The 72,089-nt window shown below is 42.0% G+C and overlaps 1 protein-coding gene across 1 annotated transcript; it reads right to left on the reverse strand.

Moving 5' to 3' along the window:
• Window positions 1-28,988: 28,988 nt before the first annotated feature.
• Window positions 28,989-53,372, reverse strand: tent5ba (terminal nucleotidyltransferase 5ba). The gene is made up of 2 exons (XM_021596781.2): window positions 52,760-53,372; window positions 28,989-31,711 (listed from the first exon to the last, which is right to left on the reverse strand). The coding sequence occupies exons 1-2, from the start codon at window positions 52,910-52,912 to the stop codon at window positions 30,680-30,682; spliced, it is 1,185 nt and encodes a 394-aa protein (XP_021452456.1). The 5' UTR covers window positions 52,913-53,372; the 3' UTR covers window positions 28,989-30,679.
• Window positions 53,373-72,089: the final 18,717 nt, after the last annotated feature.

Here is a 72,089-nt window from a genome sequence, read left to right on the forward strand (position 1 = left end):
TACTGTTGAGGGCATTAATAAGAAGTTACTTTTTCAAGTGCCTTTGCTGCAACACAGTAACATTTTCAAACTGTTTCATAGGGTGACATCAGGTGCGAAGGTCATTAGAAATCATCTAACAATAATCCCATGTCATTTATTTTTACTGCACTGCAGTATGGGTTAACTTCGTAATGCCCCCAACTGGGGCAGCAGGTAGCCTAGTGGTTAGAGCATTGGACTAGTAACTGGAAGGTTGCAAGATTGAATCCCCAAGCTGACAAGGTAATAATCTGTCGTTCTGCCCCAGAACAAGGCAGTTAACCCACTGTTCCTAGGCCGTCATTGAAAATAAGAATTTATTCTTAACTGACTTGCCTATGTAACAGGGTTATATTGGTGATTCCCCTTGCCACTTTATTGTTAAGCCAATGGGTTTTTGGTTTGAGTTTTGTCTTGCCTTCACCTACTCAACATGGCATCTTATTGGCTGGTTTGCGTAGCTTGCTTACGAGGGGGGATGTTCCAGTTAGAATCGTCCCAGTGAACAAGCACCAAACCAGCGGTAAGTTGTTGGTTGCAAAGCACTGTACATCAAATGTGATTTTTATACTCTCAAGTGATGATTTAAATGTACAATTTATATCAAATTGTTTGTAAATGTTATTCGAACATCACACATAAGATGCAGCGGTTTTTGGAGAATATTTGTTGTGCATTTTGTTGTAAAGAATTCCCGCCAGTACTAGCTAGCAACTTACTGTGTCTGGTTGGGGGGGTTCATATATTTTGTACAGTGCGTGAGTGCAGAGTTGGATGGTGAGCTGTACATTGCATGACGTGCAATTTTGAGCTGTTCCTATCAGGTACATTGTTAAAGATATTATATTGTATATTGTAATTGTATTATTTTGGTAACTAGCCCAGTGAACAAGCACCAAACCAGCGTGCGTGAGTGCAGAGTTGGATGGTGAGCTGTGCATTGCATGACGTGCAATTTTGTGCTGTTCCTATCAGAATAAATCTAGATGACTGGTGCTACACGTTGGAGTTCCGTGTCGATGACTGATTGTAGACAACGCAAGAAGAGTACTGTTACACCTAGTTAAATAAATTAAAAAAATATAACTCACATGCTCAGCTTCACCGCTCTGCTTCAACTCAAACCTACCTCCCAACCCCAACATCTACTGAAATAGGGCTGTTGCACACGTGGATATTCTAAGTTACCAAATGAGGAGAGACAAACTCAATCACCAATTAGGTTATACTTAATCAAAAATATGTATTGTACTTATTAATAAGGGAGTCATCACAACATGCACACCGAGTGGATATAGTGAGAGCTCAATGTTTCTGAGTTGGGCTTGCCTTATATAGTACAACCTTGTTACATTTTCTAAATCCACCACAACTGTCTCAATGTGTCAAACCAACCATAGACTTCTGTGTTCTCATACTAAGAACTGTTTGTTCTTAGAATAGAGGATAACGAAAGACTTGTTCGGAATAGAGAGACCTCGTTCCGAACATGCAAGTTTCAGACTTACAGGGGGTGGGGGTAAGAACAAGAGATGTGCACAGCCGTGGTGGATTTAGAAAGATAGTTAGGTCACAACAGCATCTTACACAACCAGAGTAACAGGATTGTACATACCCATAATTTAAAGTAATGTTAATACTACCGCCGACAGCGAGCCAGGCCTAATCACCCAACATCAATGCCCAACCTCACTAATGCTCTTGTGGCTGAATGGAAGCAAGTCCCTTCAGCAATGTTCCAACATCTAGTGGAAAAAAATCCAAGAAAAGTGCAGTTCAATTATATTCTTCTCACTATAAAATCATATAAAATAATGGCACAGGACTTAAGCATATCTTGTCCGCTAAATGAACAAGCCTACAGCCTGACTTGACGATCAAACTTGACTATCTAGATGAAGTAAAAGTCGTAACAAGGTTTCCGTAGGTGAACCTGCGGAAGGATCATGGCGCATAGCCAGATAACATAGGCCTTCATTTAGTAGGCCCACTCATTCTGCACCTGAAATGCATTTTCTTCATATCATAATGTTTCTTTAGACCTAAACTAAAATAAATAATGGGTGTATTGTAATAGTGTACGTTTCAATTGGTTTATTAGACTTTTTTTTAAATGTAGATGTTCCAAAGACATGCATATTCAGATTGTATGCGTGGAGGCTAAACGTGTTTATGTGATTAACAGTCAATTACCATGAGACCGGCAGTCATTTGTACTACAATAATCTGCTAACAAAATGTCATGACCGCCACAGCCCTACCCTGAATATCCTCTGGCTCTCACATCTCTATGGTTGGTCACTACTACATCTACATACATGCATTCAGTGGTGTAAAGTACTTAAGTAAAAATTCTTTAAAGTACTAGTTTTTTGGGTCATCTGTAGTTTACTTTAATATATATTTTTGACAATGTTTACTTCACTACATTCCTAAAGAAAATAATGTACTTTTTACTCCAAACATTTCCCCTGACACCCAAAAGTACTCGTTACATGTTGAATGCTTAGCAGGACAGGAAAATGGTCCAATTCACACACTTATCAAGAGAACATCCCTGGTTATCTCAACTGCCTCTGATCTGGCGGACTCATTGAACACGAATGCTTCGTTTGTCAATTATGTCTGTTTTGGAAAGTTCCCCTGGCAATCCATTAAAAAAAAAAATTATGTGCTGTCTGGTTTGCTTAATATAAGAAATGGGAAATTATTTATACTTTTACTTTGATGACAGAGTGCCTTTTGGATTTTGAATTACTTTTACCTTGATACTTAAGTATATTTAAAACCAAATACTTTGACTTTTACTCAAGTAGTATTTTACTGGGTGACTTTCACTTTTACTTGAGTCATTTTCTATCAAGGTATCTTTACTTTTACTCAAGTATGACAATTGGGTACTTTTTCCACCACTTAAGATATTGGATCTTAACCACAATACATGGGCTGTGTTTGATTACCCATACTAACATACTGTATACTACATACTTAATGAGTATATACTACTATTAGTGCATCTTAGTATAATGTAAACAAACGGTATCATTTCAGTTGAGCATACTAGCACTTCGCCTGTCTACCAGAAGTTGATGCTGTTGCTATGAACCTCTTGCTAGCTTGTTAACATAACAAATGAGTATCTAAACATTTTACGATTTAGGGTGTGTTAATAAATTCAATCTGCAATCTGCAGTGCGCTCTGGGGGTTCGTAAATCCAGAGTGTTGTCAGATTGTAAATTCAGAGCGTTTCACTCTTGGAGCGTTCAGAGCGCGCACTGTTGTGGGGGCTGTGCTTTGGCAAAGTGGGTGGGGTTATATCCTTCCTGTTTGGCCCTGTCCGGGGGTGTCCTCGGATGGGGCCACAGTGTCTCCTGACCCCTCCTGTCTCAGCCTCCAGTATTTATGCTGCAGTAGTTTATGTGTCGGGGGGCTAGGGTCAGTTTGTTATATCTGGAGTACTTCTCCTGTCCTATTCGGTGTCCTGTGTGAATCTAAGTGTGCGTTCTCTAATTCTCTCCTTCTCTCTTTCTCTCTCTCGGAGGACCTGAGCCCTAGGACCATGCCCCAGGACTACCTGACATGATGACTCCTTGCTGTCCCCAGTCCACCTGGCTGTGCTGCTGCTCCAGTTTCAACTGTTCTGCCTTATTATTATTCGACCATGCTGGTCATTTATGAACATTTGAACATCTTGGCCATGTTCTGTTATAATCTCCACCCGGCACAGCCAGAAGAGGACTGGCCACCCCACATAGCCTGGTTCCTCTCTAGGTTTCTTCCTAGGTTTTGGCCTTTCTAGGGAGTTTTTCCTAGCCACCGTGCTTCTACACCTGCATTGCTTGCTGTTTGGGGTTTTAGGCTGGGTTTATGTACAGCACTTTGAGATATCAGCTGATGTACGAAGGGCTATATAAATAAATTTGATTTGACGCTCTGGCCGAGGAGTAGGGTTGATCTGAGCTTTCAACTGCAGTCAAACACCCAAGCTAAACTGGCTAACGTTGGCTAGCTACTTCGAGACACAAATGAGAGAACACCTCACTCTGACCATTTTACTCGCCATAGCAGAGCTGGTTTTCATGGTGTCATGTTATCCAGAGTGTTGGTGACTGTAACTGTGCTGCTGGCTTCAATTTTTTCCGCTTTTTTTTTGCCAATGTTTACTGACACCGGCATATTCAAAGGTGCATGAGAGTGCTCTGAAATCAGAGTCCATTGAAATGCATAGCAATTAGCTAAGAATGATGTAAATAATCAAGTCAATCAATACATTTTGGTCAGTTAGTTAGATAGCAGTGTGTTAATATACTGCTTGGCAAGTTTGATGTATTAGTATCCAACTGACGTTAGGTAACTAGCTAACATACTGCTGTAATGCTAGGATAGAGTAACAAATTGTCAGCAAACATAACATATAACGTAATTTATTTGAAAGTCATTACTTTATTACATTGCTCAACATTTTCTTAACATTTGTCATTAGTTAGTTCAATGGATTTGTATTCGCTCTCATCGGACTTCGGGGGCATATTTTCCAAAATGTTTTTCAAATCTGAAAACGTTGTGAAGCCACGCCCATTTTCTGAATAATTGCATTATGAGCCCTAAAAGTACAAAAATAGTGTCCTCTGGTGAATTTATTACAACATCCCGGAACTTTTGGCATACTAACTATATCCATACTATGACCAGTAAGGATACTATAAACTCAATTCACGTCACAAATAGTAAAGTTAGTATGAGTATTCGAACACAGCTTAGGAGAGAAGAGCAAAGACAAGAATCAGAGAAGCTCTTAGTAAATTCCACTGAGTGGAGCTCCATACATCATAGATACCAAAAAAGGCAGGAAAGCTGAAAAGGCATATGTAAAGTTGCATTACAACCTTTCCACAACCACACGCTGGCATGCTTGACAGACATGGAGTAATTTCTATAGCATATCTGAAAAAAGATCCCTTTTCACAAGGCAGCAATTTGATCTCGGAGCTCCCTTCATCTGTGCTCATGCCCCTGCGCTCTGCTGACAAACACAAAGCTCTGAGCCCTTCAGACTTGAGACAGTCAGGAAAACAAGGCCTTAAATTAAACCTGTCATATTAAGTGAAGAGACGCTTTCTAATAGCAAACATTTCACGCATGAATCCCCTGGGAAAACCTTTTGGAATTATTTTCAGAGCATATAACTTGTTTTTATGTCAGGTCAAATTTGAGAATTAACAATGCCACAACGGGGTCATTGTGGTTTACGGTGAGTGTCTGCAAGTTTTCACGCCAGGGTAAAACAAGATATGTGTATTTGCTTAAGATAGCAACAGGCACTATAGCATGCTTGACAACCATAATGGCATAATAATCTGTATTGCCCATCAACACTTGTAATTTAACCATTAAGGCCAGGCACCACAGGCAAAAATTGGGATTTCTGTCCATTTTCAGATTTTTAAAAAAATCATATAATTCAAAATCTTGTTTTCTAGAGCATATCGTTAGCTAGTCCATACATGGCTACATAGTGCTTTGTGCTGAAATATGAGAAAATCACAAAGAATATACCTCCAGTATGTGAATAAAAATAAGCAATCTCAGTTAGCCAATGCGAGGAAAGCAGTGAATGAATGAAAAAATGAGCCTGATCAGCCGATTGAGGCAGTGGAGGTACAGGTAGAGGAGGATAAGGAGGTAGCCGGCAGCAACGCGTCGAGATGCACATTAGTCGAGATGAAGATGACAGCTAGCAGCGATCAACCATACAGCAGCCAGCCAGCCAGCCAGCCAACAGTGGCTTTTATTCCATATGTCACATATAAACCAACTTGTACATGATATGACTTGTGTCTAAAAACTGGACAGAAAATCACCATAGACCCCACCAACCAGGGACTCCGTAATTCTGTGATGATAGAATGTGCACACTGTGAAGGTGATCGTGATACATTTAGGAGGAGTGTTTACTCTTCCTCCAGGCTGCAGGAGTGGTCCAGGAGTGGTGGCATTTGCTATAAATGTGAGGATGGTTCTTCTAGCCCACAAACTTGGACTTGGCTAATTATGCAGCTCCACAGAAAGTCCTAGGGATTCTTTCCTTGCGTCTCAGCTCATATCAGAGACATGACAGGAGAGTGACAGGTAAATAAAAAGGAGAGTAGCCCATTGTCAGGTGACTTGCTGTGTATAAATAATTATTTCCTTGTTCCAGCAAATGTATTCAAAGTGAATAAACAGTGATTGGAAAGCATAATTGTACAATGAGACTGTCACACTGTAACCTGTACGCTGGGAGTCGGAAAGCAAGTACAGGGAGTGAATCATTGAATAAAGAACTAGACCATGGTACAAACCAGGAAAACTTGTACAGACATGACAACACCTGAGGAAAGAACCAAGGGGAGTGACAGATATAGGAGAGGTAATAAAGAGAGTGATGGAGTCCAGGTGAGTGTCATGAGGCGCAGGTGCGCGTAACGATGGTGGCAGGTGTGCGCAATGATTAGACAACTGGCAACAACAAGCGCCAGAGAGAAGCGGGAGTAGACGTGACACACATAGGCCAAGAGTGTAGTGTCATAGGGCTGTAGCCTACTGTGATTACTGAGAAATTGCTAATATTTACATAAGGTAACATGCTGATATTTAGTCCTGCAGTTATGACTGACATGTCAAAAGACAACAGACATGAGCACTATGTTGCAGAGATTCAGAGAGGGCTACAGTCAATGGAGAGTGCTGCAAAGCTAATTAGAAGAGCATACGCATATATAGACCCAGACATAGCAGAGATGCTGAAGGAGGATGAGGATGCCATGATAGACATTCATATATCCTTTGATGGCAAATGGCACAAGAGAGGATTCACTTCCAACTACGGGATAGGTGTGTGCATTGGTTCTGGTACTAGCGAGCCCTAGAAAATGATGAAGATCCACCCAGTCAGTCACAAAAACCTCGAAGGCCATACATTTTTGAATAGAGAGGTTGCAAAGAAAATGGTACCTGTATATCATATGATGTCAAATGGTAACCTCAAAAGAATGTAGCACAGAGGAACCCAGAATGCAAATGAATGTCTCGCTGCAATGCCCCAAAACGGTCTTTGTGGGCAAAAGCCGCATTGACGCAGCAGCTAGTATGGGTTCAACGATCACTGCTATTTCAAATGTGATGGACAAATTGTGGATTGACAGCACTTTAGTGACACTGGAAGCAATCAGAGAGGTGGATGCGAGGCGTGTTGTGAGAGCTGATGCTGCTTCAATGAAGTGTGCCAAGCGTAGGCGCAGGTCCCATGACACAGTCAATAAAGTAAATCGGCACCAGAAACAACTCAAAGAGGGCCTTAATACATTTGTTTCAAGCAATAGAGCATATGCTTTGTTGAATAAATATGCAGTTTGGAGCAAATTCGCATATCACTTTGCCCAATTTGTCACATACATACAAGGCTTTTTGTATGGCTGTTGAAATGCGCAGAACATTAATCAGCTATGCCTGTCCCTTATTTAAATATCAGTGCTTGTGTGAAATGTCGTTGTCTGATGCAGCTGTATTGACCCTCTGGGAAAATAAACTTGGTTAAGCTTTCATTGTAAATATGACTGTTTTCTTAACTGACTTGCCTAGTTAAATAAAAAGTTGGGGTCTCTATAAGCTTCAATATGAGGTCCTAAACCTAGCATGAAAGTATGGGCTAATATAGTCTAAATGTTTGCCTTGGGGTAAGTTGAGGTGATGGCAAGTAAAAATGCAGTGGTAATATTTCATTCAGTACAGAAATTTCTATGTGCTTAACTTACCCTTACCCTGGCATTCAGGCCAAAGAGATCAATCTTGGTTTAACCAGACCAGATAATCTTGTTTCTCATGGTCTGAGAGTCTTTAGGTGCCTTTTGGCAAACTCCAAGCGAGCTGTCATGTGCCTTTTACTGAGCAGTGGCTTCCGTCTGGCCACTCTACCATAAAGGCCTGATTGGTGGAGTGCTGCACAGATGGTTGTCCCTCTGGAACGTTCTCCCATCTCCACAGAGGAACTCTAGAGCTCTGTCAGAGTGACCATTGGGAGCTTGGTCACCTCCCTGACCAAGGCCCTTTTGCCTTGATTTCTCAGTTTGGCCGGGCAGCCAGCTCTAGGATGAGTCTTGGTGGTTCCAAGTTATTCCATTTAAGAATGATGGAGGCCACTGTGTTCTTGGGGACCTTCAATGCTGCATACATTTTTGGTACCCTTCCCCAGATCTGTGCCTAGACACAATGCTCTCTCAGAGGTGTGTGCCTTTCCAAATCATGGCCAAACAATTAAATGTTCCACAGGTGGACTCCAATCACGTTGTAGAAACATCTCAAGGATGATCAATGGAAACAAGATGCACCTGAGCTCCATTTCCAATGTCATAGCAAAGGGTCTAAATACTTATGCAAATAATGTATTTCTGTTTTTAATTATTAAACATTTTTAAAAAACTTGTTTTTGCTTTGTCATTATGGGGTATTGTGTGTAGATTGCTGAGGATGTTTTTTTTTATTCAATCAATTTTAGAATAAGGCTGTAACGTAATAAAATGTGGAAAAGGTCAAGGGGTCTGAATACTTTCTGAAGGCACTGTATTTACTGATAAAATGACACAAAATCAAAACAACAGAAGATATCAAAAAAGCCTCTGACTGTAAGACCTAAGAACCTGTGTGTGGAATAATGTGAATATACGTCCTTTGAAAACTGAGAAAAATGTTTTGGCGCACGGGGAACATGCCATTTTGAGAAAATGGTCGTTAAACATAAAAATGTACTTTCCATAAATATGACCGTTTATGTCACATTACTTAATCTCTTATCATATATAACTTCTAAACTGACTCTAAACTGATAACATGTCAAATATACCTTTAACAAATACATAAACACGTTTAACACTTCCTCCTAGGCCAGTGGTTCTTAACCTTGTTGGAGATACTGAACCCCACCAGTTTCATATGCGCATTCACCGAACCCTTCTTAATTGGAAAAATAAAATTGGATTTTTTTCAAATTCAAAACATAGGTACAGTGCCTTGCGAAAGTATTCGGCCCCCTTGAACTTTGCGACCTTTTGCCACATTTCAGGCTTCAAATATAAAGATATAAAACTGTATTTTTTTGTGAAGAATCAACAACAAGTGGGACACAATCATGAAGTGGAACGACATTTATTGGATATTTCAAACTTTTTTAACAAATCAAAAACTGAAAAAGTGGGCGTGCAAAATTATTCAGCCCCTTTACTTTCAGTGCAGCAAACTCTCTCCAGAAGTTCAGTGAGGATCTCTGAATGATCCAATGTTGACCTAAATGACTAATGATGATACATACAATCCACCTGTGTGTAATCAAGTCTCCGTATAAATGCACCTGCACTGTGATAGTCTCAGAGGTCCGTTAAAAGCGCAGAGAGCATCATGAAGAACAAGGAACACACCAGGCAGGTCCGAGATACTGTTGTGAAGAAGTTTAAAGCCGGATTTGGATACAAAAAGATTTCCCAAACTTTAAACATCCCAAGGAGCACTGTGCAAGCGATAATATTGAAATGGAAGGAGTGTCAGACCACTGCAAAACTACCAAGACCTGGCCGTCCCTCTAAACTTTCAGCTCATACAAGGAGAAGACTGATCAGAGATGCAGCCAAGAGGCCCATGATCACTCTGGATGAACTGCAGAGATCTACAGCTGAGGTGGGAGACTCTGTCCATAGGACAACAATCAGTCGTATATTGCACAAATCTGGCCTTTATGGAAGAGTGGCAAGAAGAAAGCCATTTATTAAAGATATCCATAAAAAGTGTCGTTTAAAGTTTGCCACAAGCCACCTGGGAGACACACCAAACATGTGGAAGAAGGTGCTCTGGTCAGATGAAACCAAAACTTTTTGGCAACAATGCAAAACGTTATGTTTGGCGTAAAAGCAACACAGCTCATCACACTGAACACACCATCCCCACTGTCAAACATGGTGGTGGCAGCATCATGGTTTGGGCCTGCTTTTCTTCAGCAGGGACAGGGAAGATGGTTAAAATTGATGGGAAGATGGATGGAGCCAAATACAGGACCATTCTGGAAGAATGAAACCTGATGGAGTCTGCAAAAGACCTGAGACTGGGACGGAGATTTGTCTTCCAACAAGACAATGATCCAAAACATAAAGCAAAATCTACAATGGAATGGTTCAAAAATAAATATATCCAGGTGTTAGAATGGCCAAGTCAAAGTCCAGACCTGAATCCAATCGAGAATCTGTGGAAAGAACTGAAAACTGCTGTTCACAAATGCTCTCCATCCAACCTCACTGAGCTCGAGCTGTTTTGCAAGGAGGAATGGGAAAAAATTCCAGTCTCTCGATGTGCAAAACTGATAGAGACATACAGCTGTAAGTCGCTTGGGGTAATCGCAGCAAAAGGTGGCGCTACAAAGTATTAACTTAAGGGGGCTGAATAATTTTGCACACCCAATTTTTCAGTTTTTGAGTTGTTAAAAAAGTTTGAAATATCCAATAAATGTCGTTCCACTTCATGATTGTGTCCCACTTGTTGTTGATTCTTCACAAAAAAATACAGTTTTATATCTTTATGTTTGAAGCCTGAAATGTGGCAAAAGGTCGCAAAGTTCAAGGGGGCCGAATACTTTCGCAAGGCACTGTATATATTTTACTGGTGCACAAAATGAACCGTGCATCAACATCACTGTGTTCAAAGAACAAAATCATCAAAACATGATTTTCACACAAAAACATAATAATGAATATTTACTGCAAATCAGTGTGACTTCTGCTGTTGCCTTTCAGAGACCAGTTCAGAAATGCGCGGCTTCACCTTGGCAAGTGCCACTCTCATGTCATTTTCGAAACAAAGTCTGTTCCTTTTCTTCGTTTTTATGTCCAGCATCCTCGAAAAGGATTGCTCGCAAAGATATGTTGTAACAAACGGTATGAAAATCTCCAGAGCTTTCTTAGCAATTATTTGTTGACACCAAAACGTTGAAAGCGCTGCCTCACCCATGCTGCATATGACTCTCTTGTAGGGAAGTATCCGTCGAGAGACTTTGCAAGCTCATCTAAGTGCGTGGCAATTGCTTGCTTCAGTTCCGCGGGTACAGAAATGTCTCCGATTCCAGATACATCTTCGATCTTACTTACACAGTCGTCCAGCAGGGGAAAGTTTGCGAAGTTATCATTCTCTGTTTGTCGTTTCCATAACGGTAGCTCTTTTTGAAAAGCCTTCAGGTTTTCCTCCGCTTCGATGATGTTGACTCCACCGTCCTGCATCTTTTGATTGAGATAATTGAGAGCTGCAAAGATATCGGCTATGTATGCTAAAATGAGAATGAACTCAGAATTTTTGAAGCAATCTGCATGTTGGTGCTCTTGCAAAAACAGGGCTAATTCCATACGCACGGCAAAAATACGATTCAGCACCTGTCCCCGGGATAACCACTGAACGTTAGAATGGTACAGAAGTACCTCGAATTCAGAGCCCATTTCTTTACACAGCTCACTGAAGATGCGGTGCCTCAGAGCACTAGTTTGCAGATAGTTCATGCATTCCACTACAATTTTTAATACTTCTGCCAGTTTTGGAGGCAAGGTTTTTGTTGCCAACGCATGCCTGTGCAGAATACAATGCGTAACAATGATGTGTGGTGCATCGGCTTTCACTAGCACACCAAAACTAGACTTTCTTCCCAGCATGACTGGAGCTCAGTCCGAACAAACTGCAGAAACCATATCCCACGAAAGATTGTTGTCTTTGAAGAAGTCATCCACAAGTTTCTTTACATCGGCTGCCTTAGTTGTAGTTGTAAGAGGCTTACAAAATAAAAAATCTTCCTTTATCACGTCGTCTTTCACATAGGGCACGAATACAGCAAGCTGGCTTAGATTGGAAACGTCTGTGGTCTCGTCGAGTTGAAGGCTGAATTTTGCCGGGCTTGAAATCAGATCTGCAACTACTTGAGCCAAGATGTCTTTGCTCATGTCCTCTATTCTGTCGCTGATGGTGTCATTTGAAAGAGGAATTTGGGATAACTTAACTTCAGCCTCTTTTCCCAGCATGATATTCGCCATCTTCAACACAGCTGGTTTTATGAGTGTTTCACCAATGGTGTGTGGTTTGCCCCTGCTTTGCGATCAGGTAAGCAACTTCGTACGATGCTGTGAGGATCGGTTTGTTGATGGGTACAAAGCCGAGTACAGGCAGAGTAGCCTTTTCATCGAATCTGGCTCTCTTCACCTTGAATTCAGCGAGCGTTGTGTTCTTGTATTTTCCATCTCCATGCAGCTTAAGGAAGTGTTCTCTTAGTTTTGCCGGTGCTAGACTAGAATTGCGCAACTTGGCATTGCAAATCATGCAGGTAGATCGCTGACTCCCATCACGTTCCGTTATACACGTGAATCCATATTGTACATATTCGTCCGACCACTTTCTTTTTTTGCTTGACATAGTAAGTATGAAGGGATTAAAATATTAAGAAAGAAATCACAAGACATCACGACAGTCACAAGTCGACTACTGAGGGCACCAAATTCCCTGCAGCACAGATAGGCCAAGCTATGTAGCGTGATCACCTGCTGCCAATGATGGCCAAGCGGGGTGTGTCATCACGAATCATATGAGTCGGATGTGTGTCTTGACCTCCGCCAAACCCCTGAGACTGACACACCCCAACTCATGGCTGTCATGGTGTCTGGTACGAGATTGTGCCTCTTCTCCTCCCAGGGCATCCCTCCCATAGGATCCCTGATGGCTAACAATAACATATCCTGACATGAATAAGTATATTTCATATTCTCAGAACCCAACAGTCCCCCCTGCTGTTCAACTTACTTAAACTTGGAAATGACATAAATAAATGTGTTACATATTTCGGAAAAATATTTTTGAATTTCGCGCGCTGCCTTTTCAGGGGGGCGCTGCCTTTTCCGCTAGCGGAACCTCTGCGCTAGAAAGGTTAAAGGGAATTAATTTAAGGGGAATTATCCTTGTAAGGGGTGCGTACTGGCGGCAGAGAAGTCAGGTGAGGGAGAGCAAAAACTGTGTACAACGGAGCAGTTTAATAATAAAAAACACCGGAAACAGAACAAACAATCAATGGGTACAAAACCCGTTGCACACCAGATTTAACAAAGGGTTAAATACACATCATGTAATGATGGAATTGAAATCAGGTGTGTGGGAAGACAAGACAAAACAAATGGAAAATTAAAAGTGGATTGATGATGGCTAGAAGACCGGCGACACCGAACGCTGCCTGAACAAGGAGAGGAACCAACTTTGGCGGAAGTCGTAACAGTACCCCCGACTTGACGCGCGGCTCCAGCAGCGCACTGACACCGGCCTCGGGGACTACCCGGAGGGCAAGGTGCAGGGCGATCTGGACGGAGACGGTGGAACAGCATTGAAGGGTCCAACACGTCCTCGAACGGAACCCAGCACTTCTCCTCCGTACCACTCCCACTCCACGAGATACTGAAGGCCCCTCGCCCGTTGCCTCTAATCCAGTATGGAGCGAACGGAGTACGCTGGGGCCCTCTCGATGTCCAGAGGGGGCGGAGGAACCTCCCGCACCTCAGACTCCTGGAGCGGTCCAGCCACCTGAGGAGAGGCACATGGAACGAGGGGTTAATACGGTAATCGGGGGAAAGCTGTAACCTATAACAAACCTTGTTCACTCTCCTCAGGACTTTGAATGGCCCCACAAACCGAGGACCCAGCTTCCGGCAGGGCAGGCGGAGGGGAAGGTTTCAGGTTGAGAGCCAGACCCGGTCCCCCGGTGCGAACACCGGGGCTTCACTGTGATGACGGTCTGCATAATTTTTTTGGAGGAAGGTGACGTGTGGGCCCAATAGATCAACCGGTCATGGACAGCAGTCGGTATGCACAGACACTGGACGGGAGCTGGCTCTGCACTTAACGCCTGCTCAATATCCGCGTCCAGCTCCCACACTACCGGCACCACCAGGCAGGAGGCTGGGAATATGGGTGTTGGATCCATGGGCCGCTCCTCTGTGTCATACAGCCAGGGCAATGTATCTGCCTTCACGTTCTGGGAGCCTGGTCTGTAGGAAAGGGTGAACACAAATCGGGTGAAAAACATGGCCCACCTTGCCTGGCGAGGGTTCAGTGTCCTCGCTGCCCGGATGTACAGATTGCGGTGGTCAGTCCAGATGTGAAAAGGGTGTTTAGCCCCTCAAGCCAATGTCTCCACGCCTTCAGAGCCTTTACGACAGCCGACAGCTCCCGGTCCCCCAGGTCATATTTTCGCTCCACCAGGCTGAGCTTCTTCGAGAAGAAGGCACAAGGGTGGAGCTTCGGTGGTGTACCCGAGCGCTAAGAGAGCACAGCTCCTATCCCAGCCTCGGACGCATCCACCTCCACTATGAATGCCAAAGAGGGATCCGGATGGGCCAGCACGGGAGCAGAGGTAAACAGAGCCCTTAGGTGACCAAAAGCCCTGTCCACCTCAGCTGACCACTGCAAACTCACCAGGCCCCCTTCAGCCTCTACCTGACCAAAACCCTGGAGGTAATTGGCAGACCCAAGAAACCGCTGAACCTCCTTTACCGTGGTGGGAGTCGGCCAATTACGCACGGGTACAATGTGGTCATTCTCCATCTCCACCACTGAGGTGGAAATGCGGTACCCTAGGAAGGAGACAGTCTGTTGGAAGAACAGGCACTTCTCAGCCTTGACATACAGGTCAAGTTCCAACAATTGTCCAAGCACCCTGCGCACTAGGGACACATGCTCCACATGTGTAGCGGAGTATATCAGAATGTCATCCATATACACCACTACACCCTGCCCGTGCAGGTCCCTGAAAATCTTGTCTACAAAGGCTGGGACGACTGATGGAGCATTCATTAACCCGTACGGCATGACGAGGTACTCATAATGCCCTGAGGTGGTACTGAATGTCGTCTTCCACTCGTCTCCCTCCCGGATACGCACCAGGTTGTAAGCACTCCTGAGATCTAGTTTGGTGAAGAAGCGTGTGGCGATGAGAGGAGCGGGTAACTGTACCTCACAGTGATCTGATTTAGACCTCGATAGTCAATAAACGAGCGCAGACCTCCATCCTTCTTCTTCAAAAAAAAGAAACTCGAGGAGGCGGGTGATGTGGAGGACCGAATGTACCCCTGATGCAGGGATTCGGAGACATATGTTTCCATAGCCACCGTCTCCGCTTGTGACAGAGGATGCACGTGACTCCAAGGAAGTGCGGCGTCTACCAGGAGATTTATCGCACAATCCCCCTGTCGATGGGGTGGTAATTGAGTCACCTTCTTCTTAGAGAAGGCGAGAGCCAAATCGGCATATTCAGGGGGAATGCGCACGGTAGAGACTTTCCACTGCGGTAGCTCTAACGGAAACCCCTAAACACCTCCCTGTGTACTCTCGTGTCCACCCCGTGAGAGCCCCCCGTTGCCAAGAAACAGTGGGGTCATGACAAGCTAACCAGGGTAAGCCTAGCTCCACGGGAAACGCAGGAGAGTCAATGATGAAGAGACTAATTCTCTCCTTGTGAACCCCCTGCAATCACCATACCTAGAGGAGCGGTGGCCTCCCTAATCAACCCTGACCCTAATGGTCGACCATCTAAGGCGTGAACGGGGAAGGGCACAGCCACGGGAACAATGGCGGTCCCTAAACTATGGGCAAACAATCTATCTATAAAATTCCCAGCCTCGCCTGAATCAACAAGCGCCTTATCCTAGGAAGGGGGAGTTGTGGAGACCCCGGTTGTGCTGGTGGAGGCACTGGTAGAACTCCCTGTCTCTCCCAGCAGTCCATTGTCTGGACAACGCGATCCATGGCGGTGCCAAGATGGTGGAGCATTGCTGCGTGCTCCCGGACGTACCTGCTCCTGCTGACTCCATATAGCTGCTCCGGAATTCTGTAAAGGTTGTGTACTGGCGGCAGAGAAGTCAGGCACAGGAGAGCAAAAACTGTGTTTACTACAACGGAGCAGTTTAATAATAAAAACCACCGGAAACAGAACAAACAATCAATGGGTACAAAACCCGTCGCACACCAGATAAATGTGCATATGCACTTACAATAAACAATTCCGGACAAGGACATGTGGGGGAACAGAGGGTTAAATACACAACATGTAATGATGGGATTGAAACCAGGTGTGTGGGAAGACAATACAAAACAAATGGAAAATGAAAAGTGGATCGATGATGGCTAGAAGACTGGCGACACCGAACGTCGCCCGAACAAGGAGCGGAACCAACTTCGGCAGAAGTCGTGACAATCCTAAATGTTTATTGCATGACTACCTAGTAAAGTTCGGAATACTGCAGCCAGTGATGTGTCCCAAAATTATTGATATATTAAGTTTCCAACAGGAACAACAAAAAAGTTGTTTAGTGAAAGTTTTCAAAAACATTACAACCAACCAGAATCAATTGGACACATTAATACATAATGCAGCTGTAATATTTAAATAAACGTATGATTTCTTAGAGTGGGTAAACTGAGCATTATGCAATATGGTTAAGTAATGTATGTCAAGGGACTATACAATGTTACAATATGTGCAATGTTACCATAAATACATCTTTAAGTAAATATGGACAACATTTCATTTACATGTGCTATGGCAATAAAAACAGACACTGTAGTTGCAGCAAGTTGATGAGGGTTAGGGAGAAGCGCCGGTGGGACTTTGAGTTAAGTGTCTAAGGGCAGTAAAGGATATCAGGGTGCCTAGGAACTTGAAACTGCTGATCATCTCCATGGCAATGTACAGTAAATGGGAGAATGGTCATTAAGTCTAACCATCTACTTTGTTCTGCTTACGCTGAGGCTGTTGTCCTATCACCATTATGCCAGGTCCCACAGCTCCTTCATGTACTCATGATCACTGGTGATCAGGTGTACCATGGTAGTGTCATCAGCATGTTAAGGTGTTGGGTCTATTCTGGGGATCCACATTTTTGTGATAATGTAAAAAATGTAATTTGTTATTACAGGGTTTTCACCCAGAGGCCTGAGTCTGCTAACTTTCCCCTGATGTTGATCCCTGTACAGGGATCACAGCCATGACCAAGTCCAATACAGCAAATGAAAGATAAACATCTTGTTAATCTACCCATCGTGTCCGATTTCAAAAATGCTTTACAGCTAAAGCACAACATATTACTATGTTAGATCACCACCAAGTTGAAAAAACACAGCCATTTTTCCAGTCAAGATCGGAGTCACAAAAAGCAGAAATATAAATTAAATGAATCACTAACCTTTGATGATCTTCATCAGATGACACTCATAGGACATCATGTTACACAATACATGTATGTTTTGTTCGATAATGTGCATATTTATATCCAAAAATCTCAGTTTACATTGGGGCGTTACTTGCAGTAATGTTTTGATTCCAAAACATCCGGGGATTTTGCAGAAATACTCATAATAAACATTCATAAAAGATACTAGTCTTATTCACAGAATTAAAGATAGACTTCTCCTTAATGCAACCGCTGTGTCAGATTTCAAAAAAACTTAAAGGAAAAAGCATAATCTGAGAACGGCACTCAGAGCCATTTTGGAATCAACAAAGTTAGAAACAACACCATAAATATTGACTTACCTTTGATGATCTTCATCAGAAGGCACTCCCAGGAATCACAGACTGATGTGTTCCATAAAATTCCATCATTTATGTCCAAATAGCCACTTGTTGTTAGCGTGTTCAGCCCAGTAATCCATTTTCATGAGGCGCGAGCATTTCATCCAGACAAAAACTCGAAAAGTTCCGTTACAGTCCTTTAGAAACATGTCAAACGATGTATGGAATCAATCGTTAGGATGTTTTAAATATAAAACATCAATAATGTTCTAACAGGAGAATTCGTTTGCCTGAAGAAAAGCACTTGAACGAGAGGTGACTCTGTCAGGAGCGCGCGTCATGAGACCAAGGCTCTCTGCCAGACCACTGACTCAAACATTTCTCATGAGCCCCTCCTTTATAGTAGAATCCTCTTTCAAGTTTCAAAAGACGGTTGACATCTAGTGGAAGCCCAAGGAAGTGCAACCTCATCCATATCTCAATGTTTATTCAGTAGGCCAAGCTTTAAAAAACTACAAACCTCAGATGTCCCACTTCCTTGTTGGATTTTTCTCAGGTTTTTGCCTGCCATATGAGTTCTGTTATACTCACAGGCATCATTCAAGCAGGTTGGAGTCATTAAAACTCGTTTTTCAACCACTCCACACATTTCTTGTTAACAAACTATAGTTTTGGCAAGTCGGTTAGGACATCTACTTTGTGCATGACAAGTCATTTTTCCAAAAATTGTTTACAGACAGTTTATTTAATGTATAATTCACTGTATCACAATTCCACTGGGTCAGACGTTTACATACACTAAGTTGACTGTGCCTTTAAAGAGCTTGTACATTTCCAGAAAATTATGTCATGGCTTTAGAAGCTTCTGATAGGCTAATTGACATCATTTGAGTCAATTGGAGGTGTACCTGTGGATGTATTTCAAGGCCTACCTTCAAACTCAATGCCTCTTTGCTTCACATCATGGGAAAATCAAAAGAAATCAGCCAAGACCTCAGAAAATAAATTGTAGACCTCCTCAAGTCTGGTTCATCCTTGGGAGCAATTTCCAAGCACCTTAAGGTACCATGTTCATCTGTACAAACAATAGTACGCAAGTATAAACACCATGGGACCACGCATCCGTCATACCGCTTAGGTATAATAGTATAGTAGTATAGTATAACATAGTATAATAGTATAGTATAAAAGTATAGTAGAGAGAATGATTTATTTCAGCTTTTATTTCTTTCATCACATTCCCAGTGGATCAGAAGTTCACATACACTCAATTAGTATTTGGTAGCATTGACTTTAAATTGTTTAACTTGGATCAAACATTTCGGGTAGCCTTCCACAAACTTCCCACAATAAGTTGGGTGAATTTTGGCCCATTCCTCCTGACAGAACTGGTGTAACTGAGTAAGGTTTGCAGGCCACCTTGCTCGCACACGCTTTTTCAGTTCTTCCCACAAATTTTCTATAGTATTGAGGTCAGGGCTTTGTGATGGCCACTCCAATACCTTAACATTGTTGCCCTTAAGCCATTTTGCCATAACTTTGGAAGTATGCTTGGGGTCATTGTCCATTTAGAAGACCCATTTGTGACCAAGCTTTAACTTCCTGACTGAGGTCTTGAGATGTTGCTTCAATATATCCAGATAATTGTCCTACCTCATGATGTCATCTATTTGTGAAGTGCACCAGTCCCTCCTGCAGCAAAGCAACCCCACAACATGATGCTGCCACCCCTGTGCTTCACGGTTGGGATGGTGTTCTTCGGCTTGCAAGCCTCCCCCTTTTTCCTCCAAACATAATGATGGTCACTATGGCTAAACAGTTCTATTTTCATTTCATCAGACAAGAGGACATTTCTCCAAAAAGTACAATCTTCGTCCCCATGTGCAGTTGCAAACCGTAGTCTGGCTTTTTTATGGCGGTTTTGGAGAAGTGGCTTCTTCCTTGCTGAGCGGCCTTTCAGGTTATGTTGATATAGGATTAGTTTTACTGTGGATATAGATACTTTTGTACCTGTTTCTTCCAGCATCTTCACACGGTCCTTTGCTGTTGTTCTGAGATTGATTTGCACTTTTCGCACCAAAGTACGTTAATCTCTAGGAGACAGAACGCGTCTCCTTCCTGATAGGTATGACGGCTGCGTGGTCCCATGGTGTTTATACTTGCGTACTATTGCTTGTACAGTTGAACGTGGAATCTTCAGGCATTTGGAAATTGTTCCCAAGGATGAACCAGACTTGTGGAGGGCTACAATATATTTTTCTGAGGTCTTGGCTGATTTCTTTTGATTTTCCCATGATGTCATGCACTGAGTTTGAAGGTTGACTCAAATGATGTCTATTAGCTTATCAGAAGCTTCCAAAGCTATGAAATCATTTTCTGGAATTTTCCAAGCTGTTTAAAGGCACAGTCATCTTAGTGAATGTAAACTTCTGACTCACTTGAATTGTGATACAGTGAATTATAAGTGAAATAATCTGTCTGTAAACGATTGTTGGAAAAATGACTTGTCATGCACAAAGTAGATGTCCTAACCGACTTGCCAAAACTACAGTTTGTTAACATGAAATTTGTGGAGTGGTTGAAAAACTAGTTTTAATGTCTCCAACCTAAGTATATGTAAACTTCCGACTTCAACTGTAAGTGTTTGATGTGATTTTTGATTGCATTGATATCAGTGTGGTTACAGGGACAATAGAGCCCTGAGTACCAGGCCTTTATTAACCTGATGGTCTTTAGCAAATTGAGTACCAACACATGTCCAGAGTACATAAGAGGAGATTACCATCACATAGAATTTTACTGCGTTCATGACTCATAACTGCCGGTGTGGCAGTAATATGGTCACAGCAACCACCCTAGACCAGACAGTTTACCAGGGCGCATACTCAGAGCATACGCTGACCAGGTGGCAAGTGTCTTCACTGACATTTTCAACCACTATCTGACCCAGTCTGTAATACCTACATGTTTCAAGCTGACCACCATAGTCTCTGTGCCCAAAAATGCCAAGTTAACCTATCTAAATGACTATCACCTTGTAGCGCTCACATCTGTAGTCATAAAATGCTTTGAAAGGCTGGTCATAGCTCACATCAACTCGATCATCCCAGACACCCTGGGCCCACTCCAATTTGTATACTGCCTCAACAAATCCACAGATGATGCACTCCATGCATTTTGCACTCCACACTCCCACCATCAAGAAAGGAACACCTACAGTGCCTTGCGAAAGTATTCGGCCCCCTTGAACTTTGCGACCTTTTGCCACATTTCAGGCTTCAAACATAAAGATATAAAACTGTATTTTTTTTGTGAAGAATCAACAACAAGTGGGACACAATCATGAAGTGGAACGACATTTATTGGATATTTCAAACTTTTTTAACAAATCAAAAACTGAAAAATTGGGTGTGCAAAATTATTCAGCCCCCTTAAGTTAATACTTTGTAGCGCCACCTTTTGCTGCGATTACCCCAAGCGACTTACAGCTGTATGTCTCTATCAGTTTTGCACATCGAGAGACTGGAATTTTTTCCCATTCCTCCTTGCAAAACAGCTCGAGCTCAGTGAGGTTGGATGGAGAGCATTTGTGAACAGCAGTTTTCAGTTCTTTCCACAGATTCTCGATTGGATTCAGGTCTGGACTTTGACTTGGCCATTCTAACACCTGGATATGTTTATTTTTGAACCATTCCATTGTAGATTTTGCTTTATGTTTTGGATTATTGTCTTGTTGGAAGACAAATCTCCGTCCCCGTCTCAGGTCTTTTGCAGACTCCATCAGGTTTTCTTCCAGAATGGTCCTGTATTTGGCTCCATCCATCTTCCCATCAATTTTAACCATCTTCCCTGTCCCTGCTGAAGAAAAGCAGGCCCAAACCATGATGCTGCCACCACCATGTTTGACAGTGGGGATGGTGTGTTCAGCTGTGTTGCTTTTACGCCAAACATAACGTTTTGCATTGTTGCCAAAAAGTTCAATTTTGGTTTCATCTGACCAGAGCACCTTCTTCCACATGTTTGGTGTGTCTCCCAGGTGGCTTGTGACAAACTTTAAACAACACTTTTTATGGATATCTTTAAGAAATGGCTTTCTTCTTGCCACTCTTCCATAAAGGCCAGATTTGTGCAAAATACGACTGATTGTTGTCCTATGGACAGAGTCTCCCACCTCAGCTGTAGATCTCTGCAGTTCATCCAGAGTGATCATGGGCCTCTTGGCTGCATCTCTGATCAGTCTTCTCCTTGTATGAGCTGAAAGTTTAGCGGGACGGCCAGGTCTTGGTAGATTTGCAGTGGTCTGATACTCCTTCCATTTCAATATTATCGCTTGCACAGTGCTCCTTGGGATGTTTAAAGCTTGGGAAATCTTTTTGTATCCAAATCCGGCTTTAAACTTCTTCACAACAGTATCTCGGACCTGCCTGGTGTGTTCCTTGTTCTTCATGATGCTCTCTGCCTTTTTAACGGACCTCTGAGACTATCACAGTGCAGGTGCATTTATACGGAGACTTGATTACACACAGGTGGATTGTATTTATCATCATTAGTCATTTAGGTCAACATTGGATCATTCAGAGATCCTCACTGAAATTCTGGAGAGAGTTTGCTGCACTGAAAGTAAAGGGGCTGAATAATTTTGCACGCCCAATTTTTCAGTTTTTGATTTGTTAAAAAAGTTTGAAATATCCAATAAATGTCGTTCCACTTCATGATTGTGTCCCACTTGTTGTTGATTCTTCACAAAAAAATACAGTTTTATATCTTTATGTTTGAAGCCTGAAATGTGGCAAAAGGTCGCAAAGTTCAAGGGGGCCGAATACTTTCGCAAGGCACTGTATGTGAGAATGCTGTTCATTGACTCCGTGTTCAACACCCTCGTGCCCTCCGAACTCATCACTAAACTAAGGACCCTGGGATTAAACACCTCCTCCTCCAACTGGATCCTGGACTTCATGAGGGGCCGCCCATAGGTGAGGAGGGTAGTCAACAACACATCCACCACGCTGACCCTCAACACGGGGGCCCCTCAGGGGTGTGTGCTTAGTCCCCTCCTGTACTCCCTGTTCAGCCATGACTGCGTGGCCACGCATGACTCCAACACCATCATTACGTTTTCTGACAATAGGCCTGATCACCAACGACGACGAGACATCCTACAGGGAGACGGTCAGAGACCTGACAGTGTGGTGCCAGGAAAACAATCTCTCCCTCAACATCAGCAAGACAAAGGAGCTAATAGTGGACTACAGGAAACGGAGGGCTGAGCAAGCCCCCATCCACATGGACAGGGCTGTAGTGGAGCAGGTCGAGAGGTTCCTCGGTGTCCACATCACTAAGGAATTATTCTTGGCCACATACATCAACACATTCTTTAAGAGGGCACAACAATGCCTCTTCCCCCTCAGGAGGCTAAAAAGATTCAGCATGGGCCCTCATATCCTCAAAAAGTTATACAGCTGCACCATTGAGAGTATCTTGATTGGCTGCATCACCACTTAGTATGGCAACTGCTTGGCATCCGACCACAAGGGGCTACAGATGGTAAAATGTACGGCTCAGTACATCACTTGGGCCAAGCTCCCTGCTATCTAGGACCTCTACACCTGATAGTCTACACCTGTTGTTTATGAAGCATGTAACAAATAACATTTGATTTAATCCCCTTTCCCTCCCTGTGAGCCAAGAGTGAGATAGCTGCTACAAATCACATCCCTGACTGGAACCCCTTACTTCAGTGAGAGGAAAGCAATGTGAACAGGATGAACCATTGTCCAAAGACAGGGGAGAAATATCAATACATTTGGACTACACATCTGGAGAAAGTGGTGGGTAGGGTGGGTCCACCAGGCCTCAGAGGGAAAATTGGACAAGTGGAGGCTTGTAAATGTGATGCCAGTTGACATGACTGGACGAAACAGATAGGTTGTTGATCCCACACAGGCCTGCACCTGCTCTGGGTAAAACCAGAGACTGCGGATGAAACTAGAACTCTGGCCAAAGCATATGCATTGTGAACCAGTGTCTGGATTATTGAACACTGCAGTCTGGATTATTGAGACTCCTGAGGAGCAGTTTGAAGAACATGTCATTTCGGGACAATAACTATCATAAATTCAAGAGTACTCTACCATGGCACAACATCCAGAATCAGGTCATATCTTTGCATATCAGAGATTAATGTCAACCAATGAAATGGAATCATTGCAAATAGATCTCATTAATCTAGACAATGTCCTGGAAGCCAATATCCCTGACAGAGAGAGGACGGCTTGCAGACTGACAGAGAGAGAGAGAATATGAGGGGGAGTGAGGGAAGGATTTCAGAATCAGATGTGGAAAACTTTAAAACAAACCGACATCTGATTGGATAATAATCTAAACATCTAACCCACCAACCCCAGGGGACGAACCATGTCTCCTGATACAGCCACTGAGAGGCCTGCGAAGCACCTCTCCACCAATGATGAAGAGCAAGGCGACCCCTTCTCCATCAAACATCCCGTCTGCTTCCAGGAATGCAGGCTGTGGAGACAAAGAGGGGCCTTAGACGAGCTCCACATGACGCCAGGCTGTGTAGGTGGGCCCATGGAAAAGTGAGGTCCTAACCCATCACCTGATCCGACTGTAGACTGTTTTTCAGTTTCATATGGAGGCAACTGGAGAACTTACATCAACATTCTGATGTCTTCAACAATATACGCTTACAGCTAAAATAAGTGAAAACTTCTGTGACCATTATTACCAGACAGTTAGATTTTTTGTTCTGACAAAGACTTCACATGATGAACTCAAGACATCAAGATGAACAATACCTTTTTGGACATTGAAAGAGGGCAAAGACAATGGAGCGAAACAGAAAAGACAAACAGACACACATGCACACACAGACACATGCAGATGGACACGCACAGACACTCACAGGCATTCATACACCCACGTGTGCACAACCGTCTGGTTACTGTGTGAAAGCGGTAGCATCTGTTGGTTTATTACAGAGATAGGAGAGTTTATATTGAAGAGACAGAGATAAACAAAATGAAGATGCATATTCCTCACTGTCTCAATCTTTCAATCTATTCTGAGGATAGAGTGAAAATCCCAAATGGTGGGGGACAGAAAGTGGTGCCATGGCAAAGCTAATCGTTAGACGTCTCTGAGCTGGAGTTGGCCCATCAGTTCTGGCCCATCATCCCGTTCAGCGGTGACATCGGTGTTTCCCTTCAACTCCTACAGCATGACGTAACTCCACTAAAGGCCATGTGATCACCATTATAAAGCTTCATGAAAAACACCTATATCCTGCCAGTCTCCCAATGCTCAATGGACTTGCAGTGTATTCAGTGATGTGAAACATTCTGAACCCTGCAGATTTTATATTTGATTTATTTCACCTTTATTTAACCAGGTAGGCAAGTTGAGAACAAGTTCTCATTTGCAACTGCGACCTGGCCAAGATAAAGCAAAGCAGTGTGACACAGACAACAACAACAGAGTTACACATGGAGTAAACAATAAACAAGCCAATAACATAATAAACAAATCAATGACACAGTAGAAAAAAGAAAGTCTATATACAGTGTGTGCAAAAGGCATGAAATAGGCCATAGGAGCAAATAGTTACAATTTAGCAGATTAACACTGGAGTGATAAATGAGCAGATGATGGATGATGTGCAAGTAGAGCTACTGGTGTGCAAAAGAGCAGAAAAGTAAATAAAATAAAAACAGTATGGGGATGAGGTAGGTAGATTGGGTGGGCTATTTACAGATGGACTATGTACAGCTGCAGCGATCGGTTAGCTGCTCCGATAGTTGATGTTTAAAGTTGGTGAGGGAAATAAAAGTCTCCAACTTCAGCGATTTTTGCATAGATAGACAACAGAGCTGACACAATTCCCTGTTCAATCTGACAGACAATGAAATCTGTTCTACAACGTACAATTTGAAGACGAAATCTGGGCAGAATCCTGGGAGCAAATCCCATAGATGACGGGGATCAAGAGGTTGTGAACCCTCCCTTTGGCGAACATTCCCTTTTTCATTACTGGAGATGAGTACTATAGATTGTATTTATTGGACCCTTATTTTACCAGGTAAGTTGACTGAGAACACATTCTCATTTACAGCACCGACATGAGAAATAGTTACAGGGGAGAGGAGGGGGGATGAATGAGCCAATTGGAAGCTGGGGATGATTAGGTAGCCATGAGGGTATGAGGGGCAGATTGTGAATTTAGCCAGGACACACTTACAATGAGTGCCATGGGATCTTTAGTGCCCACAGAGAGTCAGGGTACCCGTTTAACAACGTCCCATCTGAAAGACGGCACCCTACACAGGGCAATGTCCCCAATCAATGCCCTGGGGCATTGGGATATTTTTTTGCGGTCAGGGGAAAGAGTGCCTCCTACTGGTCCCCCAACACCACTTCCAGCAGCATCTGGTCTCCCATCCAGGGACCGACCAGGACCAACCCTTCTACGCTACAGACCATAATAAATTGTGGAAGTGTGAAAAGCAAGCTGTCATTAGCATGTCTCTGCCTTGTCATCTCTTCTCCACACACCACACACATACGGTGTATTCGTAAAACTATTCAGACCCCTGGACTTTTTCCACATTTTGTTATGTGGAATGTTGCAAATGTATATACTTTTAAAAAAAAACTGAATATCACAAGTATTCAGACCCTTTGCTTGGAATTGAGCTCAGGTGCATCCTGTTCCAATTGGTCATCCTCGTTTCTACAACTTGATTGGAGCGCACCTGTGGTAAATTCAGTTGATTGGACATGATTAGGTAAGGCACACACCTGTCTATAAGGTCCCACAGTTGACAAGTGTCATGGAATATTCTTTTTTTCTCAATTATTAATATATTTTTTAAATGTACCCCTTTTTTTGCCCAATTTCGTGGTGTCCAATTGGTAGTTAGTCTTGTCTCATCGCTGCAACTCCTGTATGGACTCGGGAGAGGTGAAGGTTGAGAGCCGTGCGTCCACCGAAACACAACCCAACCAAGCCACACTGCTTTTTGACACAATGCCCACTTAACCCGGAAGCCAACCGCACCAATGTGTCGGAGGAAACACAGTACACCTGGCGACCGTGTCAATGTGCACTGCGCCCGGCCTGCCACAGGAGTGGCAGATAAACAGATAATAAAACACCTAATGGAACAGCGGGGACTGTGAAGCAACACAAACATTGGCACAGACACATGCATACATACACACACACACACACACACACACGGATTTAGTAATGTAGATATATTAGCTGCTTTGGCAGCAGCTAATGGGGATCCATAATAAATTCAAATACAAATACCATGGAACAGCTAGAGGTCAAATTTCAATATTGAAACAATGTTGTAAATGTGGGAGAGAGACAGCAAGGTTATTACAAATCTCTAGTGTTGAAAACCAAATGCTAGTCTAAAAGACATGGGAGATGATGTCTACAGTGTAGATCTAGTATATAAATTGCCTGGCTGAGCTTATGAGACAGTGGATTGCGCAGTCAGACGTAACAGAGTAAATAAGCTTTTCAACATCATACATTTAGCCGGTGGTAACTTGTGGAATAGACACTGGCTGGAATGCAGTTTTAACTAATCCAATCCAGCATCCAGGAATAGACTCACCCTTTGTAGTATAAAAATCAGTGAATGTATTGTAATGTTATAAAATTGTATAAACTGCCTTAATTTTGCTGGACCCCAAGAAGAGTAGCTGCTGCTTTCGCAGCAGCTAATAGGGATCCATAATAAATACAAATCGAGACATATCCCAAGAGACTTGCAGCTGTAATTGCTGCAAAAGTTGTCTCTACAAAGTATTGACTTTGGGGGGTGAATAACTATCATAAATTCAAGAGTACTTTACCATGGCACAACATCCAGAATCAGGTCATATCTTTGCATATCAGAGATTAATGTCAACCAAAGAAGTGGAATCATTGCAAATAGATCTCATTAATCTAGACAATGTTCTGGAAGCCAACATCCCTGACAGAGAGAGGACGGCTTGCAGACAGACAGAGAGAGAGAATGTGAGGGGGAGTAAGGGAAGGATTTCAGAATCAGACGTGAATTGCTCAAGTTCTGTTTTTTTGTCTTATTTCTTGTTTGTTTCACAATAAAAAAATATTTAGAATATTCAAAGTGGTTGGCATGTATTGTAAATCAAATGATACAAACCCCCCAAAAATCTATTATAATTCCAGGTTGTAAGGCAACAAAATAGGAAAAATGCCAAGGGGGTGAATACTTTTGCAAGCTACTGTAGTGTTGTGTGTTCCTTCCAAACAACTCAACTCCACAGAATATTTGCCAGTAGCGCTGTGGAACATCCAGATCCTCCCATGAACACCATTCTTGTTTAGTGTTTTACGTATCGTAGACTCGTCAGAGATGCTAGCATGTTACAGAGATTTCTGTAAGTCTTCAGCTGACAATTTAGGATTCTTCTTGACCTCATTGCGCATTCTGCGCTGTGCTCTTGCAGTCATCTTTGCAGAACTCTCCTCATGAGAGTAGAAACAGTGCTGAACTTTCTCAATTTATAGACAATTTGTCTTACCGTGGACTGATGAGCATCATGGTTTTTAGAGATACTTTTGTAACCCTTTCCAGCTTTATGCAAGTCAACAATTCTTCATCTTGGGTCTTCTGAGATCTCTTTTGTTCAAGGCATGGTTCACATCAGGCAATGCTTCTTGTGAATAGCAAACTCAAATTTTGTGAGTGTTTTTTATAGGGCAGGGCAGCTCTATCCAACATCTCCAATCTCGTCTCAATGATTGTACTCCAGGTTAGCGGACTCCTGACTCCAATTAGCTTTTGGAGTCATTAGCCTAGGGGTTCACATACATTTCCCAACCTACACAGTGAATGTTTAAATTATGTATTAAATAAAGACAAGAAAAATGCAATCATTTTGGTGTTTTTAGTTTTAAGCAGACTGTCTGTTGTTGTGACTTAGATGAAGATCAGATCTAATTGTATGACCAATTTATGCAGAAATCCATATAATTCCAAAGGGTTCACATACTTTTTCTTGCCACTGTATAAGCAGACTGGTACACATTAAGACCAATATAAACTACTCATGTATACTGTAGCTCAATGTGTTGTTTTTGGATTTGTTGGAGAGAAAATAAAATGGCAGCGACATAGCAAGAGAGAAGCTACATCACGTTCCATGCACTGACATTTTGAGTACCATTATGTGTGTATGCATGCTAAACTGAATACATCTTCTCGGGAATGTCTGGATTTGGATCATTTAAGCTAAATGATTGCACATTATGATTGCACTTTGTAATGTTCGGTAAGTTTTTAATGTTACCATTAATGTATGCTCCCAAGTATCAATCAAGCAAGTGAAAGGAAATGACAATTCCAGATGGGCATCCACTCCCTCCGCCACATTTTACCATGTATTAATCCACGCTGGCCACTCAACCAGTGACGCAACCATATTCTGATATATACACAAGCAAAATAACATGGATATGGCGTTATTCAAGCAAATAGGATTCAGTTTCCACTGGCAACATGGGTGGGAGAACAAACCAGCCTTTGTCAAAGCTTTAGTATCACACCAGAGAGAGGCCATTGTGCTTCAGAAAGGCCTTCTTATGGTTCATGTCCTCAGATTGTAATGGATCTTACAAGCCCAGTTTAAGAAGTGGCACTCACTCAACAGACACTATGTTTTTCCACAGGCTAATTCCTGGAACTGGTCTGGGTTGTCTTAGTTGTCAGTATGTCATCAAGATAATCATAGCTACATTACCCTCTTAAAAGGGTGGACAGCTGCATTTTTGTTGTTATCTAGAGCAACTTACAGTCCCCACAGTTTTTATGGTGTAGAAATCCTATCCCTTTATGGGTAGTTAAAGATGCATGTACAACAGATGACAGGATCCATAAACTAGGAGCTATTTTGGTATTGTTAGGTTCTAATTCTCAGACTAAAAAACTCAGACACTATGAAAGCTTACCCAAGTTTATTCTTCCCAGAGGATCAATGCAGCTGCATTAGACAAAAACATTTTCACACAAGCACTGATATGTACACAAGCACTCCTACACATCGGTACAAACATCGTTCTTTACTGCTAGGGAGGACACTAGTGATACTAGTTTATGGATCCTGTAAACTTTTATTTCTCCCTTAATGTGACCTGACCTGAACCCCCCTCCATCACTAATCCATGGCTCTCTCCCCAATGCCTGCCACATTCCAAGCTTAATTGCACACTATATACGTTCCTCCTATAACCATTCCCTTCTGGTGTACACTCTAAACCTCAGCACTCCCTCAGTGACATGAATAAGTATATTTCATATTCTCAGAACCCAACAATATCAAGGCCTTTCTTTCCCATTTACACAGGCTATGCTTATAATACACATATTTCAGAATTTAAAAAACACGAGGATATTTTTTTTTTTTATTTATTTAAAATCGCATGAAGATGAATGTCTGTTCCTGAAAAGAGATTTGGAGTAATCTAGGCAACACAAACCCCTAAAAAAAAAAACACAGCTCTCACTTTACAGAGGCATTTTTGAAAATTGCTCAGATCATTTTAGGCACTTGGAATCACAATAATCCCTTCTGTTCTGAACAAAATACATATTTGGTCCTGTAACTGTTGTTTAAAAAATAACTGAAGCAGCAGTCTGAAAATAAAGCTTCATAGTTTGTTTCTTCCAAAATCAATGTTTTTATTTTCTTATTTAAAAAAAATCTAAGATTTCTTTCTCACTTAAGGAACTACTTCAACATTCTTGTTACATGTGAAAAGGACCGTCAACTTAACAAACGTTGTGTGAGGAGAAATACAATTGTTGAGAGAAGATTGGCTAAAATCATACAGCAGTAAAGGATCGTTTCAGTCAAGTCACATTTCCATTTGCTTAGTTTATTTATTTATTTTGAAAGACAAAGAGCAATGCTGCCATTCCGCAGCTCCAACCCAATGGAGAGAAACATTGGATGCCACATCCACATCCACCTCTGCCCTGCACATGCTTGTTAGCTCAGTTACAGTGCAGCCAAGTATGGTGAGAGTTACTGTAGTGAACTAGCGGTGGCTGTGGCTGCACATGTGCTATGTAGTAATTGCTGAAGTTGATGTCACGCACGTAGGGTGCGGGCTGGTAGAAGCAGGTGACGTTGGTCACCGTGGGGATGGCGTTCTGCTCAGCCAGCACCTGTAGCGCCAACATAGAGATGAGGCTGAGCGTCTGGCGCCGCTCATGGCCCATCAGACACACAGTGCTTTCATTCACCACCTGGTGCAGAGTCATCAGGCACTCATAGCGCTTGTGCTCCATGCCGGCAAAGTGGTTCTGCAGGTAGGCCTCCAGCTTACGCTGCTGCTCGCAGATGTCAGAGAAGTCGATGAAGAAGCGCGAGCACATGTAGCGCTGCAGAGCCTTCATCTCTGTTTCACAGATGGGCCTGAACCCCTGCGCCAGCAAGTGGCAGTACTTAAGTAGCCCCCCGCCTCGGATCTCCTCGGGGCTGCGCGTGGCAATGATCCGCTGACACAGATGACCGATGGCACCCTCAAAGTCCCCATACACACTCTCCCCAATCACGGTGGGGTGGAAGCTCTCGGACATGGCCGTCTCTGAGCAGTGGTCAAACAGCAGCAGCGAGTCCAAGCCAATCTGGAAGGAGTCCACACTGAATTCAAACTGCCGCCTGAGAGAGTCCACGAACTTGAGCTCCACATTCTTGCCCGTGTTGTTGGACAGTGAGATGAGGCTCCAGCGGTCTGTGTCGTTGCATACTTTCACCAGTTTCTGCACGTAGGCCTCTTTAAGGGTCAGCGGCGAGATGCGCTCCTTTCTGACCCCCGCTGGTAGGAAGTCCAATAGGCAGTCCATTACCACGTCCTTGACTAGCCGGAAAGCCTGGTCGTCCTTCAGAGACACACCGAAGATCAGGTCCAGGTCCTTGTAGCCCATGCCAGTGTCCTGGTAGAGCACGTGGCTGGCTGCAGAGCCGTTCAGCCGCACGTCTCGTACTGACACGCCCCTCTCCTCCAGCCGCGCCCGCACCACCTGGGTAAAGGAGACAGAGTATGTATTAGACATACGCTCAAACGCTTTTCATTTTTATGTTCAATTACAAAAAATACATTTCTGAAGTAATATAAATGTAATTGGTTATGTGCCAGACCACCTGCCTCCTCCTTGCCAACATTATTCAACCAAAGCACACACACACACACACACACACACACACACGGACGTGCAAAGACTCAAGTAAACATCTTGAGACATTTCTCAATAAGTTCCAACATGGGCCTCTGGAAAAGTCAATAGGCTGTGTAAGCACTAGGCAGAGATCAATACACTGCTCACGAAAATACATTTAATCATCACCGCCATCAGTTTGAATGGAAACTAACAGGCCCAGAAGGATAGCAGAAGAGTTAGGACTACTCACTGAGGATCTGACTCACTGTCTGGGTCATGCCTGTTTCACAAGGGCCATGTTCAGTAGGAACAAAATTAAATAAGAAAAACGAATTTTCGGTTTCCATTGCAAAACTTTTTCAAACGCTTTCTGTTGCATGCTTTAATGAACACAACCCAGACGGCAGCAGTTAGTGCTATAGGATTTATACCCCTGCACTGCGATTCACACCGGTAGTAAGCGCTTGCCTTAGCATAGGCCCTAGTGGAGCAGACAATGAGAAAATCTTGCTCCAATCTCCACAACCGTTGGGTCAAAGGTTTCACTTTCAGAGGCCCGGTGATCTGCAGGACCAGTTCAGCAAAGAGACCGCCACAATCATCTGTGAAGAGGGTGTCCCAAGTCTGACATCACTGGGTCTATGCTCCATAGTTAGATAGTGGTAGGAATGGCACGCTAACAGACACTGGCAGTCACACTGAGAAAGTGTGTCTAGAAGACCTCAGGAAATACAAAGATGTGGCACTAACAGCACACTCTAAAGCTAAACTCAATCCACTTGGTGGGTTGGCACCATTAAAATGCACAGTTCGTGCATGTAAAGGAAACATGTAATTTACTCTTAAAATCCAAAGAGCTCTTTCGGTTAAGAATCGGTGTAACTTGCATTTGAAAGTGATCACAGCTTTCAGTCAGAATCCTCAACACTCTCAATAAGGCTTTAGCACAGGCAGATATGTAAGCTAGATGCTAGGAAATGTGTAGTCTACATTTCACCAATTTAAAAAAATTATGGTAGAACATGGTAGGCTGTACTACCATGTTCTACCATACATTTTTTAACTGATTTTGCATGTAACAATATGCAGTAAAATGCAATGAAATACAGAGAAACTTTTAATTTAAGAATTAATCATTTTAGCTAATGTTTATAAAAAGCCCACACACTGATAGGTGTGTAAATAGCTCATCCAATCTACCTACCTCATCCCCAATCTTTTCTCATTTACTTTTTTGCTCAACAGTATTTCTAATTGCACATCATCATCTGCACATCTATCACTCCAGTGTTAGTTTACTAAATTGTAATTACATCGCCACTATGGCCTATTTATTGCCTTACCTCATCACGCCGTTTGAACACACAGTATATAGACTTTTTTTCTATTGTGTTTTTGACTGTATGTTTGTTTATTCCATGCGTAACTCTGTGTTGATGTTTGTGTCACACTGGTTTGCTTTATCTTGGCCAGGTCTCAGTTGTAAATAAGAAAAAAAATTCCTTAAAAAATATCAAAGAGCAAACAATCTTAAATACAACTGGAAACTGGACTAACCTATTGTACAGATCCTACACATATTATATCTCAAGTACTTGCATCACACTTTAGCAAAACACCTCTCCAACTCTTACCTCCCTACCTCCTCCCATTGCAGCCTTCAAATCTCCTCGTCCTGACAGATTAGTGTCAGTCTGACAGTAATTAACACTCTCATCATGTCCATCAGATCATAAGCTGCCTCTATTTATACATAATGGGTTAGGCTGCAGACAGACAAAGGCCTGCAGTTTCATTCAACAGTACACCCCTAAGCGCATAGACATACATCATGGGCTCTACAGCAAAGACAGACATGGGCTCCATGATTGGTATGTATATAATTAAAGCTAATTGAATGGTGTGGGTCACCTTAATGCCAAATGATATTAAATTCTTAGTAACTTTTTGATCAGTAGCCTTATATTGCTTTTTGCAACAAAGTAGCAGTGTCCAGTCAGATTACAGTTATCAATTGGACAGGGACTACAGATGCTGTGAAACTAGACTCAACACTTAATAGTGCATTCAGAAATGTTTCATACCTCTTGACTTCATACCCCTAGATTTTGTCGGGTTACAGCTTGAATTCAAATGAATTAATATAATCTTTTTCTCACCCATTTATTGAAAATGTAATACAGAAAGCAAATTTACATACAGTTGCTAGTGTAATTTAATTATGCCAATGTGCTTTCATTAATTGAAAACCCTTAATCTATTTTATGAGAATTTGTAAGATTCTTGTTTGCATAAAATAGATGGAGACGTGTCTTTTCAATAATAGGTAACAGAATTTATTCTCGGAGCGCGCTGCCACTTTACCACGAGCAACAGTTTATATACAAATCATGATGTCATTTCATTGCTAAACAGAATCCCCTCCTCTCGACCGGGACAAAGTGAGGTGAAAAGTTCATTCTAACTTACTAACACACTCCCAGGTAACTTTTGACCCCTCAACATTATCGATCAACACTGAGCTGACAGTTCTAATTAACAGAAAACTTAGGAATGCACTCACTGTCTTATCTAAAAACCCCAGAGCTCAGTTCCGTAGGTTCAACCATAAGCTAACGACCTTATGTGTTTACACAGTCCACAACCCATTCGTTTCTTCCTAGTTGGAATGGTGTTCATTAACTTGAATTACTCCTTGTCCGTGTCTCACAATCCCTTCTTATGAACTCATATTGTTAATCAGACATAATAAAACAGAGTATAAGTTTTACTTAGTTACAGTTCCATTTAAAATGATTTGTTCAGTCATTTAATCATAACTTTTCCAACAACAGTACCAGTAAAAAGTTTGGGCACCTACTTATTCCAGGGTTTTTCTTTATTTTTTACTATTTTCTACATTGTAGAATAATAGTGAAGTCATCAAATCTATGAAATAACACATATGGAATCATGTAATAACCAAAACTTGTAGTAACCAAAATTTGTTGGCATTTACGTATAACTTTTTGGGTCAGAGTGCGTGTGTGTTTAAACTATTTCAGTCTACTAGAATGCTTAAAAGGCCGCTAAAATGTTAAAATATCTCTATCCTTTTTTGGCAAGGAGGATATCGGTATCAGCCAAAAATGTCATATCGGTGCATCCCTAGTCACAAACTTGAAACATGACATTCAATAAGATTTGCAGAAGTCCATTTACAACTATTAATATTCTGCTGTGAATCAAAAACACACTTGCAGATTTATCTGCACACACTTGTCACGTTACCAAGAGATTCATAAGCTTATAGAAAGTTTTGTACGTTGGTATAAAAATATTTGCAGTATTGCTGCAACCATTGGCTGGATTGTTCCATCAATCAAATCTAAGGAAGTAGCTTGAAGAGGAGAAGTCATGTCTACAAAGTAACGGTAATTTGTTTAACAATGGTACATTTCAGATTAAATTGACAGCAGCTCATTTTTATATATATTTATTTTTATTTCACCTTTATTACATCTTAGAGATAAGAGTTCCGCCAAATGTAAATCATGGAGCGCCGTGTGTCATGACCGTGTCTTATATCGGCTGAAAACTTAAATTCTTGTTAATATAACTGCACTATCCAATTTAGAGTAGCTATTACTGCGAAAAAATTCCATGCTATTGTTTGAGGAGAGCTCCTAACAACAAAACACTTTTTTCACGGCGACAGGTTTGATAAATTCACCTCTGAAGTTGAAATGTGTACTTACATTCTGAAATCTTTCTCTGATTTATCATCCCAAGGGTCCCAGAAATAATATTAAGTTTAGTTGTTAGATATGCCCTCAATCTCACACAAATTATCAATGAACCTACCAGGTACCTCCCCAAAGCCTTAAACATGGGCACCCTCATAGATATCATCCTAACCAACTTCCCCTCTAAATACACCTCTGCTGTCTTCAACCAAGATCTCAGCGATCACTGCCTCATTGCCTGCATCCGTAATGGGTCAGCGGTCAAACGACCTCCTCTCATCACTGTAAAACGCTCCCTGAAACACTTCAGCGAGCAGGCCTTTCTAATCGACCTGGCCGGGGTATCCTGGAAGGATATTGACCTCATCCCGTCAGTAGAGGATGCCTGGATATTTTTTTAAAATGCCTTCCTAACCATCTTAAATAAACATGCCCCATTCAAGAAATTTAGAACCAGGAACAGATATAGCCCTTGGTTCTCCCCAGACCTGACTGCCCTTAACCAACACAAAAACATCCTATGGCGTTCTGCATTAGCATCGAACAGCCCCCGTGATATGCAGCTGTTCAGGGAAGCTAGAAACCATTATACACAGGCAGTTAGAAAAGCCAAGGCTAGCTTTTTCAAGCAGAAATTTGCTTCTTGCAACACTAACTCAAAAAAGTTCTGGGACACTGTAAAGTCCATGGAGAATAAGAACACCTCCTCCCAGCTGCCCACTGCACTGAAGATAGGAAACACTGTCACCACTGATAAATCCACCATAATTGAAAATTTCAATAAGCATTTTTCTACTGCTGGCCATGCTTTCCACCTGGCTACTCCTACCCCTGTCAACAGCACTGCACCCCCAACAGCAACTCGCCCAAGCCTTCCCCATTTCTCCTTCTCCCAAATCCATTCAGCTGATGTTCTGAAAGAGCTGCAAAATCTGGACCCCTACAAATCAGCCGGGCTAGACAATCTGGACCCTTTCTTTCTAAAATTATCTGCCGAAATTGTTGCCACCCCTATTACTAGCCTGTTCAACCTCTCTTTCGTGTCGTCTGAGATTCCCAAAGATTGGAAAGCAGCTGCGGTCATCCCTCTCTTCAAAGGGGGGGACACTCTTGACCCAAACTGCTACAGACCTATATCTATCCTACCATGCCTTTCTAAGGTCTTCGAAAGCCAAGTCAACAAACAGATTACCGACCATTTTGAATCTCACCATACCTTCTCTGCTATGCAATCTGGTTTCAGAGCTGGTCATGGGTGCACCTCAGCCACGCTCAAGGTCCTAAACGATATCTTAACCGCCATCGATTAGAAACATTACTGTGCAGCCGTATTCATTGATCTGGCCAAGGCTTTCGACTCTGTCAATCACCACATCCTCATCGGCAGAATCAACAGCCTTGGTTTCTCAAATGATTGCCTCGCCTGGTTCACCAACTACTTCTCTGATAGAGTTCAGTGTGTCAAATCGGAGGGTCTGTTGTCCGGACCTCTGGCAGTCTCTATGGGGGTGCCACAGGGTTCAATTCTTGGACCGACTCTCTTCTCTGTATACATCAATGAGGTCGCTCTTGCTGCTGGTGAGTCTCTGATCCACCTCTACGCAGACGACACCATTCTGTATACTTCCGGCCCTTCTTTGGACACTGTGTTAACAACCCTCCAGGCAAGCTTCAATGCCATACAACTCTCCTTCCGTGGCCTCCAATTGCTCTTAAATACAAGTAAAACTAAATGCATGCTCTTCAACCGATCGCTACCTGCACCTACCCGCCTGTCCAACATCACTACTCTGGACGGCTCTGACTTAGAATACGTGGACAACTACAAATACTTAGGTGTCTGGTTAGACTGTAAACTCTCCTTCCAGACCCATATCAAACATCTCCAATCCAAAGTTAAATCTAGAATTGGCTTCCTATTTCGCAACAAAGCATCCTTCACTCATGCTGCCAAACATACCCTTGTAAAACTGACCATCCTACCAATCCTCGACTTTGGCGATGTAATTTACAAAATAGCCTCCAATACCCTACTCAACAAATTGGATGCAGTCTATCACAGTGCAATCCGTTTTGTCACCAAAGCCCCATATACTACCCACCATTGCGACCTGTACGCTCTCGTTGGCTGGCCCTCGCTTCATACTCGTCGCCAAACCCACTGGCTCCATGTCATCTACAAGACCCTGCTAGGTAAAGTCCCCCCTTATCTCAGCTCGCTGGTCACCATAGCATCTCCCACCTGTAGCACACGCTCCAGCAGGTATATCTCTCTAGTCACCCCCAAAACCAATTCTTTCTTTGGCCGCCTCTCTTTCCAGTTCTCTGCTGCCAATGACTGGAACGAACTACAAAAATCTCTGAAACTGGAAACACTTATCTCCCTCACTAGCTTTAAGCACCAACTGTCAGAGCAGCTCACAGATTACTGCACCTGTACATAGCCCACCTATAATTTAGCCCTATCAACTACCTCTTTCCCAACTGTATTTTATTTATTTATTTATTTATTTTGCTCCTTTGCACCCCATTATTTTTATTTCTACTTTGCACATTCTTCCATTGCAAAAGTACCATTCCAGTGTTTTACTTGCTATATTGTATTTACCTTGCCACCAAGGCCTTTTTTGCCTTTACCTCCCTTCTCACCTCATTTGCTCACATTGTATATAGACTTGTTTATACTTTATTATTGACTGTATGTTTGTTTTACTCCATGTGTAACTCTGTGTTGTTGTATCTGTCGAACTGCTTTGCTTTATCTTGGCCAGGTCGCAATTGTAAATGAGAACTTGTTCTCAACTTGCCTACCTGGTTAAATAAAGGTAAAATAAAAATAAATAAATAAATAAAAAATAAAATCCTTTTTCAGATCCATAAAAAAGGTCCATATGGCATGCACGATCGATTTTGTATTTCCACTCATTCAATTTGCAAAGAAGGGAATCTGAAAATTTTACCCTAAACGTTGTTTCAACCAGTCAAATTACATATTTATTTTTTCCTCAGAGATCCTAGAACGTAACCAGACTTCACTATATCATGAGGAGAGTAGTATATCCTATAGGACACCAAATTTGGTCAGAGAGCGACGCCTAATGACACAGGCGGTCTTCACTTGATTGACTAACTTTGTCAAATAAGCACCAATCAGGGTCAAACAAAGCTAGCTAGATAGCCAATGAGCTGGGCTTTGCGGTATTATGCGGAAACCCCGTATCTGTCGCAAAATGTTGCTGCTGACCTTTGACAGCAAGCCTTTTCCTTTTAGACAAAAATTGCAAGAATATGGAGAGTTATGAAGTTTTGAAAACGGGGTGTTTTGCTAATGTTGAACTTACAATATGGCTATTAATACTGGAAGAGCTAAATCAAAGTCTAAGTATACAGATTTGACAACATTCTTACAGATAAATGTAATGCAAATGTAAATGTGGCCTTCACGATTAGCCCAAATGTACCTGGGTGACTTCACTCTAAATGTCAAGTAGCTTGCTCCTACTTCAAGTTATCAGTTTGAAACTTTGCACATACACTGCTGCCCTCTTGTGGACACCATCAGAATTACAACCAGAGTGATGGCTAGATTTGGGACCTTTCTGTTGCGTTTCAAAGATGGTTGTAGGAAGAAAAAAAATGTTGTTTTTTTCATTGTATATTATTCTACAAGATCTATTGTGTTATATTCTCCCACATTCAATTCACAAATCCACAAACTTCAAAGTGTTTCCTTTCAAATGGTACCAAGACTATGCATATATTTTGCTACAGGGCCTGAGCTACAGGCAGTTAGATTTAATATGTAATTTTAGGCGAAAATTTAAAAAAAGGGGGGCTATCCCGATTAACCAGTTAGGCAGTTTACAACTGCGACCTGGCCAAGATAAAGCAAAGCAGTGCAACAAAAACAACAGAGTTAAACATGGGATAAACAAACGTATAGTAAAGAACACAATAGAAAAAATCTGTATACAGTGTGTGCAAATTAAGTAAGAAGGTAAGTCAATAAATAGGCCATAGTGGCGAAGTAATTACAATTTAGCAATTAACACTGAAGTGATAGATGTGCAGATGAGGATGTGCAAGTAGAAATACTGGTGTGTAAAAAAGCACAAAAACAAATATGGGACGAGATAGGTAGTTGGTTGGATGGGCTATTTACAGATGGGCTGTGTACAGCTGCAGTGATCGGTAAGCTGCTCTGACAGCTGATGCTTAAAGTTAGTGAGGGAGATATAAGTCTCCAACTTCAGTGATTTTTGCAATTCAATCCAGTCATTGGCAGCAGAGAACTGTAAGGAAAGGCTGCCAAAGGAGGTGTTGGCTTTGGGGATGACCAGTGAAATATACCTGCTGGAGTGCGCGCTACGGGTGGGTGTTGCTATGGTGACCAGTGAGCTGAGATAAGGCGGAGCTTTATCTAGCAAAGACTTATAGATGACCTGGAGCCAGTGGGTTTGGTGACGAATATGAAGCGAGCACCAGCCAACGAGAGCATACAGGTCGCAGTGGTGGGTAGTATATGGGGCTTTGGTGACAAAACGGATGGCACTGTGATAGAATGAATCCAATTGGCTGAGTAGAGTGTTGGAGACAATTTTGTAAATAACATCGCCGAAGTCAAGGATCAGTAGGATAGTCCGTTTTACGAGGGTATGTTTGGCAGCATGAGTGAAGGAGGTTTTGTTGCGAAATAGGAAGCCAATTCAGATGTAATTTTGGATTGGAGATGCTTAATATGAGTCTGGAAGGAAAGTTTACAGTCTAGCGAGACACCTATAGTTAGTCGGAAGTTTACATAAACTAGTTTTAATGACTCCGACCTAAGTGTTTCAACCACTCCACAAATTTCTTGTTAACAAACTATAGTTTTGGCAAGCCGGTTAGGCCATCTACTTAGTGCGTGACACAAGTCATTTTTACAACAATTGTTTACAGACAGATTATTTCATTTATAATTCACTATCACAATTCCAGTGGGTCAGAAGTTTACATACACTAAGATGATTGTGCCTTTTCAACAGCTTGGAAGGTTCCAGAAAATTATGTCACAACTTTAGAAGGTTCTGATTGACATCGTTTGAGTCAATTGGAGGTGTACCTGTGAATGCATTTCAAGGCCTACCTTCAAACTCAGTGCCTCTTTGCTTCACATCATGGGAAAATCAAAAGAAATCGGCCAAAAAAATATTGTAGACCTCCACAAGTCTGGTTCATCCTTGGGAGCAGTTTTCAAATGCCTGAAGGTACCACATTCATCTGTACAAACAATAGTACACAAGTATAAACACAGTGGGACCACGCAGCCGTCATACCTATCAGGAAGGAGACACATTCTATCTCCTAGAGATGAACGTACTGTGCAAATGAATCCCATAACAACAGCAAAGGACCTTGTGAAGATGCCGGAGGAAACAGGTACTAAAGTATCTATATCCACAGTACAACGAGTCCTTTATCGACATTATCATTATCAGCAAGGAAGAAACGAGTGCTCCAAAACAGCCATAAAAAAGCCAGACTACAGTTTGCAACTGCACATGGGGACAAAGATCATACTTTTTGGAGAAATTTCCTCTGGTTTGATGAAACAAAAATAGAACTGTTTGGCCATAATGACCATCGTTATGTTTGGAGGGAAAAGGGGGATGCTTGCAAGCTGAAGAACACCATCCCAACCATGAAGCACAGGGGTGGCAGCATCATTTTGTGGGGGTGCTTTGCTGCAGGAGGGACTGGTGCATCATGAGGAAGGACAATTATGTGGATATATTGAAGCAACATCAAGACATCCGTCAGGTTAAAGCTTGGTCGCAAATGGACAGTGACCCCAAGCATACAAAGTTGTGGCAAAATGGCTTATGGACAACCAAGTCAAGGTATTGGAGTGGCCATCAAAAAGCGTGTGCCACTCAAGGAGGCCTACAAACCGGACTCAGTTACACCAGCTCTGTCAGGAGGAACGGGCCAAAATTCACCCAACTTATTGTTGGAAGTTTGTGGAAGGCTACCCAAATACTAATTGAGTGTATGGCAACTTCTGACCAACTGGGAATGTGATGAAAGTAATAAAAGCTGAAATAAATAACTCTACTATTATTCTGACATTTCAAATTTTTTAAATAAAGTGGTGATCCTAACTGACCTAAGACAGGGAATTTTTACAAGGATTAAATGTCAGGAATTGTGAAAAACTGAGTTTAAATGTATTTGACTAAGGTGTATGTAAACTTCCGACTTCAACTGTAGGTATTTATAGTTGTCCACATATTCTAAGTCAGAACCATCCAGAGTAGTGATGCTAGTCGGGCGGGAGGGTTTGGGCAGCGATCGGTTGAAGAGCAGGCATTTTGTTTTACTAGCATTTGGAGGCCACGGAAGGAGTGTTGTATGGCATTGAAGCTTGTTTGGAGGTTTGATAACACAGTGTCCAAAGAAGTGTAATGACATTCATCCTAGCATTACTATCAACTGGCTAGCTTAAAAATCAGGAAGCTTTAAATGAGAGGAGAAAACAAATAAAATATTTGCTAGTTTAACCATCTTAAACATCATTTTCCTTATCGTCATTTCCGGTCACAACTTGTAAACTTGTTTACGTGCTGCTGTGCGGTTTGTTGCTAACATTTCTTTGCTACCTGCCAACTTTAAGATTTTTACTTTTTAATTACCGTTTAATATTTTTTATTTTTCTCCATTCAACTTTTTCACCCCGGACACTTTATCTGGACATGGTTCTACACGACCGCCACCACCCGAAGCTAACTAGTAACATTAACATTATGCTTTCTAAATGCAGTCGCTGTACTCATAATATACAGGAGAGCGATCGCCTTATGGCGAGGAAGCCCAGCTTCAGACGCAATCGTTTAGGCAAGGGTAATTTAAGTGTAGGAAAGGGACATTTAAGTGTAGGAAGGAATGAAACAGCGTCTGTGCCACCAATAAGTACAGATGGTAGCATAAATCCTCTCGCACGGTCCCCGCTGCTAGACAATTTTCTCATGGCTTCTGGAAGGAAATACTGTAGGAATGCTCAACCGGTGTCACTCATTCAGCCGACAGAAACATTCAACCCATTAAGCAACGAGTCGGAGTCAGAGTCCGAGTCTTCTCTGGTCTCTCCTCCACCCATTACCGGGTCTGAGACGCCGAAGCCTCCCACCATTAGCTCTGACAAATTGAACACCCTAGTCATTTCCCGAGAACACCCTAGTTCATTACCCATAGTATTAGACTTAAAAAATAATAATCAAGCGATCATACACTCTTTACCAGGGGTTAGGGCTACCGACGTTAAGGGTAATCTGAAGATGGTGCTGGCTAAGGCTAAAACTGGTGAGTGTAGAGAGTATAGGGATATTGTTATCCACGTTGGCACCAATGACGTTAGGATGAAAGAGTCAGAGGTCACCAAGCGCAACATAACTTCAGCGTGTAAATCAGATGGAAAGATCAGCATCGAGTAATTGTCTTTGGCCCCCTCCCAGTTAGGGGGAGTGATGAGCTCTACAGCAGTCTCAACTCAATCGCTGGTTGAAAACTTTTCTGCCCCTCCCACAATATAGAATTTGTAGATAATTGGCACTCTTCACCAACAAACAGGACCAAGCCTGGCTTGATGAGGAGTGACAGACTCCATCCTAGCTGGAGGGGTGCTCTCATCTTATCTATGAATGTAGTGCCCTGTCTAACTCAACTAGCTCCACAATAAGATAGGGTACAGGCCAGGCAGCAGGCTGTTAGCCACCCTGCCATCTAGTAGAGTCTGCCACTAGCATAGTCAGCTCAGCTATCCTCTTTGAGACTGTGTCTATGCCTCGATCTAGGATGAGCAAAACTAAACATGGCAGTGTTCGCCTTAGCAATCTTACTGGAATAAAGACCTCCTCCATTTCTGTCATTATTGAAAAAGATTGTGAAATCTCACATCTCAAAATAGGGCTACTTAAATGTTAGATCCCTCACTACCAAGGCAGTTATAGTCAATTAACTAATCACTGATCATAATCTTGATGTGATTGGCCTGTCTGAAACATGGCTTAAGCCTGATGAATTTAGTGTTAAATGAGGCCTCTCCTCCTGGTTACACTAGTGACCATATCCCCCGCACATCCCGCAAAATGCGGAGGTGTTGCTAACATTTACGATAGCAAATTTCAATTAAGAAAAAAAAAGTATGTTTTCATCTTTTGAGCTTCTAGTCATGAAATCTATACAGCCTACTCAATCACTTTTTATAGCTACTGTTTACAGGCCTACTGGGCCGTATACAGCGTTCCTCACTGAGTTCCCTTAATTCCTATCGGACCTTGTAGTCATGGCATATTCAAATATAAAAAATATATATTTTGGTGACTTTAATATTCACATGGAAAAGTCCACAGACCCACTCCAAAAGGCTTTCGGAGCCATCATCGACTCAGTGGGCTTTGTCCAACATGTCTCCGGACCTACTCACTGTCACAGTCATACTCTGGACCTAGTTTTGTCCCGTGGAATAAATATTGTGTATCTTAATGTTTATCCTCATAATCCTGTTCTATCGGACCACCATTTTATTACGTCTGCAATCGCAACAAATAATCTGCTCAGACCCCAACCAAGGATCATCAAAAGTCATGCTATAAATTCTCAGACAACCCAAAGATTCCTTGATGCTCTTCCAGACTCCCTCTGCCTACCCAATGACATTGTTGTAGTCCAATCTGTTAACCACCTAACTGAGGAACTCAATTTAACCTTGCGTAATACCATAGATGCAGTCGCACCCCTTAAAACAAAAAACATTTGTCATAAGAAACTGGTATACAGAATACCCAAGCCCTGAAGCAAGCTTCCAGAAAAATGGAACAGAAATGGCGCTACACCAAACTGGAAGTCTTCCGACTAGCTTGGAAAGACCGATACTGCATGGTACTTAGAGCCCTAACCCTAATCCTTAATTGAGGAGAATAAGAACAATCCTAAATGTATTTTTGATACTATCACAAAGCTAACTAAAAAGCAGCAATCCCCAAACTTTCACTTCAGCAGTGATAAATTCATGAAATTCTTTGACGAAAATATCATGATCATTAGAAATCAAATTACGGACTCCTCTTTAAATCTGCGTATTTCTCCAAAACTCGGTTGTCCTGAGTCTGCACAACACTGCCAGGACCTACGATCAAGGGAGACACTCAAGTTTTTTAATACTATATCTCGACACATTCATGAAAATAGTCTTGGCCTCTACACCTTCAAGCTGCATACTGGACCCTATTCCAACTAAACTACTGAAAGAGCTGCTTCCTGTGCTTGGCCCTCCTATGTTGAATATAATAAATGGCTCCCTATCCACCGGATGTGTACCAAACTAATTTAAAGTGGCAGTAATAAAGCCTCTTGAAAAATCAAACCTTGAGTCATGACCTGATTGCAGTTCGGCGTCATAACTGACTTCAGTAGAAAAATGTTAACCTTCGAACGTCACTGGATAAGTGTGCTCTTCATAGATGAATCCCGGTTTTAACAGTATCGGGAAGATGGCAGACCGCGTGGATGGCATTGTGTGGGCGAGCGGTTTGCTGATGTCAACGTTGTGAACAGAGTTCCCCATGGTGGTGGTGGGGTTATGGTATGGGGAGGCATAAGCTACGGACAACAAACAATTGCAATTTATCGATGGCCATTTTAATGCACAGAGATACCGTGATGAGATCCTGAGGGCCATTGTCGTGCCATTCACCTGCCTCCAACACCTAATGTTTCAGCATGATAATACACAAGGATCTGTGCACAATTCCTGGAAGTTGAAAATGTCCCAGTTCTTCCAGGAGATGGATCATGCTGCATGAGGCAAATGGGGGTCACACAAGATACTGACTGGTTTTCTGATCCACGCCTCTAGCTTTTTTTTTTTAAGGTATTCTATATATGACCAAAAGAGGCATAGCTGTATTCCCAGTCATGTGAAATCCATAGATTAGGCCCTAATGAATTGACTGATTTCCTTATACGAACTGTAACTCAGTAAAATCTTAAATTGTTGCATTTACATTTTCCTTCAGTATACAAGATATGCCACTAATATGAGGAGTGGAGAAGCCCTATGCACCATAAACATGTCTACTCATGGAGGAACTCCCTATCAAAGAGACTCAGAGGGTTTGGCAGGAGGCCCTGGGTCAATGGAAGGTCAAGGGTGAGAGGCTGAGGACTTAGGGGGAAATGAGATACAACTTGAACCACAGAGTAAGGCTGCCTTCAAACTAAAACGCATGTCCAATGCAGCTGTTTGGTCGGGGAAAACGCTGTTCTACGTTATTAATTGGCTGAACGAGAGTCTTTCCAACTTTTCTGACGGACAGCACAACACAAGCCTCTCCCCAACTGACCTCTCCCTTTGAACTAGAGGTCGACCGATTATAATTTTTCGACGCCGATACCGATTATTGGAGGACCAAAAAAAGCCGATACCGATTAATCGGACGATTTTGTTAATTTATTTGTAATAATGACAATTACAACAATACTGAATGAACACTTATTTTAACTTAATATAATACATCAATAAAAATGTAGCCTCAAATTTAGCCTCAAATTAATTAATAATGAAACATGTTCAATTTGGTTTAAATAATGCAAAAACAAAGTGTTGGAGAAGAAAGTAGAAGTGCAATAATGTGCCATGTAAAAAAGCTAACGTTTAAGTTCCTTGCTCAGAACATAAGAAAGCTGGTGGTTCCTTTTAACATGAGACTTCAATATACCAAGGTAAGAGGTTTTAGGTTGAGGTTAATATAGTATTTATATGACTATTTATCTCTATACGATTTGTATTTCATAGGCACTTTAGTATTGCCAGTGTAACAGTATAGCTTCCGTCCCTCTCCTCGCCCCTACCTGGGCTCGAACCAGGAACACATCGACAACAGCCACCCTCGAAGCATTGTTACCCATCACTCCACAAAAGCCGCGGCCCTTGCAGAGCAAGGGGAACAACTACTCCAAGTGTCAGAGCGAGTGACGTCTGAAATGCTATTAGCACGCACCCCGCTAACTAGCTAGCCATTTCACATCGGTTACACCAGCGTAATCTCGGGAGTTGATAGGCTTGAAGTCATAAGTAGTTCAATGCTTGAAGCACAGCGAAGAGCTGCTGTGTCACGCCCTGGTCTTAGTATTTTGTGTTTTCTTTATTATTTTGGTCAGGCCAGGGTGTGACATGGGTTATTTATGTGGTGTGTTTTGTCTTGGGTTTTTTTGTAGGTTATGGGATTGTGGTATAGTATAGTAGTCTAGGAAAGTCTATGGTTGCCTGGAGTGGTTCTCAATCAGAGGCAGGTGTTTATCGTTGTCTCTGATTGGGAACCATATTTAGGCAGCCATATTCTATGAGTGTTTTGTGGGTGATTGTTCCGGTCTCTGTGTTTGTTTGCACCAGATAGGGCTGTTTTGGTTTTTCACGTTACGTTTAGTGTTTTTGTATTGTTCATTATGTTTATTAAAGATGTTTAATAATAACCACGCTGTATTTTGTTCCTCCTTTCCTTCACCGGAAGAAAACCTTAACGTGCTGTTTGAATGAATGCTTACGAGCCTGCTGCTGCCTACCATCGCTCAGTCAGACTGCTCTATCAAATCATAGACTTGATTATAACATAATAACACAGAAATACAAGCCTTTGGTCATTAATATGGTCGAATCCGTAAACTATCATTTCGAAAACAAAACGTTTATTATTTCAGTGAAATTACGAACCGTTCCATATTTTATCTAACGGGGGGCATCCATAAGTCTAAATATTGCTATTACATTGTACAACCTTCAATGTTATGTCATAATTACGTACAATTCTGGCAAATTAGTTCGCAACGAGCCAGGCGGCCCAAACTGTTGCATATACCCTGACTCTGCGTGCAATGAACGCAAGAGAAGTGACACAATTTCACCTGGTTAATATTGCCTACTAACCTGTATTTCTTTTAGCTAAATATGCAGGTTTAAAAATATATACTTCTGTGTATTGATTTTAAGAAAGGCGTTGGTGTTTATGGTTAGGTACAGTCATGCAACGATTGTGCTTTTGTTAAATCATCCCCCGTTTGGCGAAGTCGGCTGTCTTTGTTAGGAAGAAATAGTCTTCACACAGGCCAGGCGGCCTAAACTGCTGCATATAACCTGACTCTGTTGCAAGAAGAGAAGTGACACAATTTACCTAGTTAAAATAAATGAATGTTAGCAGGCAATTTTAACTAAATATGCAGGTTTAAAAATATATACTTGTGTATTGATTTTAAGAAAGGCATTGACGTTTATGGTTAGGTACACGTTGGAGCAACGACAGTCCTTTTTCGCGAATGCGCACCGCCTCGATTATATGCAACGCAGAACAAGCTAGATAAACTAGTAATATCATTAACCATGTGTAGTTAACTAGTGATTATGATAGATTTGTTTTTTTATAAGATAAGTTTAATACTAGCTAGCAACTTACCTTGGCTTACTGCATTCGCGTAACAAGCAGGCTCCTCAAGGAGTGCAATGAGAGTCATGTGGTTAGAGCATTGGACTAGTTAATCTAAGGTTGCAAGATTGAATCAGTGAGCTGACAAGGTAAGAATCTGTCGTTCTGCCCCTGAAAAAGGCAGTTAACCCACCGTTCCTAGGTCATTGAAAATAAGAATGTGTTCTTAACTGACTTGCCTAGTTAAATAAAGGTGTAAAAAAATATATATTTAAAAAAAATAGGCCAAATCGGTGTCCAAAAACACAGATTTCCGATTGTTATGAAAACTTGAAATCGGCCCTAATTAATCGGCCAGTCTGATTAATCGGTCGACCTCTACTTTGAACGCCATTGGGATGCTGTGTCTTTTACGCATCCATGTGTCTGATTGGAAGGCACCCTTGTAGTCCTCAATAATCAACAATGTAAATGTTAACTCGCTCTTTCAATTGCATTCAGTACCTCTATCCATCTCTCTATATTCCTAGGACCTCCAGAACCTTCTGACCAACTACCTGCGATCTCTCCAGATCAGAGAAGTATGCACTCTGTAAACTATGTAAACCTCCTTCGCTATGGCCGTCTGTGTGATGACATATTTAATTGTACCTTTATTTTACTAGGCAAGTCAGTTAAGAACAAATTCTTATTTCCAGTGAGCCAAACAAGCTAGAACCGCCACTGATCACAAGAGAACGTTCCTGACTTGAGGATGCTATAGCGACTGGCAAGTGACAACAGCAGATGACAATATCGCGCAAACACTATTGTCAACACATTATTTGAATAGTATGTTAACACTCACAGCAGAAATGTTGTCAAACGTATGTTCCCAAAACACTGTTGGGTAACAATTATTCTATTCCTATGAGTGGTGCCATAAGAAAGTCCAAAAAACACTAAACCTATTTAAAGAACATAAAATCAAGCTGATCTTCAGAGACTCATTCATGTTTGTTATTACACTTACTTTTCTTCAGAAGAGGCTTATAGAGTAAAATGTGAAGTTTTTGTTTGAACAGAACTGACGTGTGTCCAGTTTATTGGTAACTATTTCAGCAAGCAAATGGGGTTGTTATGAAAGTCAGGCTGGGAAGATGACATATGGTTCTCACTAATCCTGGGGAACACCCTGTTCCAAAATATGGAACAGCACCTGCATAGTCAATCAAGCATTTATCATAAAGGTTGAAAATATCCACTACCACATCCTAAAATCCTGGATTAATTAATCATGACTAACTACATAACTGTCAGTCAAATCAATGTTAATTGTTAAACCAGCTGGTATGATCTTTCAATTACATAACCACCATCCATCCCATGCATAAGAACATGTCTGATGTAGAGGGGGGCATTAATGAAAACCAGCAGACGGGGGCTGGAGATGTTTTTTTTTTTTTTGGAGAGTTACAGCAGGGTACTGGCCAGTCCAGATTATTTAACATGGTTAGTCTCATTGAGATAAAATCTATTTTTCAAGAGAGACCTGTACAGATAGCAGCACCACCTTGGTAGACACAACACAAGCCACTGTCTGGAAGGGGAGGACCATCCTCCTCAGTCAATTTCATAAAAATGTAAATGGTAAAACATTTAAAAAGTGATCATTTTTAGATAAAATTATACTAAATATAATCACGTCACCAAATAATTAAAACACTATTTTGCAAAGAAGATCTACAGTAGCCTCAACAGCACTCTGTAGGGTAGCACCATGATATAGCCGGAGTACAGCCATCTTCTGTCCTCCTCTGGGTACATTGACTTCAATACTAAACCTAGGAGGCTCATGGTTCTCAACCCCTTCCATAGACTTAGACAGTAATTATTATTATTTATTTTTTTTTGAATTTTTACCCCTTTTTCGTAGTATCCAATTGTTGTAGTAGCTACTATCTTGTCTCATCGCTACAACTCCCGTACGGGCTCGGGAGAGACGAAGGTTGAAAGTCATGCGTCCTCCGATACACAACCAACCAAGCCGCTGCTTCTTTAACACAGCGCACATCCAACCCGGAAGCCAGCCGCACCAATGCGCCGGAGGAAACACCGTGCACCTGGCCACCTTGGCTAGCGTACACTGCGCCCAGCCCGCCACAGGAGTCGCTGGTGCGCGATGAGACAAGGACACCCCTACCGACCAAACCCTCCCTAACCCGGGCGACGCTAGGCCAATTGTGCGTCGCCCCACGGACCTCCCGGTCGCGGCCGGTTACGACAGAGCCTGGGCGCGAACCCAGGACTCTGATGGCACAGCTGGCGCTGCAGTACAGCGCCCTTAACCACTGCGCCACTTACACAGTAATTATGACAACTTTCGGATGACGTCCTTCAGCATGAACTGACATGTTGTCCACCCAATCAAGTATCAGAGAATGAATCTAGTACTGAAAGCATAAACTACAGCTAGCTAGCACTGCAGTGTATAGAATGTGGTGAGTAGTTGACTCAAAGAGAGAGAAGGATAATAGTTGAACAAATTAATTTCTTCCAAAATTAAGGAGAAGCAAGAGAGAAATAAAGAAAGATTATTTTTTTCCACTTTCAGTTTCACTTACTTAGCAAATGCAGCTAGCTAGTTAAGGCTACTGAAACACCCTGCTCATACAGAGTGATACTATGTTAGTTAGCTGGCTATGACTTTCCAACACAAAAGTGGAACTCTTCCAAGTCAAGGTAAGCTTTTGGTATTACTAACTTATTGCCACCGGGGCCTGCCGGTGTAACTGCTTTCTGACTGTACACTGTAGCAGGTTTAATAACATGTTAGTTTTATTAGCTATGCTGACTATGAATATGCTGACTATGACGTCACTTTAACTAATATGGTGACAACAATGTAGGCTGTGTGTAGCAGTTCTGCTTGGAAAGGTTTTTTCACCTGATCCCATACAGCTGATGTGTTGTGCATTGAAGTCCACAAGCGAAGGGAAGAGGTGAGAGGAGTAGAGCGCATAGATGTGACGAGGAAGACAAAGTGGCTGCTATGAAAGTGAACTGTGTTTCAGGGTGTATTCATTCCGCTGATTCTGTTGAAAAAGTTTCTTAAACGGAAGCAAACGGAACAAAACGGGGATAACATACCTGAATTTGTCCAATAGAAACTCTCGTTTGCAACTGTTGGACTAATGATTACACACTATATAAGCTAGATGCAGGCAAGAGTGTGCACGACGGTATTTCATTTCATTGTCTGTCCATGTGTCACTGTCTGTGACCTCAAATTTCTCTCTCGACCTGTGTGCACCTACGTTGTAAACTTGCATTTATAGGCTAGGTTGTAGCAACCTCATGATGGGTATAGAGAAAATTTGAGTATCAAGTAGTAGCCTAAACGTATCGATGTTACATTGAACTGGGTGAATGGAATACGAATGAGAGTCATCCAATATGCTGTAATATGCTCATGAAAACAAAAATCATCCTCCCTTATCTTAATTGGCATTGACCGCCATTGTTCTCTAATGATACAAAATGACCGAGCCTTCTGCCACCGTCAATTGGAAAGGTATTGTCAATAGGCATATCAGAAAAGTGGAGTATATCAAAACTCCCATCTGGAAGGATATTAGAAACAGACCCATAATGGTGCAAGACACTTCCAGTCAAATGTGACTCATCAGTGGTAATTAATATACTATGGTGACTGATGACAAAGGGATTTGATGAGAGATTTGAGATTTGATGACATAAACTGTAGCAGCAAGGTAAATTAAGCGACCTGTTTTGTTAACTAACTGTATGAATCAGCACATTGCTGTAGGCTACTTATCTTTAAATACAGTTACAGAAATCTAAATTGTTGCAAAGAGTTACCGCAATGGCTATTGTTAATGGGTTAACACCTACTGAAGCTCACTACTGAACAGAGTGGAAGTCAACAGTAAAGGTCCTATATGGGGCAGGGTTGGAGTTCAGCTCACACTTTGACCTGAACTAGAGAATGACTATTGCTACAGTGAAGAGATATGAATGATGGGCATCAGTTTGGTCTCAGACTAGACGTACATGCATAGTACATTTAAATCGGAGGTACTCAACCTGGTATGATAAGTAACCAAACGTAACATATGGCAAGAACTAATGTTGGGTGGTTGGTCGGGGTGGATAGTGGGCATAAAAACGCAAACGTCGAGCAACCCTAAGGTTGCGGGTGCAAATCTTATCACGGACAACTTCAGCATTTTAGCAACTTTAGCTACTTACTACTTTTTAGCTACTTTGCATGTTAGCTAAACCTTCCCCTTACCATTTTGGCTAACCCTTTAATCTAAATTTAACCCTAACTCCTAGCCTAACTGATGTTAACCATCTAGCTAGAATTCGTAATATCATAAGCTTCGCAAATTCGTAACATATTGTACTTAAAAAAAAATCGTATCATACAAAATGAGTGATGGACATCCACAAATTAATGCATACTATACGAAAGGTAACACGCCATACTAAATGAGTATCTCGGATTGACATACAGAATAATACATCTTCTGTGACCAGGTCGGTCAGAGACATGGCTCCATCACTCAATAGAATATAGGTGAATAGACTACTTTAATATGCCATAGGGACATTTTATTTGCAACAAAGCACATGCATACTTGGCATACTAACAGTACATCACAAAACATGAAGCGATTCAGAGTAGACAGCATATACTCAGTATAGAAGTTGTGGCGCACGCGATATACCTGAACGATCTGCCGGGGTTGTAGAGAGAGTGTAGGGAAATTTCCGCGGCCGTGAATCGGGATTGCTTCTCTGATGATTGAGTTCAAACGACGTACCTGATCCCAAGACAGCACACAGAACCGCCTACTCTGATCCGATGTATCGCTTGACATGGCGATGTGGCACTGAACAGAGTTTAAAAATATATTGGAAAGAATGCGGTAGTCTAATCTTGCTGTATCACTCCCGGATCAATCGGTTGAGGTGTGCGTCTTAAAAATGCAGGGGGGAATAATGAATGGATGAGTTTGGTCAACCGTGGTAAATTCCAATAGCCTACAAATGTTCAGTATCCGTTTCCTCATTCAGCAAAGTAATGAAGACGTGATTGCTGTCAGATACTTGAAGTTTGAAATGCAAGACACGCTTAACTCTTTATCCACAGATGTTAAGCTGATCAGTCACAAGTTTGCAGCGAATCGTTATCCAAAAAGCTCATCCAAGGTCTATAAAGGCTCCTCATTTGCATAGAGGCTCTGATTTTTTTTGTTCACTCATTAATTATCAAGACCTTGCCTTGTTGCGAGTGCCACCAGTCAGTGCAGAGAAATGTTTGGCACAACCTGTGTACTAGTGACGCATTTCCAGAGCCTCCACCCCTTTCCATACTCACTGATATCCCCCAAGACATTGGGCGCGTTCGACATTGAGAGCAATAGAGTATTTTTGAAGGCACTAACTCCGCCATGGTTCGTTGGACAAATGCATTTCTGTAGGGTTTTTGGATAAACGCAGAAAATAAGGTATGTTGTAAACACAGGCTGAGGAGATCGTGTACATTGAGTCCTATGCGATAATCTTCATCAGCTAATGTCACTGTTTCTTAATTTTGTAAGTATTAATGTAATAAAAAAAGCACATAAAGCACATAAAAGGCTTCATAATTCATAAAGGTCATGTTAACGGACTGATATTATCTCATAGAACAAAACGTATAAGAGCTCCTAAGCCTGTGTTAACCTCAGATCTTATGTTTGGCATTTAATTAACACAAAACCCTATTCTTTCCCCATTCATTTCCACCATATGAATCGCTGAACAAACCAGAGGTAACTCATTTCCGTTTTTTAAGGACTAAAAGCTGGCAAACTCTATTGCAGCTGACATTAAACTCGAGTCGAGACCGACTAATCTACAAATCAACTTGCATCATAAATAACGAGTCAGTAGATCAGTTACAATTTACAATAAAATAAGTTGTTGTTCACTTACCATCATTAATAAGCTACCATCATTCTAAACATATGTCAAATTGTTTAGTTGGCAATGCCTCAGAGTTCTACATAGATTATGGTCATCATACAGTGCATTTGGAAAGTATTGAGACCCCTTGACTTTTTCCACATTTTATTACAGCCTTATTCTAAAATTTATGAAAATTATTATTAGTATTTATTTATTCAATCTACACACAATATCCCACAATGACAAAGCAAAAACAGGTTTTTATATTTTTTATTAAAAACAAAAAGCTGAAATATCACATTTACATAAGTATTCACACTTTACTCAGTACTTTGTTGAAGCACCTTTGACAGTGATTATAGCCTCGAGTCTTCTAAAAGGCATCATGCTACAAGCTTGGCACACCTGTATTTGGGAGTTTCTCCCATTATATAGCGTCACTGCACTGCTATTTTCAGGTCTCTCCAGAGATGTTCGATCAGGTTCATGTCCAGGCTCTGGCTGGGCCACTCAAGGACATTCAAAAACTTGTCCCAAAGCCACTCCTGTGTTGTCTTGGCTGTGTGCTTAAGGTCGTTGTCCTATTGGAAAGTGAACCTTCACCCCAGTCTGAGGTCCTGCTCGCTCTGGAGCAGGTTTTTCTCTGTAATTTGCTCCGGTGGTTTCTAAACTTCTTCCATTTAAGAATAATGAAGTGTGAACTGTGTTCTTGGGGACCTTCAATGGTACTCTTCCCCAGATCTGTGCCTCAACACAATCCTGTCTCGGAGTTCTACAAACGATTCCTTCGACCTCATGGCTTGGTTTTTGCTCTGACATGCACTGTCAACTGTGGGACCTTACATATACAGCACCAGTCAAAAGCAGTCCCACTAAGCGCAATTGAGATGGTTTGGGATGAGTTGGACTGCAGAGTGAAGGAAAATCAGCCAACAAGTGCTCAGCATATGTGAGAACTCATTCAAGACTGTTGGAAAAGCATTCTAGGTGAAGCTGGTTGAGAGAATGCCAAGAAGGTGAAAAGCTGTTATCAAGGCAAAAGGTGGCTACTTAAACAAATCAACATATATTTTAGATTTGTTTAACACTTTTTTGGTTACTACATGATTCCATATGTATTTTTTCACTATTATTCTACAATTTAGAAAATAGTACAAACAAAGAAAAACCCTATAATGAGTAGGTGTGTCCAAACTGTTGACTGGTACTGTATATCTTTTTTTTATTTGCAAAATAAATTATTAGGTATTGTGAGGAAAAACATGTATTTAATCAATTTGAGAATAAGGCTGTAATGTAATAAAATGTGGCAAAAGTCAAGGGGTTTGAATACTTTCCGAATGCTGACTATTTGTCAAAGCATACCATAACAATAATATCACAAGCATATAGTTACTGTGCAACATTTTATGCAAATGTATTGCCTTTTGATTATGTTGTTTACCTTGAGGTGCAAAAGCTAAGACTTGCAAAGCAAAAAGCATGGGCTAAGCCTACTGATGCTTAAACTACATAAGCGTTACATAACAGGAAACTCTTGAATATGAAACAAATGTTCTGTTTTCCAAGCGCACACAGCTTTCAAATTTCCATTATCAATAATGAGTGGCATTATGTGATATGGGGAGAAATGTAATCATTTTGCTGTAGTCTGAGTCAACTAATGGAAAATATCCACAAGCGTATCAGAAGAAGTCTATTTGCTGTACGTGGCACTTGTGAGTTTGTTTTGTACAGTCGTGTTTTGATTTCATTAATGTTGGAAGTCAATGATAACCGTTATGTGGAAAGCCATCATTCACATACAGCTTTCTGCTGCACTTTTCTATATACTTTCTGATACAGTATCACCAGCTGTTTCCACTCCCCTTCTTCATCTAAAGAACATGTTGTTCCCTTAATTCGTAGAATAACATAGAATACAAAGTACACATTTATCCTTTGGAATGTCATTAATCTTCTAAAAGTCAAAGCCAAGGGACCCCTTTAGGTCTAACAAAAACGAATTTAAAAGATTATTTCATAAAATATTGAATTTGGCCTTTACTGCTATGGCCCATAGAAATGCATTCAATAACACATTTATGAATGGCAAAAAAAGACTGCATAAAAAAATCATAAGGAATAAGGTTTTGAAACTACCTCCATATATTTCCATTCATTTGTATGAGTTACCTTCAGACGAGTCCCATGACACTTGTGGGGGTCGTCGAGCAAAACGGAGGAAACGATCATAGTATGTAGGCCAAACGGTTTGGACGCTACAGACGTTTTCGTGGTCTGACAAACACCGCTTTAGCTTGGCCACTGTCGTGTCTTTGGCATCATTAAAGTGAAGACAGTTATTTTATCAAATCAATTCTCTGTAATTATTATTACATGATTCAACTAATCATGTAAATGTAATTAACTAGGAAGTCGGGACACCAAGGAAAATCTTCAGATTACAAAGTTATAATTTTCTTAATATAACTCTTTAAATATCTGATTAATTAGTCTTCTAATTAATCAGATATTTTAATATTTGATCAATTAGTCTTCTAATTATGTCACACCCTGGTCTTAGTATTTTGTGTTTTCTTTATTATTTTGGTCAGGCCAGGGTGTGACATGGGTTATTTATGTGGTGTGTTTTGTCTTTGGGTTTTTGTAGGTTATGGGATTGTGGTATAGTATAGTAGTCTAGGAAAGTCTATGGTTGCCTGGAGTGGTTCTCAATCAGAGGCAGGTGTTTATCGTTGTCTCTGATTGGGAACCATATTTAGGCAGCCATATTCTTTGAGTGTTTTGTGGGTGGTTGTTCCTGTCTCTGTGTTTGTTTGCACCAGATAGGGCTGTTTTGGGTTTTCACTGTTATTGTTTTGTATACTGTTTGTATTTTTCATCTTTATTAAAGATGTTTACAAATAACCACGCTGCATTTTGGTCCTCCTCTCTCGACGGAAGAAAACCTTAACAAATTAATTATTCTTTACCTCATGTTAGTCTCATTCCAAAGGTCATATATTGTTGGTTATCCGCACGAACCCAGCCTTTACTATAAATCACCCATACATCAATTGTCTTAATCATTTATTTACTAACTAAATAATCACAGAAATGCATAAACAAACAACACAGTAGATATGGAAATGATAGGGGAGGTTCCCTAGTGGGCTAAGCCGATATGACGGCTTGGTTGACAAAGGTAAATGGGGGGGAACTGAAAAGGCGGGAAAGAACAAAAGGAGTCACTATACAGTTGATAATTAGATTAATTGAAATGCTAATCCTTTGCACATCAACGCTTACTCATTTGGGAATAATTTCAATCAATATATATTTATGCCCAGTGTGTCGTCGTTATCTCTGTTGGAATCGTCAGTCCTTCTGTTGGAGAGTCAGTTCATCATCGTCTCTCTCTCTGCTTCCCTGAAGATCAGTCTTTCATGGTTAGAATGGATACTTCAGAGTACCATTCAGAAATATTCTCATCGAATAGATGTTTCGTCAGTTGTCGGTCTTCGCATCCCAGGTTGACATCATTTCTAGCTGTAGACGAGTAATTAGTATCTAAGATTTGCTCTTATTCTGTCAGGATCGATAGTCTCAGAGTTGAACCATTTCCACCCGTGTAGCCAATGCTCCACGTGGTATGGTTAGGAATACAACAACCATTGCAACCTTAGCCGACACTGAAGTTTTTGTGGTCTCTACTCAAACCTTTGCCCCCTCAGCTGACCGAGGTACACATGGTCTGAAGGGGATTTCCTCAGGAGGGTTTTTATTCGTAGCAGTAGAAAAGGGTTGTTCCGTGACGCCAGATCATGTCTGTGCTCACACTGACGGGCCAATGACTTAGTTAAACTTTAAAGGGAATACAATTCTCTTTCATTAAAGGTTTAACATCACCATGCATCATTTCACAAATAGTTTCATCTTTACTCATTCATTTTATACAATAATTAGATGCAAACCCCATAATTGGGAAATGTACATATTCAGAGATATAGTTATGTGTGTTTTCTGTCACCAAATGAAACACACTCGTCATACCCATCCCTTAAGTGTCCACGGACCATTCCCACCTTCTCACAAGTGGACATTTTGTATCAAATCCTCCTTTTGAGGATTTAGGAGTTCGCCATGTGAAATCATTTATTCTCTCTATGTGTCTCTTTCTGCATGGCCAGGGGGAGAAAGTCTCCTCCAGGAATTTACAATCTGAGATAACAGAACCTAGGTGTAGGAGAGAGGGAGAAGCAACTATCTATACCCAAAAAGGGCCACGTCATGACACCACCTTCCACCGCAGATGTGGAAGGCTGACATAGGTGGATGCTGTGAATTGAGACGCAGCACATGATATCTCTAGCTTAAACTGCCGGATTTTGATACTTAGATTGACGCACGGGTGTGTCAGTAGACTCTTCAGGATTAAAATAGCATGCAAATCTTGCAGACAAAACCAGAAATTATGTCACATTATGCAAAACAAAGGGTTCCTGGCAGGATTAATGCTGTTGAAAACACCTCATCTCAATATGTAATGTATAGGCACATCTGTATTTCAAAATGTGAGAAACAAAATGACGGCAGTATCTTGAATATACACTGAGTGTACAAAACATTAGGAATACCTTCCTAATATTTAGTTGCACCTCTTTTTGTCCTCAGAACAGCCTCAATTCATTGGGGCATGGACTCTACAAGGATAATGACCCATCTTGACTCCGATGCTTCCCACAATTGTGTCAAGTTGACTGGATGTCCTTTGGGTGGTGGACCATTCTAGATACTCACGGGAAACTGTTGAGCGTGAAAAACCCAAACAGTGATTGAAGTGGATTATCAATAAGGGATCATAGCATTCACCTGGTCAGTCTATGTCATAGAAAGATCAGATGTTCCCAATGTTTTGTATACTCAGTATAAATGCTGTGTAGACTTTATGTGTCTTTCACATACTGTATGTACTGTCTGTATTACATTTCGGTTTTAGAATGGAGTGTGGTAATGAATCATGAACTCATAACTGAATTAGACTGCAATTTTCCTCGTATTATGCCTTACACGGCAATATACTAAATATGAAACAGAATCGAACATGAGTCTCTACTGAAACTCATGTTTGGTTAATGCACATAACTTTTTGCATTGCAGCTGACTATTTGCAATGTCTTGTGCTGATGACTAATGAATAACATAAGAGGTAGTCAGTATGGTCTCTTACCCAATGGTAAAACCGATTATGTCTCTCGTGTTCTCAGACAGTAGTTTTACACAAGCCACATACCCACCCAATCTCCTTCGACTCTGCCAGGTTTAATTGTAATTATAGCATCCGAGCAATTTTAATGACATTGTAAAGTTTGTTTGCTGATTGAGATTTGTTTATTGTCATGTGTTCGTTAAGTCATGCATTGAAGAAACACACACACTTAATTTCCCCTTTGAATAACTATGTGGGCTCGTATGTGCTCGTGCTTGTGTGTGTGTGTGTGTGTGTGTGTGTGTGTGTGTGTGTGTGTGTGTGTGTGTGTGTGTGTGTGTGTGTGTGTGTGTGTGTGTGTGTGTATCCACACACATAACAGGCGGCTAGACTTTGCTGTGTAGTGACTCATTGAAGCTATGGGAGGCTGATAACCACGTCCTGCATGTTGAGGGACCATGGATTTTGTCTCCATGGACAACAATTTCAAAGGCCTTCATGTCAACATAATCCAGTTTCCGTGGCAACAACATCATCAGTCGTTTGGCAGCTGTGCAGAGGCAGCTCCAGCGAAGGGTCCAACAGGTGGTGATGTGAGACACCTGCGTCATCAAACTATAAATAACCTGCCATGTGGCAGCCAGGCATTGTGGGAGGCAACCCTGGATCGTGTAGAATGTCAAAGCACTTGCCATTCCAGCTCCCTAGTGATGATGGGTAAGACGGATCAGATGTGTCAGTGTTTGACATCACGAGAGGTGTCATAACAAAGTGCAATACAAACAAGGTAAAGGGTTCACTATTTGTAGAAAAAAAGGCAAAAACAGGACAGAGGAAGCAGTGAATGAAATAGTGTGCACTGTGAGCTGAATGATAATACTTTTCTCTATTATAATCAGTTACTATCCCTACTGTATCTAATGGTCAAGAGCCAATAAACTCTCTATTGCCACCCAACTCTATGTCAGACCCAGAGGCATAGGCCACATCCTGGTGGAGTCCTGCACACTGGAAGTGTGAGTCTTGTAGGCGGGGTGAGATTTGCAGTATTTGATCACACCTTGAATAAATGGTGCGTAAAACAAACCACTAATCCTGCACTAATCATGCTCAAACAAGGTTTAAAAAAAAAGGAGCCACTACGAATTTCATCAATCTAATCCTGAACAGAAGATGTATTTGACACTTGAGTTGTCTCCATGGAGAAATTGATTTAAGGGCACAATCTTAGACATCAATGAGATAAGTGTAGTCTGATTATAATGGAGGCTAATCAATGGCTGTACGTTGCAGCATTGACTACATTGATGATTAATAGACTACCTTTGGCCCTAGAGCAACAGAAAGACAACAGAGAATCCAGTTAAATAAATGTCACTCAAACGGCTGAATGACGCAAGCCGTCAGCATGTTGTAAGGCAGAGCTGTAAATAGATGTTACCAAACAAAGTTTGGGTCCCAAATGGCACCATATTCCCTATATAGGCCTAGTGCACTAAATCATTTGATCAGAGCCCTATGGTCCCTGCTCAAAATTAGTGCACTATAGGGAAAAGGTTCCATTCGGGACACAGACAATATGGTTGACAATGACTAACTGGACACAAACAGTCAGGCGGGGAAGGATAAAACCATCACCCTCAAAAGGCTATAAAACCTTTTCAGAATGCATCATTATGTAAGAGTGGACATTTCATGCATATGCCATAGAGCTGTAATTAGTAGATAGTGTTGAATTGCAGACAGAAGAAGTTAGGTACAGCCCTGTAGGTAGAGCAAAGGTATTTTCTGTCATTTTGAAGTCAACCTTTAATATAGAGTTACATCACATGTTTCTAACATCTGAAGGTAGTGTAATTCTGCTTCAAAGGCACTTTCTGATCAGTCTTAAACCATTTCAGATTAGGCTACTTCAAGTTGTTGATTCAAGTGGAGGAAAGTACGAGGCAAATTGGAAATATTCCCAGAACATTATCTAAGATTCCCTTTAAGTTCTACTTATGAGGATGATAACATACCCAAAACATTCAAAGAATGATTTTTCTTTCTCCCGAAATTATTTTAAGTGATATATCCTTGGAACGTGGTGCACAACATCTGTAACAACCACCACAGAACATTCCCCAAATGTTCTCATTAGGTTTCCAGGTAATGTAATAACACAATGTACCAGTAATGTTTTTAGAACATACTGCCACAACAAAATGTGAGAGCAATAGAAATGGTTCTGAGAAAACATCACAGGAACATTCTGCGGAGGCCCACCGCAGGTGCTTCAATCTGGCTCTGATGGAACGGTGCCAGGACCGGCTGATAACCTAGTACACATTGAAAAGGAGATAAGGTTAGTGGCGGAGGGAGTTTTGGGCCATCTCTGCCCAGGGGATGAAAGCCGCCCACTCCCCCGGCAGGTCCTGGCAATATGACCGCAGAAACCTACCCACATCCTGGTTAACTCTCTCCACCTGCCCGTTACTCTCGGTAACCTGAGGTGAAAACCTGAGGTGAGGCTGACCGAGAACCCCAGGCGTTCCATAAATGCCCTCCAGACCGTAGACGTGAACTGGGGACCCCGATCAGAAACTATATCCTCAGGCACCCCGTAGTGCCGGAAGACATGGTTGAACAGGGCCTCCGCAGTCTGTAGAGCTGTAGGGAGACCGGGCAAAGGAAGGAGGCGGCAGGACTTAGATCCATAACAACCAGGATCGTGGTGTTTCCCTGTGACGGAGAAAGATCCGTCACGAAATCCACCGATAGGTGTGACCACGGCAGTTGTGGAACGGGTAGGGGTTGTAATTTCCCTCTGGGCAGGTGTCTAGGTGCCTTGCACTGGGCGCACACCGAGCAGGAGGAAACATAAACCCCCACGTCCTTTGCTAAAGTGGGCCACCAGTACTTCCCACTAAGACAGCGCACTGTCCGACCGATGCCAGGATGACCAGAGGAGGGTGACGTGTGAGCCCAACAGATCAATTGATCGCGGACATCAGAGGGAACGTACAGACGCACAACTGGACACTGGTTGGGAGTGTGCTCTGTACGTAACGCCCGCTTGATGTCCGCGTCCACCTCCCATACCACCGGTGCCACCAGGCAAGAAGCCGGAAGTATGTGTCTTACATCCGGGACAGTGCGTCTGCCTTAGCGTTCTGGGAACCTGGTCTGTAGAAAAGGGTGAAAACACAACGGGTGAAAAACATGGCTCACCTTGCCTGACGAGGGTTCAGTCTCCTTGCCGCCCGGATGTACTCCAGATTGCGGTGGTCAGTCCTAATGAGGAAAGGGTGTTTAGCCCCTTCAAGCCAATGCCTCCACGCCTTCAGAGCCTTGACAACAGTCAACAGCTCCCGATCACCCACATCATAGTTTCGCTCTGCCGGGCTGAGCTTCTTTGAAAAAAAAAGCACAGGGGCGGAGCTTTGGTGGCGTACCCAAGGGCTGAGACAGCACAGCTCCTATCCCAGCCTCGGACGTGTCCACCTTTACTATAAATTCCAAAGAGGGATCAGGATGAGCCAGCACGGGAGCCGAGTTAAACAGAGCCTTCAGGTGACCAAAAGCCCTGTCCGCCCCAGCTGACCACTGCAGTCGCATCGGTCCCCCTTTAGCAAAGAGGTAATGGGAGCCGCTACCTGACCAAAGCCCTGGATAAACCTCCGGTAGTAGTTGGCAAACCATAAAAACCGCTGGACCTCCTTTACAGTGGTTGGAGTCGGCCAATTACGCACGGCTGAAATACGGTCCTTCTCCATCTCCACCCCTGTCGTGGACAGGCGGTACCCTAGGAAGGAGACGGACTGTTGGAAGAACAGACATTTCTCAGCCTTGACGTACAGGTCATGCTCCAACAGTCAACCAAGCACCTTGCCGAATGTATCCCTGTCCCCAGAGATTCGGAGACATATGTTTCCATTGCCGCCGTCTCCTCCTGTGACAAAGGATACACGTGACTCCTGGAAAGTGCTGCGTCTACCATGAGATTTATCGCACAATCCCCCCGACGATGGGGTGGTAATTGAGTCGCCTTCTTTTTACAGAAGGCGAGAGCCAAATCGGCATATTCATGGGGGATGTGCATGGTGGAGACCTGTTTTGGACTCTCCACCGTAGTTGCACCTATGGAAACACCTACACACCTCCTGAGCACTGACGTGACCAAACCTTGAGAGTCGCCTGTTTCCACGAAATAGTGGGGTCATGATCGGCCAACCAGGGACACCCCAACACCACAGGAAACACAGGTGAATCGATCAGAAAGAGGCTAATTCTCTCCTGCGTTATCATACATAGTGGAGCTGTGACCTCCCTGATCAGTCCCGACCCTAATGGACGAGTATCTAAGACATGTACAGGGAAGGGCAGATCAACAGGATCCCAATAGGGATCCCTAATCTAATTGCAAATGAACGATCAATAAAGTTCCCAGCTGCACCTGAATCTACTAGCGCCTTATGTTGGGAATGCGGGGAAAACTAATGAAATTCTATACATACACACGTGCGAAACAGGAAGCTCTGGGTGAGTCGGGTGCCTACTCACCAGGGATTATCCACCAGTTGCCTCGACTCCCTGGAGAACCTATACAGTGCCTTGCGAAAGTATTCGGCCCCCTTGAACTTTGCGACCTTTTGCCACATTTCAGGCTTCAAACATAAAGATATAAAACTGTATTTTTTTGTGAAGAATCAACAACAAGTGGGACACAATCATGAAGTGGAACGACATTTATTGGATATTTCAAACTTTTTTAACAAATCAAAAACTGAAAAATTGGGCGTGCAACATTATTCAGCCCCCTTAAGTTAATACTTTGTAGTACCACCTTTTGCTGCGATTACAGCTGTAAGTCGCTTGGGGTATGTCTCTATCAGTTTTGCACATCGAGAGACTGACATTTTTTCCCATTCCTCCTTGCAAAACAGCTCAAGTTCAGTGAGGTTGGATGGAGAGCATCTGTGAACAGAAGTTTTCAGTTCTTTCCACAGATTCTCGATTGGATTCAGGTCTGGACTTTGACTTGGCCATTCTAACACCTGGATATGTTTTTTTTTTAACCATTCCATTGTAGATTTTGCTTTATGTTTTGGATCATTGTCTTGTTGGAAGACAAATCTCCGTCCCAGTCTCAGGTCTTTTGCAGACTCCATCAGGTTTTCTTCCAGAATGGTCCTGTATTTGGTTCCATCCATCTTCCCATCAATTTTAACCATCTTCCCTGTCCCTGCTGAAGAAAAGCAGGCCCAAACCATGATGCTGCCACCACCATGTTTGACAGTGGGGATGGTGTGTTCAGCTGTGTTGCTTTTACGCCAAACATAACGTTTTGCATTGTTGCCAAAAAGTTCAATTTTGGTTTCATCTGACCAGAGCACCTTCTTCCACATGTTTGGTGTGTCTCCCAGGTGGCTTGTGGCAAACTTTAAACAACACTTTTTATGGATATCTTTAAGAAATGGCTTTCTTCTTGCCACTCTTCCATAAAGGCCAGATTTGTGCAATATACGACTGATTGTTGTCCTATGGACAGAGTCTCCCACCTCAGCTGTAGATCTCTGCAGTTCATCCAGAGTGATCATGGGCCTCTTGGCTGCATCTCTGATCAGTCTTCTCCTTGTATGAGCTGAAAGTTTAGCGGGACGGCCAGGTCTTGGTAGATTTGCAGTGGTCTGATACTCCTTCCATTTCAATATTATCGCTTGCACAGTGCTCCTTGGGATGTTTAAAGCTTGGGAAATCTTTTTGTATCCAAATCCGGCTTTAAACTTCTTCACAACAGTATCTCGGACCTGCCTGGTGTGTTCCTTGTTCTTCATGATGCTCTCTGTGCTTTTGACGGACCTCTGAGACTATCACAGTGCAGGTGCATTTATACGGAGACTTGATTACACACAGGTGGATTGTATTTATCATCATTAGTCATTTAGGTCAACATTGGATCATTCAGAGATCCTCACTGAACTTCTGGAGAGAGTTTGCTGCACTGAAAGTAAAGGGGCTGAATAATTTTACACGCCCAATTTTTCAGTTTTTGATTTGTTAAAAAAGTTTGAAATATCCAATAAATGTCATTCCACTTCATGATTGTGTCCCACTTGTTGTTGATTCTTCACAAAAAAAATAAAGTTTTATATCTTTATGTTTGAAGCCTGAAATGTGGCAAAAGGTTGCAAAGTTCAAGGGGGCCGAATACTTTCGCAAGGCACTGTAGGTCCAGCAGCTGGTCAAAGATAAGGATGGTGTCCCTGCAGGCTAGCTCCCTACGAACGTCCTCGTGTAGACCACACCTGTAGTGGTCAATCAGGGCCCGCTCATTCCATCCCGCGCCGGCGGCCAGAGTTCGAAAGTCCATAGCGAAGTCTTGTGCGCTCCTCATCCCCTGTCTGAGATGATACAAGCGTTCCCCCGCCGCTCTCCCTTCAGGTGGATGATCGAAAACCGCCCGGAAGCGGGTAAAATCCTCATAATTGTCCAACGTCGGTCCTTCCCTTCCCCAGACTGCGTTGGCCCATTCGATTGCTTACCAGTCAGACAGGAGATGAGGGCGTTTACACTCTCGCGTCCCGAAGGAGCTGGGTGAACAGTTGCCAGGTAGAGCCCCAGCTGGAGTAGGAACCACTGGCACCCGGCAGCCGTTCCATCGTATACCCTCGGGAGCGCTTGCCGAATCCCACTAGATCCAGGTGAAGGAGGGGTGGACAGCGGTGTGGGTTGTTGTGGGAGCTGGGGTGATGATGATGGGGTTGCTGGAAAACCCCCTCTCTCCCATCAAATATTCCTCCGCAATCCACACCCCATGACAAAGTGAAAACAGGTTTTTTGAATTTTTTGCAAATGTATTAAATATAAAAAACAGAAATACCTTATTTACATACATTTGTCTTATTTTATTGAGTTTGTCAATAAGGCCTATGTTATGTCCATTTGCCATATATGATCATAGGAAGTAGGCTTCCGAACCCAAAAGTCAGTGAACCATGTCCAAATGGCATATCAAAACAAACTTTATTTTATATTTGTATTTTACCTTTATTTAACTAGGCAAGTCAGTTAAGAACAAATTCTTATTTTCAATGACGGCCTAGGAACAGTGGGTTAACTGCCTGTTCAGGGGCAGAACGACAGATTTGTACCTTGTCAGCTCGGGGGTTTGAACTTGCAACCTTCCGGTTACTAGTCCAACGCTCTAACCACTGTGAAATGCTTACTTAAGTCCTTAACCAGCAGTGCAGTTCAATAAGTGTTAAGAAAATATTTACCATGTAGACTAAAGTAAAAAACAAGAATAAAAAGTAACACAATAAGAATAACAATAACGAGGATATACACAGGGGACAACGGTACCCAGTCAGTGTGCGGGGGTACAGGTTAGTTGAGGTCATTTATACATTTAGGTAGGGGTGAAGTGACTATGCATTGGTAATAAACAGTGAGTAGCAGCAGTGTACAAAAGGGAAGGGAGGGGTCAATGTAAATTGTCCAGTGGCGATTTTGTTAATTGTTCAGCAGTCTTATGGCTTGGGGTAGAAACTGTTGAGGAGCCGTTTGGACCTAGAGTTGGCGCTCCGGTACCGCTTGCCGTGCGGTAGCAGAGAAAACAGTCTATACCCGGAGTGACTGGAGTCTCTGACAATTTTATGGCATTTCCTCTGACACCGCCTATTATATAGGTCCTGGATGGCAGGAAGCTTGGCCCCAGTGATGAACTGGGCCGTTTGCACTACCCGCTGTAGCGTCTTTACGGTCAGATGCTGAACAGTTGCCATACCAGGCGGTGATGCAACCGGTCTGTATGCTCTAGATGGTGCAGCTGTAGAACATTTTGAGGATCTGGGGACCCATGCCAAATATTTTTAAGTCTTCTGAGAAGAAATGGTTTTGTTGTGCGACTGCCATGGTATGTTTGGACCATGATAGTTTGTTGGTGATGTGGACACCAAGGAACTTGAAACTCTCGACCCACTCCACTACAGCCCCATCATTGTTAATGGGGGCCTGTTCGGCCCGCCATTTCCTTTAGTCCACGATCAGCTCCTTTGTCTTGCTTACATTGAGAGAGAGGTTGTTGTCCTGACACCACACTGCCAGTTCTCTGACCTCCTCCCTATAGGCCATCTCATCGTTGTCGGCGTCGTCAGCAAACTTAATGATGGTGTTAGAGTCGTGTTTGGCCACGCAGTCAACAGGGAGTACAGGAGGGGACTAAGTACACACCCGTGAGGGGCCCCAGTGTTAAGGATCAGTGTGGCATATATTAGTATTGAACGTACTAAATCAGTATGTTATGACCATTTGCCATATATGATCATAGGAAGTCGGCTTCCTTACACAAAAGTCAGTGAACCATGTGCAAATGGCATATATAATGTCGAGATGGCCAATATACTGACCAAATAATATACTGTATATCACTATGTTAAGCCCTGAATCAACCTAGAAGGTCTACTTGTCATGTTTGATCATAGGAAGTCAGAATTTCTCATTGGTTTTGATTCAGCATGTCCATTTTGTAATTTGAAGTGCTTATGGATATACATTGGCAATGGACACTGTCAACTTGCAGATGAGCATGTTCACACTGACTGTAATGGACACTGTCCAATTTCTCATTGGTGTTGATTTCAACCTGTCCATTTGGTGATGGTAAATTCCTCATTAATACATTGGAAATGTACACTGTCCATTTGAAATATAAAATGTACATTGCCAATACATTATACTGCCATCAAGTCAGCCATCAGTCAATAAGATATCATACTGAAACTAAACTTATACATACTGACACCAAACTCACTTTGTCCAACTCTTTTAGAAGCCAACTATCACATATTTCAGAGCTGGCCCACAATTCATAGCGCCTTCTGTTAAAACCATTTTTTTTTTAAATTAAAAACATAGTTACATTTGAGCTCCGGGTCCAGTTCTGACATTATGTGAAGGCCTCACTGAGGCCACCCCGAATCCCAAGTTTCGGCTCGATAGGTCATTTGGAGCCAGAGCAGAGATCTTAATTAATGCTGTAAATTTACCTATTTAGACGGTTGCTACGGGGTCCCTGAACGAGCTATCCGTCAGTCTCTATGGGCCGCGGCTGTTTCAATGCACCTAGTCTTGTGATTCTGGGACTTTTCTAAATGTCATCATTTTCACAATGTTAAAAAATAATTGAATACGTTGCAAATGGACGAGGCTGCCTTAAAACCTTCTAGAGCCACATGACTCACGGTGCACTACCGACTTAAGCTCTAGAACAGGTTTATAAAGTTTCAGAGCTCTAGGTCTGACGGTTCTATTATGGTGCGAATGCCGGTTACGATTGCAGGCTCTGTGTGTCTGTAAGCCCCACATTGTGTCACTCCATCCTGGCTGTGTGTGTGAGAGTTTTGTCTTGGACATCTGATGGGAGAAATGACTGTTTTACAGCTAATCACACATATGACATTTTGGAAAGATGTGACCTTTTTAACCCTTCGAAACAGCCCCTATTTTAAGGCAATTCCAGTTGTCACGGGAAGCTGAAAGTAAACACATATCTTCCTTGGGGCACGCTTATACAGAATCCAGTCTTTTCAAGTCTTTACGCTAAGAACTGAATGATTTACAGAGGGTTTGAATGCAGTGTTTTTCTCTAACAATTTAACCACTTCCGGTTGACCCAGGAAGCTTAAAATCAACACAGGTAATCCTTTTAGTGGCCTGATGGATTGTCATTAAAGATAGATTGATATGGCAAACATAACCCACATAGGCATCAGGTTGAAGTTAGGGCAACAGGCAATGTATTCCTATGGGGAAAGAGGTCGAGGTCAAGTGTTATAAGAAATACACCCATTTTCACTGTTACGGGTTAATTCCACACGGTCACGGTTAGGCTTGCACAGATCAGGAGGACCTTAGGAACTTTTCTGTGGTTGAATTGTGCTTCTAGCCTTAACGGTTCTGCCACTGTCACCCAAAAGCACCTCAAATTTAGGTCAGGCTTAATTTTGGGCCTACTTTTTTGCACGGTCAGACCGAGCGAGCTACAGTCAAGTGGGGCACCTCGTTGAACTCGACAAGGCCTAGAGACTACAGTGGTTCCTCCTGTGGCACACCTTGCAATACCAGATAATTTAAAGCCTTTTTTGTAAAACATAGTATAAGTTTGGCTTAATTTATTTGATTAATATTATGGTGTTTCTATTCAGTGAAAAATGAAAAAAAGAAACCCTCAGGTTTTCCATTAGGATGGAATGGAAAATATAGTGCCGTACAACGTGACGGTCGGGAGTAGGCTACAGGATTGGAGGATTCTAATTGTTTGCCTTCATTAGACAACTTTGTTCCAATGTTTCTGTACATCAGTGATGTTTATTCCCATAGTAATTCGTTATGGATCCATAACTAAATCTGCATTTTGAAAGAGTATTTTTTTATCATTATTATCATTTTTATTATAATTTTTTATCATTATTTTATTAACGAAATGTGTTTTTTTGTTAATTAGGCTACTGTGCAGTCAACAATACATACTGTAGTAAACATGGGAAAGTGCTTAAATCCTTACATAAGGGAGAGCAGGCCATGTCTGTACTACAGAATGCGGGGCTCAGGGGAGACCGGTGTTATTTCATAGTTGTGATGTCTTCACTATTATTCTACAATGTAGAGGATAGTAAAAAATAAAGAAAAATTCTGGAATGAGTAGGTGTGTCCAAACTTTTGACTGGTGCTTAATTAATTAGATTAATATTATGGTGTTTCTATTCCATGAAAAATGAAAAACCCTCTGTGTTTATATAGCGTGATGCAGATGCTCATAAATTCAGAGGGTTGTCAGTTTGTAAATTCAGACCATTTGGTTCTCGGAGCGCACACTGGACGTTTGGGCTGAGGAGTAGTGTTGATTTGAGCATACAACGGCAGTCAAGCAACCAAGCTAACGTTGGCTAGCTTTCTAACTACTTCCAGACACAAATGAGACCACTCTGACCATTTTATTCACCCTAGCAGAGCTTGTAAGATAGTTTTTGTGTTAACCAGAGCGTTGGGGACTCTATCTGTGCTGCTGGAAACAATTTAATCACGCTTTTTTGCCGACGTTTACTGACACTGGCCATATTCAACAGGTGTTGAGCGCTCATAAATGAAATAAATTAATTATTCTGCACTCTGGTACACTCAGACGAGAGTGCTCTGAAATCCATGTAGATAATAGGCTGGACACATTACACGTTTAACAACGTACTTTTCTGATAAAAACTAGTTCATTGCTTCCGCCGTGGAGCCCAGTTTCATAACATATTTCCGTATTTCGTTTTGAAGTAATCACGAAAAACAGGCCTTATTTGAGTGCATTTTCAACCGGCCAGCTTCTAGTTCTATTAAGCATTGTGGCTCCAACTCGCCTTCCGAACTTTCTATTCCCAGTTTATTGTTCAACGTCAAAATGCCTCCTTCGCTATTGTTGGCAATGAGACCTGCTCACATTGTTTTATAGTTAAAATGTAAACGACAACTAAATAATATTGGAACTCTGCGGTCGTCCCATTGTGTCCTATGGGGGAAATATAGGCATGTCTGTCTATTTCGCCAAATATCTCACTGTGTATATTTAGATTTTTTCAAGTTGGGCACCATTTTAATCAGGAGAATCTCCTCTTTGTAATTATGTCTGGGCAGTGAGCTCGTTTGTCATCGATCGCTAGACCAAAAATAGTCCAAAGTTTTTTCCCTACTTTCTCATTACGCAGACATAAGCACAGTTGACATCATCGAGGTGCGGATGTTCACTTTCTACACAAGTCGTTTTTTTCTAGTTTCGTCCAACGAATAGATTGTCATGGTAAAATAAAAAGGATACATTTTTTGTGCCATTTAGGCGAACTGGAATTCTAAGCATCACTCCAGTAAAAACAGGCTCTGCGAATGTTTGATTCCATTCATTTGATATGGGTTTGCGCTAGGTTTCCAGCTTAGCCAAAGTTCTTTAGATGTTTTTCAGCCATGGGTGAATTTTGTCCAGCCTATAGATAGCCAGAGCAAATTTACAAAAGCACCCGAATGACCATTGAGAACGCACAACAACTATACCATTCAGCTAAGCTAAGAATGACGGGAATAATCAAGTCAATAAACGTTGGGTAGTTAGATAGCCTATAGTTAATATACTGGCAAGTTTGATGTACAACGACTAACGTTAGGTAGCTAGCTAACATACTGGTACATAATGCTGTAATGATATGTGGTTCGTAAGGACAGCGTAAATAACAAATTATCAGCCAACATAATGTGTAAGGTAACTTATTTGAAAAGTCATTACTTTACTATATTGAGTAGCAAGCTATCCCTTGGTTGTTAGGGCAAATCTGGCCTGTGATATCAGGGGGGGTTTTCACACCTAGCTCTGCTATTATTTTACCTTTATTTAAATAGGCAAGTCAGTTAAGAACAAATTCTTATTTTCAATGACAGCCTAGGCATAGTGCCTTGTTCAGGGGCAGAATGCCAGATTTTTACCTTGTCAGCTCGGGGATTCGATCTTGCAACCTTTCAGTTACTAGTCCAATGCTCTAACCACTAGGGTACCTGCCACCCCCTATTAAACTATTCTTTAGTAAAGGTTGAATAGTCTATTGTTCAGCTATTAGCCCCCTCCCCAACTTGCAGCAAATTGTTGTTGTTATTTTCCCTCTTCCACGCGTCATCATTCTGCGCCTGAGTGGCTCACTTGTGGGAGTGCTGGCAGGATATGGCAGCATCTTCGGTTGTGTATCAAGAATTCTGCATCCAGTAGCATGTTTGTATGAAGGTGTGGCTATTCACAGGCAAATTGTTATATGCTATGGAGGAACATTTGTGTCTTTTTGTCGAGAGCAAAACTTTTTTTCATAATTGTTATGAAAGCAACTTTTTTCAGACACAAAAGGAATTCA

This window comes from Oncorhynchus mykiss, chromosome 3, assembly GCF_013265735.2.
Source record: "Oncorhynchus mykiss isolate Arlee chromosome 3, USDA_OmykA_1.1, whole genome shotgun sequence".
In the NCBI taxonomy this organism is placed as follows: Eukaryota; Metazoa; Chordata; class Actinopteri; order Salmoniformes; family Salmonidae; genus Oncorhynchus; species Oncorhynchus mykiss.

Coding starts and splice junctions, on each gene's coding strand:
- tent5ba (XM_021596781.2), bottom strand. CDS start 52,912: ATGTCAAGCGATACATCGGATCAGAGTAGGCGGTTCTGTGTGCTGTCT. Junction 31,712..52,759: donor AACCCCGGCAGATCGTTCAG/GTATATCGCGTG, acceptor TCCTTTACCCAG/GTGGTGCGGGCGCGGCTGGA.